Genomic DNA, 62,787 nt, shown 5'->3' with positions numbered 1-62,787 from the left:
AGTTCTGTGAGATTATTTGTCCTTTCTGAATTACTTCTGTCTGTGTTTCCAATTATTTGTGCCATAAACATTGATTCCAGTTTAAATTTCAGATTATTAGTCCTCCCCAGGCCTGTTCCAAACATGGGGCAGGTGACACAAGTAGAGAGAGCTGAAAGAAACTCCTAGAATGACTGGGATTTTATAGACTATTAAGGATGCTAAGAATGACTGAATGATTTGGGTTGGAAAGAACCTTAAAAAATCTTATCACATTTCACTCCCTGCCGTGGGCAGAAACACCTTACACTATCCCAGGTGGCTCCAAGCCTCATCTAATCTGCCCTTGGACACTTCCAGGGCTGGGGCAGCCACAGCTCCTCTGGGCACCCTGTGCCAGGGCCTCTCTACCCTCACAGGGAACAATTTATTCCTAATATCCAATTTAAATCACTTCTCTTCAGTTTAAGGCTATTCCCCCTTGTCCTATTGCCACCCTGTCAAAAGTTCCTCTCCCACCTCCTTGTAGGCACTGGGACATCTTAAAAGGTCAGGGAGTCACAGATTTAAAACAAAACCCCAACCCCCCCCTCCCAACAAACAAACAAACAACAAAAAAACCAACACAAAAAGAAAAAAAAAACAACACCCCCCCCCCCAAAAAAAAACACCCAAAAAACAAACAAACAAAAAAACCCCAAACCAAACCAAGGAAAAATAAATAAATAAATAAATAAATAAATAAATAATTAAAAGAACCTCTTCATGGAAGTGAGACTCCTGTGTGAGGATTAATCCCACTGAGACACTGTTGTCAACTCTTCCCCAAAGAGAAAATGATTTTTTTCCCCTGGCAAGAAGAGACATTTCAAGAGATATTTCAAAACACATTTAGATATTGGCGATTTCAGGAGAGCAGCACCAAACCCTTACTCCTGATCCATTCCCTGCAGAGGCTCTCCCGACCCCTCTCCCTCCCCCGGTCTCCCCCCCTGGCCGCGGTTCGAGCCCCGGCGCGGCTGGTCCCGCCCGCAGGCGCTGCTGCAGTTCAGGAGTTTCCCGCTGGATGTCACGGTTGTCCCGCCAGAGCCCCTCACACCGCGGGATGGAGACAAACAGCCCAGGCCCAACCCCTGCTCTGTGATTTTGGCCACGGCTGAGCACTCGGGGCCCCCGCTGGAACCCGCAGGTGTTGAACCGCCTGGAAATCAGCCCCATTGGAAGTGTGGAGTGCCCAGACTGGGGTCCTGTGATTAGCCCGGTGTGTCCCGCCCCACCGGCTTTGTCTGTGCCCTGCTCGAGCCCCTCTTCAGACTTCTGAGGTGCTCAGGGGTTCTGGCAGAGAGTCCAGTAACTATGGAGTCCCACTTTAGTGACAGATCCGCTTCATCTGAGAGAGGGAAATCGTGGTATACAATAAACTAATCAAATAAATCACTTGCCAGACGTCCTTGGTTCTCCATGCATCCATCCATGAAAGCAGCTTTCAACAGCTCCCATCTAATTGTGGAAGGGAAAAGGCCTAGCCCTCCCTCCCTCCATCCCTCCCTCCATCTCCCGGAGCACTCTGGATCCTCCTGGCATCCCCGTGAAGCTGCTCCCGGGGGCACAGAGCAGGATTCTCTTTGCTCCTGCAGCAGCCGCGGCTGGGGCTGTGCCAGGGCCGGGCAGGGCTCACACCAGTGTGACAGTCCCCACTGATGGCCCTGCAGGGGATTGTCCTGGGCCTGAGCAGGAGGTGAAAGTGTCCCCGATGAGAGACAGGTTTGTTCTCAGCCTCAGAGAATTCCCTTTCCCCTTTTCCTTACTGTCTGTCCAGCTCCAAGCTTCAGGATTTCTGGTTCATCTCCCTTCTCTGGACTTAGACTGAAAACAAATAATATTGATACAAATTTCAGTAAAGCATTATCAATTACTTCATTTTCTATTCTTTTACCTTCTCAGTTTTCCTTTTTTACCTTTTTTCCCCCATTTCTTCTCTGTTTTCCTATTTCCCATCTCTGTTTCTTTCTATAACTCCTGTTCTCTTTCTGCAGACTGTGCAGCTGCTTCTATTCCTTCTTTACTCTTCCATAGAGAGAGGGAAAAGATTACAAGGTGGAAGAGAGCTGAGAACTGGAGGATAGAAAGAAAGGGCCAATGAGGGAAACTATTTCTATTTCCCCCCTTGGCTACGAAGCAACTGAATTATGAGCAGAAAGATGGGGGCCTCTAGGGGGAAGGGAGAATAAATTTTTGGGGCTCTGGCCCGGGAAGATGTTCAGATGAAAGCTGGAAAGGTGTCTGGCAGCTGGAGAAGGCAGTGAGCTGCTTGTGCATGAAGACCTGAGCACAGATGGGAGTGACAGCAGGAGGGCCAGTGGGAAGAGGCTGCTGCCTCTGGGGCTGAGGGTGCAGCTGGTGGACCCTGTGTTAAAAACTGTTTGTCCACACCTGGGCCATGGCTGCTGTTTCCCTGAGTGCCACCACACACCAGCACTGCTACAAAGAGCATTGTGCTCAGTGAAACTGAGAAGCAAATAAGCCACAAGGAGGATTTGCTCCTGCTATAGAATAGTAGCACCTCGCAGCAATTCCAGAGCTACTGCAAATGCCATCAAAACTCCAGAGTGTGGGCACAAAACTGAAGATCTTTACAGGACAGCAAGGAAAGGTGTGCAGTGATGGAATCACCCAAAGTCATAAATCACCCACCCCGTGCTGGGTGAGCAAACTGAGTCAGAATATTGAGCTGCTGCTCCCACAGGGCAGGTGCTCTCCTGGCTTAGTCTGGGTGATTTGAAGATGTCTGGGCCCTTGAGTTGCTCATTGTGCATTCAGGCAGCAAAGCCTGTAGTTCTGAAGAGCATTTATGATCTAAACTCCTTTTGCTGCTTCTCTGTTGAGACTGTGACTCTCTTTGCCTGAGGAGGTGCTGGAGTTTATGTGCACTTCAAGCCTTACCTAAGCTGGTAGTTTTGTCGTGTTAAAAGTGCCATGTTCTGCTTATTGCATTCTCGAGGTTTTATATGGCTTTTTCAATGGCCTTCTCTCTGCACACTCCCCATGGCAGAATGAAAAAGTGCAGAGAGGCAAAGGGAATAACATTCTTCTGCACAGGAATGAACAAGAGCAGTTCAAACAGATCAACCATTTTCTAGCAACATCATTAAGTATATGGGAACCTTCTGGTACTAAAGTATTAGGTTTTTTGCTGTAGGTATTGAACCCTTGGCTGGTTGTTATCTGCTAGACTTTATGATCCCTATTCTATTCTCTTTCTGAGAGATCCCAATTTTTTGAAGTGCTTGCAGTCTTAGCGCTTGTGAAGCCAAAGAAAACTGAAGTAGTTTGGCATCTCTCAAGAAAAAAATCTGCTTTCTAGTGAATTTGTATCTCAGTGTTTGCCTTGGCAAAAGAGCTTAGAGAATGGGGTTTGTTCAGCCTCGAGAAAAAGTTGAGGGGAGACCCTATCACCATGTTCCAGTATTTAAAGGTTGGCTACAAAGAAGATGGAGACTCCCTCTTTCCCAGGAGTCACATAGAAAGGACAGGGGGAATGGGTACAAGTTATTCCTGGGGAGATTCTGACTGGACACAAGAGGAACAGTCATTGGAACAAACTCCGCACAGAAGTGGTGGATTCCCCAGTATTGGACCCTTTTAAGGTTCAGTTGGACAGAGTGCTGGGACATCAGTCTTTTACCAAGAAAGGCTGGATGATCCTTGAGATCCCTTCCAACCTGGAGAGGAACTCTATGATTTCAGTGTGTTCTGATTTTTAATTATATTTTCTTTCCCTTTTGATAGCTCTGTGAATACAGAGGCTGCAGAACCCTTTGGTTCATACTGTTTGTGAGTCCTCTTGCAGTGGATTCTCTTGCGGTGGCCCAGCCCAGCTGCCACCAAGCAACCAAAACACCAAATTATGTCAAAGCAATTACTCCTGCTTGTCTTATTAAATTAGCAGCCCCTATTTTTTCTTTTCTGTGTGGTATTTTCATCTTCTGTCCCACAGAAGACACATTACTCATCTACATAGAACATGTGAGTCGTGACATGTCATGGAGTTAATTTTCACTATTTTCAGACTGCTTGACAGCAGCCTGTTCTCCTTCATTAAACACCAGCCAATGAGTGAATTGGTTTACTTTCAAAACACAAAACCTAATATTAATCCACAAACAATTAATTATTGAGAGAAGACAAGCATATTTTGAACCCAGGCTGTGACTTTCCTACTTATTTCATGCAACGAGGCATGATCTGTGTGATTCCAGGCATGTTCTGCCAAGCATCCTGCAGTTCTTAAGGAAGATTGGATATTAGGGAAAAATCCTTTCCTGTGAAGCTCTGGCACAGGCTGCCCAGAGAAGCTGTGGCTGTCCCATCCCTGGAAGTGTCCAAGGCCAGGTTGGATGGGGCTTGGAGTGGCCTGGGATAGTGGAAGGTGTCCCTGCCCATGGCAGGGGTGGAACAAGATGAGATTTAAGGTCCCTTCCAACCCAAACCATTCTGGGATTCTGTGAAGTTACTGTGGCTACCCCCCAGGATGATGAACCTTGGTTCTGAGAGTGAAGAAAGATCAGAAATGGAGGTTCTGCTCCAAGGTGTTTCCTCAGAGGGCACAGACCCTGGGGCTGTGGGACCTCAGGGGGCTCTCTCAAGATCTGAGTTTGAAATCTGGGGACACGTTCCTGCAGCAAAAAGGACAGAACAGGCTCGTGCTGGCTCAAGTGCTCTTGGGGTACAGAAAAACTTGGCATTGCAGAAACAAAAGCAGACCTAAGTCCTAAAAGCATTTGGAACTCTGATTTTGAGTACAAAAGGCTCCAGCAATAAGTAGTTTTGTCAGTTTAGGTCAATTGTTTAGTCATCTATGCCATAAAAAGTCATCAGAAAACAAGATGAGTGACATTAAGAGGGGGAAGAAAAGGGCATAGATCTATAAATTCCACAAACAAAGCCAAAACCCTGGGAGCAGAACCACACACATTTGTTGCCAAGCTATGTCCATTTTTTTCTGCATTGTTTTTAAAATGACTTTTCATCTGGTGATGCTGAGCCAAATATCTCCATGGGTAGCATGTATCTCCCCAAACTCGTCAGAAATTAGCAAGCCTTAATAAAATTTATGCATGGCTTGCTATTGCAGTTCCACATCTAAAGGGAAAACAGATGTTCTCTTTAGTTATTCTCTTCATGTCCGAAAGAAAGCTGTTGGTTACAGTTTGTTTTTAAAAAGGCTGGTGCTGAAAAAGTTACAAATGATGCAATTTTTGCGATCCTACTCCAGGCTCTCTGTGCTGACAGCTCTGCCATGGAAAAGAAGCAGAGAGGCAGCAGAAACTGGTTTCTGGCTGCTAGAGACATGGAGAAACAGCAAGTGTGGCAGAATGTGTTCCAAAGCAGCTGGAGCTACCACGGGCTCCTGACAGGCTTATTTTCACTTGGAGAACACAGAAAACACACCAAGGTGCTGCTGGAAACCTGAATTGCTGAGGTGACACTTGCGGATGCTTGTCGCCCACTTAGCAGGCTCATATTTCTTAACACCTCCACTTGAGGATGAATAAATGGAACAGAGTTCCCAGTATTTACCTGAGATCACTGACAGGGTGGTGGGCCAGGCTTGGCTGGATCCTGGGTGAGGTTCCTCAGCCTGGGCTGGTTTCAGAGGTGAGGCAGAAGGGATGGATGGTGTATCTGAGAGGTGTCATTAGACACGTCACTGAATGGGCCTCTCAAGGCTTCAGGAAGAAGGAGGGAAGCCTTGATTTTTCCTTCCCTCACCTGGCTCCCTTCACTGAGCACGCTGCCCACAGCATTCCCCACTCACACTGCACATGGCCATTATTTGCTCTTTCCATTTTTACACAAATATCTCCAAGATGTGCAAAGAACGTTGGCACCTGAGAGAGTTTGCCCCTGCAGACATGGATGCATGCATGCACATATATCTGAAATTCATATTTTACTTTGCAGAAGCGTGTCATACACACAGCCTTTCAAAATGCTAATGTTTTTGTGTCTACAACATATTTATTCATTGCTCCCTGAACGAAGGATCCCAAGCCTTTATTCTTCTGCAGCTACCAAGTGGACATTGGAATAAAAAGCTGATCCCTATCCACAAAAAAAATGTCCCAAAAGAACAGCAAATGCAGTAAATTGTAGACATTGGTTTAATACCCTTTATAAGTGTTTATTCAAACAATCCTTTTTAGCCTGTGAATATTCATGGTCTTACAATTAAAATGAAGGATAAACACTCACACCACACCTAAATGAGAGGACCAGCTAATTTAGGAATTATTGCTCTCCCAAAAAATGGAGAAGGAATAGGCTCTGTCACTTAAAGAAACGATAGCAAATGATGCAAAACCCAGGTGGCAGGAATGCAGAGAAGAGCTGGCAGGAGCTAACCAGATGAGTGATCAGCATTTTATTCAGACAGTGTTTCAGCGTCCACCCAGAGGAGATTAAGTATCCTGTCCTCTCAGCGCAGAGAAGGAGAAATAAATCAGGTTTTACCACAAGTAGGGTGGCAGGGAGTTAATTAGGAATGGAAAAAATATATTTCAGTTTGAAAAGGAATAAAAAAAAATGGACAAACGAAGGAATTAAAATACACTGAAAACATGTTGGAACCCACCTGGGAGGCTGACTGCGAATCCTGCCCGGGGATCTGCAGCCACAGGGGACTGACACAACAGGTGATGCTGACAGCTCTCTGAAAGCTGCAGTCCAGCAGCCAAATGCTGCTGCTCTTAGTTGTTATATGAAAGCAGACATTTCTCATGGCCTGTCTCATGTCAGAGTCTTTCCAACCACAAAGCGCATAAAAAAACCAAGGTTGCATAAAGAAATAAAAAAATCTTCGTTTTCCTCTTAATGCAGTTTTTAAAAACCACAACCCTCGTTAAAGTCAACAGGAATTTGCTCCACAACTCTTCTAATTTGCCTCCCAGGATTTGTGCAAAACTAGAAGATGACAGATTCTGCTATTAGAACAAGCAAAACTACACCAGAAAATTAGCAGGAGCCACGAGCAGCAGAGCAGTGGTGAAACCACCTTATTGCCCTGTGTTCAGTGATTTCCATTAATGATTTAACAGCAAAGGTCAATTAAATGAGTGGTAGATACTGCTACCCGCTGCCTGTGCCTCTGCTCTGTGTTGTTGGAGCACATGGACATGGATTTGCTAAAGCAGGAGGAGCTTCCAAAGGCAATGCACCATTTCCCCCGGCCTGATCCGAGGTTAGATGTGCCTGGGGCATTTCCTCTGCTCCTAACAAGGATCAGTTCCAAACAAAGGCTGCCAGTTCCTTTCTGTCAGCTGAAGGACAGCGTTTCTAGGAGGGAGAAAGGCTTCTGTATCCCTCTGGGATTAAACCCTGGGTACCAGGGGGTTTGGGGGTAATGTTGCCTTGCAGGAGGCAAAGTCCTGGCTGTCAGCTGAGGGGTGACACTCACCTCTGTGGAAAATGGCACAGGGCCTGCTCCATGGCATTCCAGAGCCCTTCTTGCCAGGAATGCCGTGGGCTGCAGGTCACTGCTCAAGAGGAAAGGCTTGGATGTGAATGAATGCATGAACATGGCTCCTGGCTGAAATATTTAATCAATGTGGAAGTGACTTTGTGCCACCAGTGAATATCAACATTCCTCATTTTGGGTAAAAGCTGGGAGTCACATTCCAACAATATATCCAGAAAGCATCAATATATTCAGATTGCATCCGCTGATGCAGGAGCACAGGCTGTGGTCAATCACCATCCTGGTAATTTAGGAGAGTGCAGAAGAAGGAGTGCTGGCTTTTGAGTGTCTCCATGTTTGTTATTTATACACCGTGTCATCTGGAGCTGGTTGTTTGCTTGTAGCTTTGGGCTGACAGTTCCCTGATTCCAAAGGCAATTCAGCCCCTGACATAAAGCAGAGGAACAATGCAGAGTTCCTGTAAAACAACAGTGCTCCCCCCACTGCTGTCAGAATGCAGGGATTAGATGCAGAATAATGCAGTCCCTGATCAAACCTGCAGCTGTAATTCAACCTCTGGACAGTGCTGATGCCATAAATTTGGGAAGAAAGTGCAGCTCAAGCGATTTGTGAACAAGAGCTGGTGAGTCCAATTGAATTACAGTTGTGGGAGCAGCCGGGATCCCCCTGCACCGAATCATTGCTAATGAGAGCCAGAGAGTGATTACTTACAACTTTAATGAAATTGGATTTTAATTTATACCCTTGGCTAGAAGAAGAAAGAAACGTACACTGAATATTTGGGGGTGACAGGGCAACTGTACAAGCAGAAACCCAAAATATACGGATGGACAATGCATTCTCCTGGAAGAGAGAAGATAAAATTTTATCTTCAAAAAATAAATTCATATTTAAGGAAACAGTTGTGATACAGTGAGGACTGAAGAAAGTCCTCAGTTCTGATGATGAAAGACCTGAGAAAGAAAATGCTCATATGGGTTTTCTGTGAACCATTTATGATGCTCAGAAGAAGGGGATCTGTTGAGCAGATTCTCAAGCCATCAATGCCCATTCTGTTGGCATGAAATCAGGAGAATGGCAACCATAAGCACCACTGACACATTCCAATCAAAGAATCCCATGGAACCCTTTCTGAGCAAGTCTTCTAATTTCACCACTGAGTGGTTATTCACTACTGGAAGGGAAAACATAATTAACATTAAATACTGGTTTCAGTAGAATTCTCTTTCTTGCCGCTTCCCATCACTCTGGAGGTATCACTCTGCTATTTTAATACCTTTTTTAATATTGCACCTTTTCTGCTGGTGCTACAGTAAGGCCTAGGGAGGTTAAGAAAAGTGGTTTATGAAGTTTGCTTCAGATATGGAAATGTGAGGAGAGAGAGAGGAAAAACAGAGAACTTGAGTGAGGAGCACAAAATGGATGAATAATGGAGCAGTTGTGGCTTACAACACGGACCACACAAGTTTTGCAGCTCACAATATGAATCTGCAATTGGAGGATGATTAGGAAGGTGTGGGATGTGCACTGGAAGGTCTGAGACATAGGGCTTGCAGCCAGGGTCACACCAATCAGCCTGAGTATGGAGAGGTGCTGAAAAATGCTCAGACTTTTGACTTTACATTCATTTTACAGAAGGTAAATCAATATCTCTTCACCCCAGTGCACTCATGTCATATGGCTTTCTGTTACAAGGTGACCAGGGCTTGGACATGTCTCTTCTGAACTGAAAACAGCTTAATCCAAAGGGATTTTTTTCCTGCAAAATGTCTAAAGCATTGTATTACCTCATGCCATGGGGTGATGGGATCCAACCCAGTATTTCATGTGCAATTTGACACTCAACAATAGGAACTATTACTACTGCAATTGTAAAGCAGGTACATTGAGTAGGAATTCAGTGCTATTTGCACATATTAAACTATTTTCTTAAAAGGGGTAGTATTAAAAGGAGATTTTCCAGATATGGGGGGGTTCTACTGGGAGCAATGTTATAAGAAGAGGTGGCTAATAGTGAAGGGTCTTCAAAATACTTCAGAAAATTATTTCCCATTGAAGTGTATTGTGGTGCACACTCATTTACACAGCCTCACACACCCTCATTGATTTAGGAAGACAAAGCTGTTTCCTGCCACCACTGGAGGGAGACCTTATTCCTTCAAAGAGCTGTAAAACTTCTGCTGCCAGACTGCACTTCAGTAAGGAAGAGTGCAAAATAATCTGGAGAAATACAGCTGCTGAATTTGATCCAGGCTGGACACGGTAAATCACAGGTCCTAATAACAATAATAATGCAGCACGAATGAAACAGTGCCAGATTAACAGAGATACTTAATGTTTCCACTCTGATCAATACTGCTCAAGTGAGTCTGCTCCAGGTGTCTGCACTGAGTCCTGGTTAAATCCACCACCAGTGTCTGTACATTCCCCTCCCTCCTTCCTCGCCCCCTCCCCTCACTCTCAGGCTGTGCTTGCAGAAGCCATTGGTGATGTTAAACTCTCAAGCTATTTCCTCACCCTTTATCTCACTGTGACCTTAAGTGTGACCAAAAAATGCTCCAAAAAATAAGAATGGCATAATTTTCACTTTCACTTAACCCCTACTGGCCCAGTGGCTTCTTTTACAATCATTCAATTACCCCCACTGCTACTGAAAAAAAAAAAAAAAAAAAAAAAAAACAAACAAACAAAAAAAAACAACAGGGAGAAAATTATTATTTGGTGCAGCTCAAGGTCATTGACAGCAGGAAGACAGGGAGCCATCAGGCAAGGTCCAAGTCACTCAAGCACTGTTGGCCCAGTGACAAGTGCATGGCTGTACTTCAGAGGGGGGCCAGGACATACAGCTCGGCTCTAAAACCCCAAAGCCTCTGCTGGTGGAACAAAAGAAGCAGTTCTGCTAGGAAAAAAGAATAATAATTTTAAAAAGGGAGAAATTCTCCCCAGTGCCATGTGGCATGTTCCCAAAAAGGATGATGTTGCACGTGTCTGCACAGACTCATTCTGCTGGGTGGTGACACAGGAGTGTGTTTGCACATGCACACACTCACCCACTCTGCTTAAGTTACAAAACATCATCTCAGCAAGATGAAACTCGTGCTAAGAAAGAAATCCCTGTCTGAAGGACTCTCACATTTCCAGAACATCGAAGAGCCCACGGAAACTTTCAGCTCAGCTGACTGACTGTGGTTTGTGTTTTGAACTTTATTAATGACATGTGCTACCACCTGAGAGCTGCCTCCTCACTCCTCAACGGGGCTAATTCTAAAATTAGTGTAGAAAACAAAGCCTTTGTTAAACATATATTCTCATCACCTCCCCACGCAACTGCATCTGACACCCACAGTTGCAGCCAACCATGAGTTTCCTGTTGAACTCACTGAATGGGGCAATTTCAGAGTAAATATAGTTCAAACACTTATAAATCTCTAGAGTGAAATCCCTGCTGTGCTGAAAATAGGGGCTTCGCCACAGATTTTGATAGTTTTTCAGCCGGTTTTAGAGTTGCTGTTGGCTCTCAGTGAGCCCTGTTACTGGCGAGGGGACGATTAATGTGATTTTACACCGTGCGCCACCCTGTGTCTTCCTGCTGACCCGCACGTCAGCTTCCATAAAGACCTCCTGACAGGCATCATCTGCTCTGCCCTCGTGGCTTACATGTGCTGGCTGGACACTACAACATCCGGCTTGTGAACAGTGACCTAAGACATTAGAGAAGAGAGGAAGGAGCAGGGAAAAAAACCCATCATCACCATCAGCTCCATTAATTGTACTGCAGGACAAAACCTCCCCCTGGTACAACCTGCTCGTCCCAGCCTAAGCACAGGTGCCTGTTATACAGCTCTGTACAGCCCAGCTGCTGCAGCTCCAGCAGTGGTTCTGGCCACTGCTGAGCATTTGTAAGGTGTCATCTTGGAGAGATAATTTGTGCTCAGTATCCATGATTCTCATGGATTTCCCTACGACTCCACCTGCAGGACTTCACACACCGGTGGAGTCTCATTATCACAGAATCTCTGTGTGCTGTTTTATAGCAGAGAAGGTCATGGCTTAGTTGCTGGAAGAACCCACTGTTCTGACTATCACCACAGAAATAGAAAGAGCTGAAGAGAAGAGAAATTCAAATCCCCACCCCTACTGCACAGTGCAGTTCAATCTTCCTGAGGCATACAAAGTAAATAGTAGTAATAAAATGTGATAGGAAAATCAATTGGAACAAATGAAGCACTGTCTGTGCTGTATTCCAGCTCCTCTGTCCCATTGTTACCGCTTTGATTAATAAACAGCAATCTGATAATGAGCAAATCACCTCAGCACCGGGATGTGGGGAAGCAAACGCTGCAGACAGGCTACAATGACAAAGCTGAATATTCCCAGTGTGTTTGGAAGGTGCTGGGCTGGTCCAGGAGGCTGGGTCAGACACACCACAACCACCACAGGGCAGGCTCAGAGGGCAGAGCTCTTTGGGAGAGGAGCTGCTGTAAGCCACTGGATTTGATGTTATATTTATAAGCGTGCACTTAGAACCAGGCATCAATTTTTCACATTCATTTAATAGAAACGTACCCCACTGGCTTTCTCTGGGGTGCAAAAATGAAGGCAACAGCCCCAAATCGGCTCTTAAAACAGTATTTTAACAATACAGTAATGTTGGTATAAAGAACTCCAACTAGGTCAGAGTCGATATCCAGCTTAGTTTCTTTCTGGTGTGTATTTAGATGGAACTGAAAGTTAATGGAATTGTGTCTGTTTCTGCCAGGAGTAAATCAGTTTAATTATGAGTTATTCTTTATTTCTTACTGTGTTTATTTCTTTCCTGCTCTTTCCAAATGTTCCCATGGCCACGGTTGGAGATTGCCTGGTGCAGCCCTTCCTGAACAGTGTCCTGATGTGCCCTGGTCCCTCCCTGAGCACTGTCAGGAATTCTCTGCCTGCTGCTCTTTGAACAGGGGGTTGAACTTCAGCAAGTGTCAGTGCCCGTTTCTGTCTCCTTGCTGTTTTGCTAATGCCTTGGTAGATGCAATCACTGCAGGCTGTGCCAGAGATCCTTGTTAGTTCCCCACCTCTGTGAGCAAAAATTATCAGATTCACTGACATTTCAGACACAGAGACGAGGAGCAGTGTACATAATTGATGTGAGACCACTGGTTGCAGGGAATTTAAATCAGAAGTAGGGAGCTGTTGTCCAAAGAACTGGATATACCCAACACTCATCACCAAGAAATGGTTCCAAGAGCCAACTGCTGACCACAAGGAGGCTTTTCTACCAGTGTGTGAAAAAGAAATTAATGGGACAAGGGATAAAGGAGAAATCTGAGTTCTAAGGTGGAATTTTTTCAGATGCTAAGGTGTTAAAATGGCTATTTTGGCAGTACTCTGAAAAGTCAGGATGGCTGCTGTATCTGAGGGAGAGACAGGAGTGGCAGCTCTTACTGCTCAGATTGCTTTGCAGCAATTAATTCTCATATCCTCTGAAAACAGCAAGGGAAGCCAGCTACATCCCATGTCTCTCCCACCTTCCATCCCAGCTCCATTGTTTTGCTCCACTTCCCATTTTCCCTGGTGGGAGCAGCCTGGTCCCAGCCCCAGTTCCTCACCCCTGGGAAGGTGCTCCTCCGTTCTGCACAGGCCCCTGACAAGGCTGCAGTGGATCGCCTGTGTTTCCCTCCAGAAGCTCTCCCCTGCAGGCTGCTCCTGCCCTGCTGAAGGGACTAGGGGCTGCAGGTCCTTTCCTGCCTTGTCTTTGCCCAGGCATAATGGGGATCCTCTGAAAAAGCCACCTCTCCATCTTTGTCTTTGTGCATCTGTACTTTGTGAGAAAATCGATATTGCTGTTTGTTGCTAAATTGTCAGACAGCTTTTGATGCTAATATCTGATGAAGCAGACACGCTGTTGTAGATAGTTACTCTCAAACAGGTTCTCTATCATCTACCATCTGCTTTTAAAAGGTCTTTTTTTTCCCTTTTTTCCAGTGACTAATGGTGCATTTAACCCCGGAGAGCCTCTGATATGAACATCAGACAGTTTCGGCAGCAGAGGAACAGAAAAAAGGAGGTGGGGGAGGGAGGGTGGATGAGCTTCCTGTTGTTCTAACTTGGCTTACTGGTAGGGTTCTCAAATCAAGCTAGAAATCTCACCACTTAAGGCAAGCCCCACTCGAACCCTTGATCCAGCTGCCGGATGGCATCACCCCCCCTCCAGAGCCTTGGGACAGAGCAGTGCAGCCCAGGGGGAGCCAGGCTGTGCCACTGGCCCCTGTGACAGGTGCCCTCAACTCTCTGTCACCTCCTGCATCCCTACAGAGACAGTGACAGCACCTTCTGCTGAAAGGAGCATCAGTTCTACAGGTGAAATCTGCAGGGATGCCAGGCCTTCTGTTTGCTTCGGCAGCCTCAAAATTTGCAAGGAATCAATGAAAAGTCAGTAAGAACAGCACAGATTCCTCTGTGTTTGGGTCTGAGATTGTCCCTGAGGGTTAGACAGAGTTTTACAGAGATATCAAGTGCGATTTCTGGGAGTGTGGCAGAATTCTGCAGTGTCTGAAATATATGGATGAAATCTCATGCCACAGCCTTTCAGCACTGCCTTGGCTGGATTAGGAAGGAGCTGGGCAGAATGGCCAACCCAGGTGCTGCAGGTACTGTGTGGGCAGGACTGGCACAGCAGGGTCACTGTCACTCCTGCCATGGCACCAGGGTGCCAGCCAAGCTGTCAGTGCTCAAGAGCCCCAGTTCACTGTGCCTGAACCAAAATTCACCCTGGATTTGGTCTCCTAAACCAAAAGGCACATGGCCTTGATCCTGGGAGAGCTTCCTTTTTTCTTCTACAGATGAGTCTGGAAAAGCAGAAGGTTTTCCTGGGATTACAGTTTCAGTTGAGACCTGTTCCTGAATCTTGTGGCGCTCTGGTGAGGGACCCCAGGGCTGCACACTCCCAATCAGCCCTTGTGGTACACAGAGCAAGCAACTCTGGAAACTGAGTGAGCAGGAGAAAGGGGGGACACAAAATGACTTACAAGCAGTGAATCACCATCTCCTGTTTGATATCTTGTGTCTCTTTGTGAGCTGTTGTTCAGTTCTCAGAGCTGAACAAGAGCACAGGAGATGGAAACTGCACCAAAGAGGAACACATTGTCACGGTCTAAGCTGATTAAGGCTGAATGACTTGGAATACACAATACAAATAACTGCAAAATCCTAGAATGCTGCTGTCCTAGAAGCCTTAAACTCCTGTGTCTTGCTTTTCCAGTCTCCAGGGAACAGTTTAACAACTGCTGCTCAGACAACCCAGCCCAGGCAGGGCTGAGGAAGCTGCAAGCAGCTCCAGGGCTCAGCAGTGCCCCACTGCAGCCTTGTACCGAGCTCTCCAACCCTGGGCCATGAAAATAGCTTGGCAGAAAGAGTACAGAAACCTCTAACAGGTTTACAGGCATTTTTCCAGCTTTGGCATCTACCTCCAGTTCAAGTTTGTAGGCACAAGTCTGCTTTGTGTGTGTTCCTACCCCCCTGCACATTGTGCTGCCAGAGCTGTCTGTGCTGCAGCCGGACCGATTGACAGCTTTGCCTCCAGCCAGAATTCTGATTCAAAGGAATATCCAATTCTGTGTAATAAAGTTTGCATGAAATTTTTACCTGCAACAATTCCCCAATGTGCTGAACTGCATGATACTGACTTATACAATACATCATTTCAGCAGCAGAGTTAAGCAAAAAGCAAAGGCAGACTCAGTCTGATTTTTCTCTCGTGATCACAGGTATTAAACCACATGTGAGAGCTGTAAGCCATTACTTCCATTATTTTGTAGTATATAAACATCAAATACAAGTGTTTCGATCAAATCAAATGTTTAAATGTAGACTTTTAAAAATATTACACCTATAAATATTAAAAATTAACCCCCAAAATGTTTTCAGATAAAAGATTGGAAGTATGTGAAATATTGAAAATGACTGCTTCAGTATTATTGAAATACTTTAAATTTCTTAAAAATGAAAGTTTAGAATGGAAGAATTTCCATAGACATTTGATTTAGATGAAAACATATTTTCTAACAGAACAATATTCAATTGAAAAAATTTCCAATTGCATTTTCTAGTGGGCAATTTTTCAATGACATTTTCAGAAGAACAATCTGCATGTGAAAAATTTTCCAACAAGCTCTTGTGAGCTCTTAAAAGCAAGAGGAAGTAGTTTTCAAATAATCCATTTTGAAAGGCAGTTATTATTCTATGTTTTACACCTCTTACAGTAGAAGCAACAGACCAAACACAGGGCAATTTCCAGGCTTTCTCTCACCTTCTTTTTAACTTAAAATACAAACTGCTGAGAAATGTTTCCATTAAAATCCATGAGTGATTTTACAATGGGTTGTGCTGTGAATGTTGCGTACCTTAGGTAGGGATCCACACCTGGGATCCACACATGGCAGCTGGGCCTGAGCTTTGGTGTCCAACACAGCCTCCAGGACCAACTCTGCTTGAATTTCCCTCTTTAGACTGATTTAGAGAATGTATCTGAATTTTAGTGGTACCTGCAAGTCCAGTTATTCACCCCAAGTCTCATATCAAGTGCTGTCTAAAATACAGAAACAACCAAAGAATAAATCAACATGAAACCTGTCCCATTCTAACCCTTTAATGAGATCAAGTGGAGAATCTGAGATTCCGTTGTGACTCTATTTACAGGTAACATTTACATTTCCAATTCCCATTTTGTTTTCTTAATTGTTGTTCCCAGTTTTTTGACCACACAACCCCTACTGAAGCTGGCTATGCTTGCTGGGCTTTTGTGCCTGTGCTGAGCCCAGGTTTGTGTAACTGGGATGTGCATGTGAGCAGGCATGTGGCCTGAGGTGATACCTCACAAGGGAGATTTAGCAGAATGGAAAATACCACCATGATCTACAGCCCAAATTCCAAGTCTGCACTTCAAATCTGCTGCTTCAGGATTTGGAATCCACACAGATTCAAGCACTCTGACATTCAAGGAAAATCATGGCCTCTTTTCAGAATCTGAATGTACTTCAAAAGGTGCAGGGGTTCATTTCCCTCAGCTCTTGGCTCTGGAACAGAAGGACCTCCCAGCCAGGGTAAATGACAGTGGCCCCTTTTGCTCTGTGACTGTTTTGCAGCTCCACTCCAGCCACAGATCTGCTCTTGGAATTCACATCCAGGAGTCAAGAGGGAGCAGAGTTTTCGGTCCTCCTGCACCGAGTCACAGAGAGATGAGGCTGGTGCAGGTACAGCACACAGCTGTGCCATGAACTGCCCTGGACAGGGTTTGGTTGTTTTGCATCACATGAGCAGAAAACCACAAGGCCCTACAGTGTCTGCAGAGGTGGGAATTTACACTTGGAATTTTGCACTTGGATATGAGAAGAAAGGTCTGTTCCATGTATCCATTCCTCTCTTGTTTCACAGAAATAATTAGATCTCTTGTTCTCTCCCTCAATCTCTACTTCCACTTTTCCCAGAAGGTGGTTTAGCTGTCCTAAATTACAGATCAAAGAGCTAAATGCTAAAGGCCAGGCTAATTCTCTCCTTTCCTGCTGTAGTCTATGAAAACCCCAGACAGTCCAGAGGGCAATTCATCTCACCCTTAGGTAGCCGTCTCCAGTAAGTCAGAGAAGCAGCTCTTGGGGGGTGTATCTCTGCTCACTGCAAAGGAACCTCCTCCAGAGTTTGGCATATGCCTTTCCTGTGCCCAAAGTGAAGTGGGACAAATCACATCTTCAGCTTTGTCCATGCAAAGAGACATAAAACTGTGGGGAGAGGAGATCACTGCAGAAACAACCACAGCATTGTGAGACAGTCCATCTCCTCTGCCCCACCTGCCATCTGTTGCAGCCATTCCAGCAGATGGTTGGGATCCCTGTGGCACAGCCAGTGGCACACGGACATCCTCTGTGCTCTGGACAGTGAGCAGTCAGCTGCTGGCTCCTGGAGGCATCTGATGCTGACCTGGCTGAACTTTTTGCTGAAGCAGCTGAGAAATGTTCCTGCAGTCCCTCCCACTGCTCAGCTGTGGACTCAAAAGCTTTCACAAGAGGGGCAGGAACAAACCACAGGCAGCTGTTACACAAGGATGCATTATCAGGACATTAGGAATGAATGCAAAATGCTCCTGGAAGGCTTAGTTCTTCCAACTGATGCTTTCTTATTTCTGCTTGAGCTACAGAGGATCTCTGTAGAATCATCCAATTTATTCTATATATACCCCAACTGGTTGTTATTCTTTGCCCTGGAGGGAGTTGCAAATCGTGTGTGCAGCCTGTCCTTTTTGTAAAGAGGTTGCATATGGAAGTATCCCCCTGCTTGCACAGTCCAAGCAGATGGCACTGGGCAGGTAAAGAGCTATTCTCTGAGAAGTGCTGGCTATGAACATTCTTTCAAACATTAATAACTTGAGAAACACAGCAGCAGCAATTAGATATAAAGTGACATAAATTACTTCTCGAAGATTCCATTAGTTAAAAAATGATGTGCATAAAAGAGAAGAGCATAAAAGAAAAAAGAGCCTAAAAGAAAAGCACAGTCCCACAGGCCAACATGAACTGACCCAGTCTACCTGAGAGACACCCACAGCAGAAGTTTGTTGCAAAGACACGGGAGCAGCTAATCTAGTGAAGGCAACCAGGCCAGATGTTCTGTTTAGATTTGGATTGTTTTTTTATTGCCTGCTGCTCTACATCAGCCCACAGCACCAAGAGGGGGGACTGGGGATGAATGCAGAAGGAAAGGAAATTTGTTATTAAGTGCATCTTAAAAGGTAGGGATATGGCAAGGAATAAAGGATCTAAGGACAATGGGATGGACCACTCTTCATCTGTAGGTCAATTTTTATTGCATTTCAGACCAGCAATTGCGCGAGTCATTATTATCGGGTCAGTTTTATTGGATCAATTTGGCAATCTCGGTACAGCGCCTAATGTCGAGAGGAAAGATTTCAAAGACTGAAGAGATTTAGGAGTCGAAGTCACACTCATGAGCAGTGGAACTTAAATTCTCTGAGGACTTAAGTGCTTTTGAAAATGGGACATGGTCTCCTCACCTCTACACACACTTCTGGAAGCATTTTCCACTTGGCCACAGCACAGCGTGGTGCCCGCCGATCTCCTCGCTGTCAGTCACGGCACACGGGTCAAGGACTGAGTGGTTCACAGCAATTACTGGTTTATGAAATTCTCCTTTTCTTCTTCTCAGAACAGTTCCTCCTGTCGAGAGCAGGCATGTTGGCAGGCAATGATATTGTAGAGAAATGTTTCAGTGAAGAAACAGAGAAACCTGTTGTCTGAAGAAGGCGCCGTGGTATTTTCCATGAGTAGAAAAATGTTAAAAACTGAGAGATGTACAAATGAATACGATGAAGAGGCAGGGATAAACTAAATGAAATGTTGGCAGATCTGGAAAGATCTGATGTGCCACTGGGACAGTGAAGTCTGTTTTCCTGTAAGCGCCAGGACTACAAAGAAAACCTGCAAAACTGTTAAATAAAACTGGGGTTTCAAAAGGAAGAGAAAATTTTCATTTTAGTTAATGCCGGGAGGAATAGCTATTTTCTTCTCTTTTGATTAACATGGCTGTGGAGAAACAGGGCTACAGAGCTGCTCTGGCCATCAGCAGTTGGGTTGCTGCTGCTCCCAACCAGCCTTCAGCTTCCTCAGCTGGGTATGTTCAGAATCTCACCTCAGGGGGGTGTGGGGCACATCTCAGTTCCACATCCTGGAGCCCAACTCCCATGCCTTATCCCTTTCACATTCCACTTCTTTGGTCTCATCAGAAGTTTTCAATGAGACAAAAGAGATGCATAATTTGAACATAATAAATTACCTCAATCTCTCTCTCAAGATCTTTGTCCTCATGTGTTAAACAGCTGCTGTCCCTTAAGAAATGCCAGTGGATCAGAAATTGTGGTGGTGGCCCCATGGCCTGGATCCCAGCATCTGAGACTCTGGCTCTTCCACACAGCTCCAGTCCCACTGCAGACATGCATCCTGCCAGCAGGACGTGCCCAGCCAGCAAGGGTGAGACAGGAGTGAGCTCTGGGCACTCAACCAGAGAATTCTGTGAGCCCCTGCTCCACCTGGATGTGTCCTTTCCTCACCAAAGAGCTCCGTGTTACTTGGGGCTTTTTATAGCTGATCTTCATCAATCCAGACTGTTTTCCTCTGCTCTTCCCCAATCCTGTCTTTTATTGTCCTGATCAGATCCTCGATGCTGCTCCAGGCCTCAGCCTCCACAGAGGCATAAAGGCAAGGCAGAGCTTCCAGTTCCTTCTCCTTCAGGCGGCACATCCGTAAAAACTCCTCCTCGGTCTCCGGCTTCGGCAGCAGTTTCCTGTATCAAATGAGCAGACCAAAAATAAGTGTCTTGCATTTTAAGTGAATCCTGGAGCCCCAGCTGTCTCATCAAGAATTTATTTTCTCCTAACTACTTGCAAGCAATAAAAGCAGTGAAGAATGCAGCTACTCCAGGTCTACCATCCCCTTACCTCCATGCTGCCCCCAAGGAGAAATATTTGCTACGGGGAAACAATTTAAGAGGATTGAATGGAGGGAGAGTGCAAGTGTTTATGAGCTCTCCTCTTCCAGATTGCATTACCTTAAGAAATGCTGTGGGAGTGCTGAGCATGGAGAAAACCACATTTTCTTCGGTCTCATCCTCCCACAATGCTCATTGCTACCAGTGACAGTGAAAGAGTGCCAGATTTGGGGAATTCCTACTTTCTCGGGTTGTAAGATTTCAGGGAGGAGTCATGGGAGGAAATAGTGCACGTAGAAGTACCAGATGAGGAGGGATGAGGTTCTTTATTTCTCTCAGTAAGAACATTATTGGACTCAAAAATTACTCACTGAACAAGACGGAACATCAAATATGCAAAAGGTTTGACATCTTACCTGAACCTCTTGATGTTTTTCTCTGAGACTCTTATAAAGAGAACAATAGGATATATCTTGGCTTTGATTAAATCCTTTGTGCAGCTTATTCCAGCTTCCAGGAGACAATGCTTGTTCTAAAAACAAAGTCATAACAGTGTCACAAAGGAAAATTCACTGCTGTGGAATCTCAAGATAATGATATCTATCCCTCATGGGGTCATTTGGAAAGCTCTCTATTTACCATTGTGCTGATTTAAAACCTTTTAATCAAATATACATTCAAAGTCCAGCTCCTCCTACTGGTTTTAAACTAGTCCGTCAAATAACAGCTGAGCTTAACAGCTTTCTAAAAAGGTTTCAAATGGAAATGGACTGCTCTGAAGATGAAGAGTATGATAAAATACCAGTTTTGCATATAGACACAAACACACAGCCTTGCTTTTTGTTCAGAAAGAACATCTACTGCAACTACTTGTGAGACAAAAAACCATCACTTTAATTCTCATTTTTTTACATGCTGTGCATCAAATCTACTCTACTTGACATCAGATCTCTGTCTTGGGCATTGTTATCTTTGTTCTGTACACCCCTGTGTCTGGGTTTAGGCTTTTCTTTCCTTTGTCTAGGTCCTTGTATCTCTTACTCTCTCGTGTATTCATATATACTTATGATATGAAAAGGAAATGAATAAAGGATGGAGCACAGAAAATGAAAGGATATTTAACTGCATCTATGTGGGTCATCACAGGGAATGAGGGAGAATATAAAAGGATATGGCTGAGGATGGGAAAGAAAAGGAAAAGTAAGAGCACAAATAAAAACCATTTGGGGGAATAAATAAAAATCTGAGCTTGAAGGAGGGCAGGAGAGAGAACGTGCAACTGTAAATTGGTCAGTCTGTTATCCAAAACATTGCAGAGAGGTTCACAGAGAGCCCAGAGAAGGACACAGAGCACTGTGAGCACCTTGAGAGCAACAGCCTCGATGTTGGCAGGTACAATACATTCATATGTGTTCAGATTCTTTTCTCTGCTGAAGATGATAGTGTCTGTCCTTTGCTTCCTTAAGAACTCTTCTTTTGTTACAATATCTAGGAAGAGATGTGGATGGGGAGACAATCAAATTTACAGCAGCAGAACAGGTAGAAAAGTATCCAGCAGTACTTCACATGGGATGTAAGAATGGTTCAGGGAAGGAGGATGAGCAATGAATTGTCTTAACAGCTGCCTCATTTCTTCCATTGAATTCAATTAAAGCCTAATCTGATCACAGCTGAGCATCTCAGCTATATCCTGCACCAATGAGTCCTTGGGCAATTACTACAACACTAGGAAGGCATTAAATTAAAACAGTAAATACAATTCCAGCACCTAATGTTATATAGTAACACTTCAGGGATGGAGGATGCTGAGAAGTGCTAAAAAAAGGTGGTCTCTTTTTTTAGAGCACAGGATCCTAAAACAAGGATTTAGTATTCCAACATTTGTGTTTAAAGTTTCAAAAAAATTTGGCTTAGGTTGCAATATGTGATACCGGCCCCCTTGTGAATTGCAGCTCTACATCAAAGCTTTTGTTTTATGTTGCAAGACAGGGGATATTTATTATAATACTTAACTTCTCAGTTTCTCTGTCTGGATGACTGTAAGGCTGCATACTATGCTGTGGGTATTCAATATTAGTGTAAAAATGAAACGTCAGCTCTGTTTAATGCTGGGTTGTATACAATCCTGCCCTGCAGCCATCACGGCACTGCGTACTGCTTTAATAGTAAATACTTAGCATGGAAGAAAATCAGTCTTTCCAGTAGATCAAATGCACAATCTTCACAGCTTGGATGAGACAGAAACCTAAAGTCGCTCTAGGGAAGATATTCCTCATAATAGCAAATACTAGAAACAAATTAATCAAAATTTCACATTGCCTAGATATGCAGTATGCAAACAGTATGCAAACAGAAAGAGCACTCACAGCATTTCAGTCTCTGAGGGGCAGCCTAGCAACCACACAGCATACACATGGATAATATTTATAGACACAGAATCTCATAACCATGTGTACTGGCTGTCTCAAAAACATTCAAATATCCCAGATAGTCTCAAAAAGCAGGATTTACAGCGACACATCACTCTGATGTGACTTGAAGTACCTCAAGCAACTCTCACATGTGCATTCCCCTACGTGTGCACGCATATATATATTCACATTTCCAACAGCAAGGGCTGACAGTCATGGCCCTCTCTTATCCCATTACCTGGCTTGCATATGTTGAATTCCAGGGCACCTCCAGAGTTGAGGAGCTTCTGCACCAAGGGCTTGGCCAGCATGCTGGGGGTGAAGAGCACGGGGCGCCGGCGCTCGCAGTGGATGGGTCTGACCAAGCTATAGGGGATCAGGCTGAGCTTCTTATCAATCTCACTCTCAGAGTCCAAATCTGAGCAAAGAACAAGACATTTATCCTCTGGGTTCCTCTGCATCAATATTTGGAGGAAAAAAGGAGGTACACATCAACCAGAAATGACATGGTTAGTCACACTGGTCCTCCTTCCTTTTACTGGGGTTGTCTTTACTATACTCACAACACTGTGATGTCCAGCCTAATACTAAATAATTCAACTGCCTTTTGTTCTCAAGAGATTATTTCTTAACCTCTTCAACACGACATTTACTTGGAGACTCTCTGCTTATTAGCTTGACTTACTCCAAGTTAAATGTTTTGGAGCAAAAGGCAAGAAAGCACCTAGAAAGAACTGCCATCCAAACAGGACATTTCAGTGTCCTAAAGCTCCCTGTGAAGGTTTAGTGCCCCAAGCACTTTTAGCAAAATCAAGTTTGGTCACAATTGTTGGTGAACGTTTGCAGAATGGATCATAAACACAAGACCTGTGATATATTTTTCAGCCCTGCTGTTCTGCAGATGTTCATGTAGGCCTTTGTGTCAGTGCTCTGTGTGCAAAGGCTATTTTAGGTTTGTACCTTCCAGTTTATCAGGCAGCTGCTTCTTCCCTTCAGCTGAGCTCAGTGTCAGCCCTGAGGGCCAGCCTGTGACAATGCGGACCCGCTCGTTGCTGTTCATTCGTTTGTATTTGTTCTCAGACCTGCTGACAAACTAAAGGTGAACAAAAAAAGGAGAGATTTGAGCCTCATTTCTTGCATTATTTACCCTCCCATGTGTTTATCAGTTGACACGCGTTACCTATGAGATCTAAATCACTTGTGTCTGTCAAAGACAGGACTCCATAGATCTGTGGACTGAATTCTAAGACTCTTTAAATATCATAGATCTGTTTCAGAGCCTGTGTTAATCCCCTTTGGGATTTGTTGTTTTGTTCTCTGCTCTTGAGAGGCATGTTTTCCCTTCACAAAGCTCCCTGCTCTCACCAGTACAAGCCCCCATGTGTACATCATACCCAGAGTATTGCACAAATGTATCACAGGCTATATCCAAACTGCCTGTTCTTTGCTCTACCAGAGAGACTTAAAAACTCCCAAATGGCATCTTTTTACAGTCATTTTACACAAGAAATAGGCTTCATGCTTTCCTTCCTCATCCACCCACCCATTCCTCTATCCAAACATTAACTCCTCCTCCTGTGTATTTGCTAACCTTTCCCCACCACCTTCCTTCCCAAGGCTTTATCTTTCACACAGTCTCTGTCACACTCAGAGTCATTGTCCCACAATTAAAGGACTGTTTTCTCAGAGACTTGGAGATTTGATCCCATTGGATTTGTCCTTATGCTACAAACAAAGCACATTTCAGCCTCTGATGGCAGATGTGTGGGATTCCTCAAGGCACATCCGTGATGGAAGCCATGGTCTTAAAAACAAACACCCCACACCACAGCAGAAAACACAACCCATCCTTCTCCTTCGTGCATTAAATCTCTTTTTGATAGGAATAAATTCTGATACAAGCTCTAGACCTGAGCTGGGATTTCTGGGAGAATTAGGATAGCCTGAGAATATCTACTGTTCGGATCCACTGTTTCAGACATTGCACTGGGGAGTTGAACTTCATTACCTGTAAAATCTGACCCAAAAGAAAGCTTGCTCTGGGTAGGCGAGGGCTGGTTTTTGGGTCGTTCTGCAGGGCAGGCTCCTCTGGCTGCAATGTGTTCTAGTGAAAAATAACACAAGAGGTTTTCTCCCCACCCACTCTTTTTTGTATTTTTTTTTTTTTTAGTCAAAACATTTGAGAAACAAAAGAAGCTGAATCAGATATTTTATATTTCCAATAAAAGGGATAGTGATTGATACCTATCCCAAATAAAATGTTGTAAACAAACGGTGGACAGAGCATGGCCTGTGCTGACAAACACTGCTTTTTCACTGCTCTTCACATTCCTTTGTTCACAGACTGTCCTCCACACCTAAGAAAGAGATAATTTCTGCACCAAGAAAGAGCAGGCACAGCTTTTGCTTTCACAAGCACCTCTGCCAGTGATCTCTGTCCCTTTGATCATTGGGGCTGTGAGCACAGAAGGAATGTGTGACACTTAACCTTGACTGAAATCAAGCACAAGCACTGTCTACCTGTCTCTACAAAACTTAGATGCATGAATGTTTCCCAGACCCTAAAAATAACTTATGATAACTAATACACCAGGAAGGCAGTTCTAATTATGTAAAAATGGAATTTTGGGGTCTAAAGAAAGAAAAATCAAATTGCTTTTAGTGATGGAAAAGGGAAAATCAGAAGGGCTGTTGTGTGTGAAGGCCTGATAATCCCAATTCTCTTCACAGCATCCAGGCTGGAAAAGACAGGTCTTTCTAAAGTGGGACAACAGAGTCTGTGGTTTAGAGGTTTATTCACAATAGGAGAGAAATAATTCTGATTATTAACTGCAAGGACACCGCTTTTTCCTCATGTGTACATGAAGATGCATTGAATGTTTATGGGCAGAGAAGTATGAGAAGGGTAACTAAAACACAGAACAGAGTTTGGACTTTTAGAGTGTAGTCCCTCCTAGCTGGAAGGGTTAATAGTGAGCCAGAGTTGGGTTCATTCCCAGGGACAATATTATTTAAAGCAAACAGAAAGTGCCCATTGCCAGACCCAATCAAAACCTACAGAGAGTGTAAACAGGAATTTCTGTAAAATGATGATGAAAAGTGAAAAATGAAAAACCAGTAGCAGAGGAGTATGAGGTGTTAAAAAGACTTTGTAGATCCTTACCCGCAGTGCCCGAAGGGTGTTGTAGGAGTTTTCTGTCTCATCTTTGCTTCCTCTGTGCATCAACCGCTGCAGCTTCACCAAGAGGAGTTGCTGGGCTCTGAAAGAAAGGACGAAATCACACAGATCAAGATACTTTTGAAAGCACTCACAAGGAAGATGGATTGCAATGGGTCTGTGCCTACAGAAAAGATGAAATAGAAATAGCAGTGAGGACTGAGTGAACCATGCAGTGAAGTCAGGAACAAAACAATATGAAGAACTGCAATGCAGTTAAGGATTAAAGAATATCCACAGAATATTTGCATATGATACTTTTTGAGTGACCCACTTTATTTCTTCAGGTAACATCTGGAATCTCTGCTCTTAAGTTTTATAGCTCATACTACAGTTTAACATCAGACCTTATCTCCAAATTTAGGACACAGACACCTCTTTCCATACAGCAGTAATTGAGTTCCCTGTGTTCTAGATCCCTGCTCTCAGTAATGGTCACTCAGGACCCCTCTCACCTGCTGTAGCTGGGAATGGTGCCCGTCTCCAGGTCCCTGTCGGTGAAGGGATCCACCCTGGCACAGAGCCACTCACACCTGCCCTGGTACATGGTGTCGAGGATGTGCACGATCTCATCACACTTCACCGACAGGGAGCAGCAGTCCAGCTGGCTGGAGATGTTCAGGTTCAGGCGGATGTGAAACGAGTCCCCCGAGGCGATGAGCCCTTCCTCCAGCTCCGACAGCAGCTTGCGGTACCCTGGAGTGGGGAGGGAAGGGGTGAGGCAGGAGCTCACACTCTGCTCCTGCTGCATTCCCTCCGGGAGAAGCCACAGCACCAACTCCTGAGGTTCCTCTCACAGAGGGTTGTGCTTCCAGAGCAAGACCATGGGCCTGCACCTCAGAGATGGCCACTCAGGGACAGCCCAGGCTGCTGCTGTAGGTTCTGTGGGAATATTCTCATTATAATGTCACTTTTAGGGAACTCCATTTTCAGTACTCCGCACATGACCTATGGAATAAAGAGCTCAGCAAAGACACAGACACAGCTATAGCTCTGCCCCCTAAGTACCGTGTGAGTTCTGCCACCAGTTTTAATGACAAGTTATTCCTCTTATTATTAGCTCTAATTGGCACTCTCAGAATCTATAACTGCTTTATCTGCAGTTAAGTGATGCTCAAAAAATTGCAATAGTCTTTCCTACCATTGAAAACATCAAAGAAAATCAAAGGCATCACTTCCTGCGTGATCTATGCAGCTGAAATTCTCTAACCACCATAAAAAACATGAATGCCCATTTATACACACCAGTAAAGAATGGATTTTGGAATGTAATTTTTGATCCATAACCTGAAATTATCATTATAGAACCTGAACACTAAAATCAAATTCTGTTCACCACACGTGAACTCCAGCTGTTAAAGATAAGATAAAGCCACAAAGGTAATAAACAGGGCAACTCCATCAGGTAAATGCTAAATCGACCAGCTGAATAAAGATCATTCAGCTCACCACATTGTATTGCAGAAAACTGTACATAAAAATAAGCTTGAGCGTGTTTCATGAGTCATGTTGCTATTGGCCACCATGTAGATTTTTCAGAATCCTGTTGAAAAGCAGGTTTGTTTTTTTCTCAGACACCAGGCTAAAAGCTGAAGCAGTTCCACAGAGGAGCTGTAATTAACACCAGTGGCATGCTCCAGATTTACCCCAATACAAAGGATATGCTGGTCCTGTCACTCCCTTCCAGACAAGTTGCTATAAAAGCCCTGGGACTACTTGAGATAAGAAATACTTTTGGTCTTACCTTCATGGTTTGATTTATACTGGAGTGTTACTGGACCACTGCACCTCTGAATTGTCCAGTGAACTTCTTCTTTTGTGCAAGTATCCAAAGGAACACTTTGATTTTCCCCTTTAATGCAGCCCTCCAACTAGATATGAAAGAAATATTACTCTCCAGTGCAGGTTCAATCTCTGAGTCAATTAAACCATTTTTTTTAAGTGCCATGATCTTTTTCTTATTAAACAATGCAGGCACTCTGTTATCAGGATATAGATTATGTCCCAATTATATAGTTCTTTTTCTCTCAAATTAGGAATGCTAGCAGTCAACAGAACTGCAGCACTTGGACAATTGCAGGCTTCCCTGGGAGCAAGAAATGCAGGAATATAAACTGGGGGGGGTATGTTTTTTCCCTTTTGGAGGCATTTTAACAAGAAATGGTTTGGGAACATTGGCAATGGAGGGAAAAGTAAGTAAAGAGAAACTTGGCAGAAGCACTGTTGAGCTTGTGCACGTGGGATGGCAGGGACAGCATAGGTGAGGTGCAGAGCCCCAAGGGCCGCTTGGTGAGGATTTGATGCTCACCAGCAGGATCTGGTGTCCCTCCCGAAGGCCAGCTCTCTCTGCAGGGGAGCCTGTCTTGACAGAGCTGACGAAGCTGCCCTTGTCATTGCCCCCGAGCAGGGTGATCTCGGAGTTGAGGCTGTCCCCGTTGAGCGTCACCCGCTGCACCGTGTGACACGAGCTCCTGACGCGGCCCACGGATGTGACTGAGGGACGGAAGGGTCTGTGAGCAGGAGAGAGAGGAACAGTGGGTATCTCACTCTGGGTTAAATGCAGGCATGAGTCTGTGTCCAGGAGAGAGAGGGACAGTGGGTATCTCACTCTGAGTTAAATGCAGGCATGAGAAATGCAGGCATGACAAATGAGGGATATACAAATAAACATCTATCATTATCAAGCACCAGGATCTTAGGACTCTAAAAGAAATCCTCCTCGGTACTGCACAAGTTCTGGAGAAGAGCATCTGGATTGCTCCCAGTGCATCTCTGAAAACTCAGTGTATAACATTTCTTCACTCAGCAAGATAGCAAGATCACAAGGAGAAATTGGAGCCTTTAGAACATTTTGTCTGCCTTGAAGATTTTGAATTTTTAGGATGACCTTCACAGATTTACAGAACATGAAAAGGCTCCAAGATAATGTTATACTGCTGCCACCATAACCACTCCTGCTGTTATAACTTCAACAACCAATAAAAAGATAGTTTCTACCACAGCACCCTTTCCTCTCAGTCTCTAAAGTAGGTAAACTGGCATCTCAAATACCTTTCCAGGGAGAACTTTCTAAATATGGAGTTGACATGCTCAAGCTCATAGGCATCCAGGCCTTCTGACTGATGAGAAGAAGACGAAGAGTGCACTGAAGGAGCTCCATGTGAATGCCTGTCGTGACTGTCATCTGGAAAGAGATACAAGAATGATTATGAGTCCTAGATAAAGTGACAAAGATGGAAAAGGGGAAAAGGAATTTTAATTGATCCCAGCAAAGCTGAAGAAGGAAATTCTTCATGCAGAGGTATGATTCATATCCACAGGACATGGCACAAGGAATGCCACTGTCATAGAACAGAAAGTGGGAAGAGACCTCTGGAGACTGTCTAGTCAAAGGTCAGTGCAGGGTCAGCTCAAGGAGATTGCTCAGGACTTTGTCCAGCTGGGTTTTGACATCTCCAAGGATGAAGAGTTTGACTAAAACTTTGGACAACCCTGTTCCAGTGTTTGACCACCCTCGTGGTAACAAAACTAACCCCTTTCCACTTGGTTCTTCAGGAATGACTGCTCTCCCCTTCTCAGCACTGGACAACCCTTTGTTTTCTTGACTTACTCGCAGGCTGTGTGTCCCATTTATTAGAGCAAGGCTGGTTATCTGACAGTGTCACTAGCTGGGGAGCTGATCACATATTAGCTCATATTTCAATTATACATGATATCCTCTTGCTTACCATCCAGCTCCAAAGCATCACATCCAAAGCTGTCATTGTCCTCTTCAACCAGGCTGGAATTAAAAACAAAGCATGAGATAACGGAAGAGAGGGAAAGCTGAACATTTTCAAGCTTTCAGCAGATTTCCAGCTTCAGTAGATTTCATTAAGTCCTGAAGGAGGAACTTCTTCTGTGAAAAAGGAACATGTTGGAGGTGTTGCATCAGGCAATGGTGCAGCTGCAAAAAAATAAGCAAGTAACACCCTTGAGAGTCCAGGGAAGATACAGACAAGGGCAGGAGACAACATGTGTCAGCCAGCATGGGAAGCACATGAAGCAGCAAGAAGGTTCAGAAGGAAGAGCTGCCAACAGCAGTGAGAAAATGAAGATTTTGCTGAGGACAAGGAAGCTGCTGGCTGATGGTCTAGTGTGTGACTCACACCACACTTGGTTCAGCACGGAGATAAAGGGCTGCACCATGCCTGCTGTGCATGCACTCCACTGAGGGGGTTTTCCACAGCAGAGTGAAAAGCCAGAAGTTCACTGATGGACAGAGTGAATGCAAGGGAAGTTACTGAGGTGCAGGAGAAGAGGAGTAATCCATCTGCTTGATTTAAAGTACTTGAAGCATTTTATAGCAGTTTCAGGGTACTTTGCATGGTACCTACAGTACCTGGAATGGCAAAGTGCACCAGGCTTTTGCACAGGAGCTGCCCCAGCTCTGGTCCCAGCCCAGCTCCCAGTGACACAGCCATTCCTGCAGAGGTGACTGGGTTGGCTGGCCTCAAAACCACTCTAAATTCACTAAAGTTTTGCTCTTACAGAGGTATTTGGGCTGTCCAGCCAAGTGAGTGATCTGTCAGCTTCACTAGAAGGGCTTCATTAAAGCATGTCCTTTGGTTGCAAGGCTGTTTAAATAACAGCTTGTTGTTTTTCCCATTCAAAATGATTTGTAGGTCTCCTGTGGAGCTGATATTCCTCATATTTGGCTTCAGCTGAAGGGTGAATTTTTGCAGCCAGGCTGCAGAGAATCAGCTATTTTTGCACCATGCATAAGCAGGAAAATAATGTACCTTTTCCTACATTAAATGATGATCTCACCTTTTTTTTTTTCACACAAATTAAGAAGAGATGAACTGTGAAACCTGCAACTTGGCTTGCAAACAGCAATTATTCTGGATTATGTTCACAAATAAGTTCCAAAAATTTGGCACACTAATTATAAAGTTATAAACTACAGCGAACTTTTGGGCAGGCTCTTGAGACACTTGACTTTAGTGATTATCAGCTCAACAAACTAAACCCACATTCAGATCTTGTTCCAGGGTACCTTTTCTTTCCACATGAAGAATATTTAATATGAGGGGAAAATTCAGATTTCAGTACAACTCAGTCTTCCAATGCCTTAACACACAGAACAGAATACAGTCAGAGTTACAGTGAAATAAATCCACAAGATGAATAATCTCCATGTAATCTCTACTGTGTTCTGTAATACGCTGCAAATATTGAAAAGTTCAGGCATGCCAAAGGCTTCTCAAGCACCTGAAGCACAAAACATTCAAATCATTAATTAAAAAAACCCTTTTCTCCATCTTGAATTGATAAAACACACTTTAAAAAGGGACTTGGAGGACAATGAAGGAGAAGCTAAGGGAGACTAAAATAAACACTGCTTAAATCCTCAACAGCCTAGAAAATGATGTGGGAGAACCAACTGAGAATGCCCTCAGTAGAAAAGTGGCTTTCAAAACTGTCCACAGAGAGAGGCAGAAGTGGCAATCTGCCCAAGATCAGACTGTTTTGTAAAACATAAAAATCTGAATAAAGTTCTAATAAAGATTAGATACTAAAATCAGATCTAATAAAGATCTAAACCCTCCACGTATATTGCTTTCTTCTAAATTGCTCTGCTCTGTTCTTTCCTCCTTCTGCTTGAGACCTTTAGAGAATGTATTTGTGTCTCTGGGCATTTCTGATGCAGACACTGATGCTATTGACACCACACCAACACAGCATGTCTGAGTATCACATTGCAAAAAAAACCTTTTAGAAAAAGGGTCAGTGCCCTTTAGGGAACTGTGAGGCTGGAGAGGTCTCTCTCCTTCCTGCCACCAACTTCCCACTCACCAGCTGATGAGATTTCCCTGCCAGGGGAAGTCCACGGGGCCCTGACCTGACACAAGTGGAAGCTGCAGCAGAAGGTGAAGTCAAGGGCAAAGCTTCTCTTTCCCCTCCCTTCTCTGCTGATAAACAGACCCTGAGACTCACAAAAATCACCTCCCTCCTCCACTTCTCCCCTGCACTCCTCACAGACGTCAAGCAGCTCTGCTCCACTTTGGCAGCTCACAGAGCAAAGGGGGGCTTTGAGAGAAGGGGAAAGAACAGGACGTGTGGGCAGCACAGAGCTGAGGGGCAGAAACTGAAGCTGGGTCCATGTATGAAGGCAGAGAGAGCACTTTCTCCAACAGCATCAGTGCCGAGTCATCCCAGTGCTGTTTGTGTTTGTGTCCATCACAGCCAGTGCTGCAGGGCTGTCACGGTGTCACATCCCAGCTGAACTGCCACACACCCCTGAGTGCTTTGGACCACGTGTGTGACGAGGGGCTGAGCCTTGAGAGGTTTGAGTTAATCCTATGCCTTATAGAGACAGACACTCTGCAGTCTTTCCCCCCTGTTCCTGTGGCAGGTTTCCCCAGGTGTGACCCACCTGCAGTGCGGGGTGTCCTCTTTGCAGCGCCGCACGATGGAATCGTTCCCGGGAGGCTCGGGCGTGGTCGACATGATGCTGTCATTGCGACTCCGCAGGGTTTGCTTTGAACGGGAAACCAAAAGGTGTCACAAAGGTTATCTGGCTGAAATGTGCTCTCAGTTATAACTCACAGCAGCATTAGCAACGGTGCTCTGCGCTGGCCGTGCTCTGCACTGAGAAGCACACACAGAAAAAGCAGAGAAGTTGATTCTAGCTCTGCAGAATCACAGAGCACTCATATATCCCAGTTTTTAGCACAAGGCACAGCTTGTGTGCTGCCTCTGCACCTTCTCCTGTGACCACATAACTGCCTGATTTACCGAGCCATTGTAACTTTACTTTTGTGTGTGGCACAGCTGACAGGAGGAGGGGGGTGACAAGCAGTATGTGTAATTATATAAATGTATATACTTGGAACGAGGGAAAAAAAAATACTGATCTCCATATATTAAATAATTAATCTTCCAGTGCACTGGAAACTAAACCCTGAATTGCACTAGAGGGAAAACAGTATAAGTCATCTAAACATCCAACAGATATTCCAAAAAATATTCCTAACCCAGCTAAGCTTATTACGAGTGGCAGCAAGTTCTTTCCTGGCTATTCTTGAGTATAATTTCCTGGGGGCAGCATTTTTCACGGTGTTCTAGAAAGATGTTTTGTTCTTTGTTATTAACACTCTGCAAGAGCACTCTCTCTATCTGCCTGTCCTGCTGTGTCAGTGCTCACATATGTATAATGGAATATCTACCTTGGAAGATTATGGGGATACAGCAAGCAGGGAAGAAATGGTTTGACTATGGTATGCAGAAATTTCCAGCTGTGATCTGCACCCCTTTCCTCACTCACTGTTATAGACAGGAAAAGTATTAGAGAACTCAAAAAACCCTTAAAATTTTCTCAGATAAGTTACAAAGCAGCTTTTAAAGCAAATCTCTTTCTTCTAAGAGTAAATGTTAAATGGCATAAGGAGACAGCGAGAGGTCATAAATACTCTGAAATATCTTTAAATAAACATAAACCAATTCTGTGATTTTGGGAAAGGCCAATAACATAGTTCTAACAAAATACTGGTAAAAGGATTAAGGGAGCTTCTGACAAGGGCCTTGAATGGGATCACAGCTGGGATGCTGGGGAAGTGCTCATACTGAGTTGTGAAAGCCCTGAACCCACTAGGAGGGATGGCTGTAGACAGACAAGGGGCATCCTTACAATCTTGGTGACTTCACAGCTGCTGATGGAGTTGCTGATGGACACAGAGGAGCTCGTGTCCGTGCGGCCGGTGCTGCCCTCGGGCCCGTCCTCGTCCTGTGCTCTGACTGCTGCACTCGGGGGACAAGGGAAACACAGAGAAAACACACCAGAGAGAAGCATGTCAGAGCACCTCCGATGCAGAGCCTCTCACAGATGTGCCACTGCACTTATGTTCTCTTTCCATTTTGGCTGGTTTTGTACTGGACAGAGCCTGGACACGCTCCTGCTCAGCAGCGCTGGCTCCTGTTCCTTACCCAGCAGTTCCCAACAAAGCACAGAAATTTCCACTCCTCTGCACAGACTCCTGCCCACTTTTCTCTCAGCTTTGTCCTGGATGTTTTTGAATAGATCTCTGGATGCTATTTCACAAATTAAAGGAGGATTGTTTCATGAATTTATATTTTAATTTCATGACCTGACTCTGGTGATCTGCAAGGTTTGGCTCATTGAATTACACTTTGTTACCACAAAAAAATTACAGCAGGGACCAAGAAGCCTGAGATCCCTCAGCAGCCCCAGGTAACACAGAGTGAATGTGGACTGGTACTAGTGTTGCACCCTGCCTTAGAGCAAAGCTGCTGTTTAACAGGGAATACCTTGGAGCAGGAGCCCTGGTTCCCAGGATATTTTGTCCAACAGGGGCACACACAGCTACTGAAGGAAGTGCTGACTCTGATGCTGTTTGGTGTTTCAGGGGTAGTGTTACACAAACAAGAGGAATGAGGACTAGCTCAAACACTGTAGAGCAACAAATTTGGTAGTTTGGCAGCTGGCTGGGGCATGGGTCAATCCTCCTCTCCCAGTCTTTGCAATGCTTTAGATTTAAAATTAATTCCCTTTTGCTGAAGGACAAAGGAACTCATTAGACAATCACTAGATTAGGGCCTTTTCAGCTTGAATGATTTTTCCAACAGCAAAAAGAGAATGGTATAATGATTTTTAGTACAGATGTTACACAAATGACTTTACAACTTTTGTAAACTAAATGGAAAACCGAGTAAACAGAAAATTTAGGTAAGCTATGGGATGCACATTGTGTGCCTGGGGAGGTATCTTTGGATGGAGAGGACAGTGAAGTAGAACACTTGACTACTTTAAATCATTACATTTGTAACTGTGAGAGAAACTGGTTTTTTTACTGACTTGGACTTAGTTAAGCATTTCCCTGGTTGGCGTATTTGTTAAAACAACTTAAAGAGATTAAGTGAAAGAGACAAAGCAATGGAAAAGGAATAAGGACAAGGGTGCTCTTTCTGACCTTGAAACTCTGATGTTTTGTTCATGCTGACAGGGGATTTAGCTCTTGGACTTATCTAAAAGAAAGAGGACAAAAATCAGCACAAATGCAGGATATTTACCACACACTGTAAACTAGATATTTTCACCACCTTTTTTCACTGTTATGTTGTAATATACTTGCCCTCCTTTAAGCAACAGGACCCAAAATTTAGAAGCTATTTATGTATCTAAACACAACAGCAGTGATGGAGGCTGAGCTACCTGACTACTTTTGAATGTCTGGCCCAAATGCATCACAATTTCCAGATTCTGCTGAGGAAACAAAGAGACAAAAGGTGAAGTGGGTGCCTTGGGACTGGTTGCAGGCTGCTGTTAATACAACACACATCCTTTTGGAGTGTGCAATGTGAAAAATGCAGCTCTATCGCCGTAAGTAATAACGACTGAGTCAGAGCTCAGAAAGGTTATGAAGGGCAGGGAGAATTCAAACACAGATGAAAGGAAAGAGAACCTCAACAGTCCAAATGTTAGATTCTTTGTGGATTTTTTTTTACAGTTCATGAATCCAGGATCAGGCAATAGCCATGTGAATGTAGCTAGTCGGGGAAAGCATGAACCTAACTCATGCTACCCTTTCCTGTTAGGGGTGAGGAAATTGCCATAATTTAATTCTAAATTAGATAGTTAATTTTGCTCTAGATTGTGTCCATTTCTGTCTATTTTTCCTTCCAACTGATGAGAGCTTTTCCACCAACGCTTCATTTTTCACCTTCAGTGTGTGTTGGACCTCAGGCATTATGTCATTTTTTTTCCCACTAATGTTAAGGAGGCAAAGAATCAATTTATTGACAACGCTCCAAGAATGTGAATGAACAGCAGAAGCAAGAACAAAACAGAAAATGGGGAGAAGGGACAGAAAACAGCCTATGAGGCCTGATTAGATCTGCTCCTCAAGATGCAAATCACCACAGGGCAAAAACTGACAACTCACTATCCTACACAGATCTATTCTTATCTTTGCAGCAGTTTCAGAGACACAGCCACAACATGTGTTACGTCTTATAGCTCTGGAAGTCCCTGCTCTGTGTCACTCCAGCCTCAGATTCACACACACCTGGATCCCCTTTAGGTTCACTCTTCTCTTGAGACGAACTTGATCAGGCAAGAAGAATTTGTTGTCTTCTGGGGAGTCCTCAGAAGTGGAGGAGTCATCAGCTTCCTGCCCATTGGCTTTTGGGCCAGAAGTCCCAAAGGCCTGGGAGATAACGGTAATGGGAAGATTCCGTGGCAAACTCTAAAGATCACAAGGGAACACTTTATTTCTGACACCAGTTTGGTACAAGTCATGACCTTTCTTTAGAATATTCTGATTGAACCTATTGCAACTCCAGTGCTTCAGAAGCTCATGTGGAATGTGGCCCCAGACCCAATCAGTAATTTGGGATGAGATTTGTGGGGATTTCTGTTCACACACTGAATTCTTTTTCACTCACAATCCTAAAAAATATTTTAAGTTTCTAGCCCACTGTAGAAAACAATAGTTTTTTTGCTTTTTTTTCCCCCTTCCATTTAAAGTCAAGCTGTGAACAGCAGCCTTGGGGAAGCCATGTGCATGACAGACAACTTGAAAAACACTATAGCAAAGAATTTACAACGCTGACATTTAGTAGGAGGAGATTATTTTTTTCAGTTATTTCATGGAAAAAATTAGAAAAGTCCCCTCTCCCTTCCAGACCAACATGTTTGCAAAAGCAAGTCTGAAAGAAGAGATGGTGTCTGCCTTGCAGAGCCATACCTGGTCGAGGAAGTTGCTGTCCTTGGAGAGGCGGCGCAGTTTGCACTCCAGGTTGACGATGCACGCCTCCTTCCGCACCACCTCAATCCTCAGCTCATCATTCCTCTCCTCCAGCTCCCGGATCTGCTTCCTGTATTTATCCTTCTCTATCAGGCAGTGGGAGTACTGGGTCTGAGCCTCGTCCCGCGAGCGGAACGCCTGCAGGGGGGCAGGGAACCTCCTTGGCACCAGACAGAGCCTCCTCCTGCTGCTTTTGTTTGTAAGGTGTTGGCAAGGGGGCCTTCAGGAGTGGTGCCCAGTCACCCATTAACGCAGCAGTCAGGACCAGGATGTGCCACAGTAGCACCATTAAAAATTATGATGATGAGGGTGGTTCATTTACAGCTCCCTCTAGGTTGGTGGGAAGATGGCCCAGAGTGCAAATGGGGTGACTTGACACTGACATAAAGCCTTGCAGGAGCTGCTGTTAAGATCCTGGTCCTGCCTGCCAGATGCTACACTGTGGAAACAACCCAATATTACCCTGTGTTTAATTACCATAATGCAAATCCCAACAAGTAATTCTTTTAACTGCTTATTTCATAATGGTATTTTGGGCCCAATTACCTACAATTCCCCAAAGTGACACAGAACAGATAGAGAGGCTTTTGCTATTGATTTTCCCCTGCTTTAACTGTGAGTACCTGGTCCCGCTCCTTTTCCACCTCCTCCAGCTGTATCATCACAGTGTTCATGCGGTGCTTGTACATCTCACAATCTTTTCCTAGTGTTGAGCACTTTAACTCCAAATCTTCCTTCTCCTCGAGATACTGGAAACAACACACTGTTAACCATCACTGCTCTCAGGGGCATTTTGGCCAGCAGCCTGAGATATTCCATCTCTCTACCCCTCCATTCCTCACCTTGTCTCTCAAGTCCTCCACATGACGAATCTCCTCTTGGAGATTAAAGATCTTGTTGACCAACTCATGACGATCCTCCAGTGCCTCCTTACGGTCGTGTTCCAGAATATCCAAAATGGCTTTGTCTGAATCTGGCAAACCCCTCTTGTCAGCCTGAGGAAAGAGAGTTTTTAGAGCCAGGCCAGAGAAACAGAAAATAGTTTTGCAGGGAGCGAAGTATCAGAGGCAGTAACGAGCAAGAGGAATAGCAAATGAACAAGGTACTGCAATGAGAAAGCAGGAGAAGAGATGGACATTTGTTCATATTTTAAAGCAGAGTCAGAAAAGATGAATAAAATCTATCTTGCTGTCAGAATAGTCTGATGAAGGAACTGTTTTACTGGTCTATTGTACTGGCTATAATTTGATCTGGTTTGGATGCAGTGACAATTCTTCACTCCAAGCCCTGCATTCAAAACTCTTTTCTATTAATCAGCTCTAACTGAGCACAAAAATCACCCTTTTCCAAAGAGCAGAGCCTAAGAAAATATTCAGGAGGATTTTTAAGGCATGCACAGGCTTTGCAGGGCTGTGCTCAGAGAATATTAAATATCTGGAATACCTTGTACCACTGCTTCGTTTTCTACACCATCCAGGAATATAATTTCTTTCAGATATAAAATTAACAAGATTACCAAAGCAGGTTCTGACACATAATTGCCATCCAAAATTAACCATAAATGGAAGATGAAAAAAGCATAAAGTCTAGCAAGGAATATGGATATTTATTTTTCTAGGTATTTCAATTTATTTATGAAATACCTAGACTGAGTTGGAGATTTCAGGGATATTTTGGTTATCCAGTATTTCTAAGCATACCTAAGAATTTCTAAAACAAAATGGTTCGGATTTATTTATACTTTCACTTAGGAGAATTTAAATCCTATTTTTAGCTATTTCTCTAAGTGCTCAATTAATATAAGAGACCTACATGGACCAGAATTCCCAGAATCTTCTATCCTCCACTCTTTTTCAACCTTTGAATTTGACTTGTGTTAGAACTAAGAATCGTTAGGCACTGCTAGAGGCTACAGCCATTTCTGAAAGGCTTTCTATTGATAACTTTTTAGGGTCACTTTAAAATGCCACAAGCCTTTTCTAACAAAGTGCTAACAAATCTCACATATATCCCAATATTTGGCTAAGTTCTTCACAGAGGAGTCCTAAATGTGCTGCACAGCAACTGTTTTCCGTACCTGCCCAAGCAGAGGTTGGTGAAGCTCCCTGTGCAGGTTACAGCAGGGTTCTGCAGGGCACCCAGGTGCCCAGTGGCCACTCAACTACAGGAACCTTTATCATTCTCTGCTCCATTAAAACCTTTTGGCAAAGATATGACAACAGCCTAACACGGGGTACACAGAGCCACTGTCAGAAATCTCTGTGCTGGCTGTTTCACACAGATTTGTAGTGACAGGCTGGTACAATGTTCAGCAATTAAACACTGCACTCTTGGAAGAGCCAATTTCTCATGTACACTTGATTTTTTTAGAGGACTATTTTTGTAGAACTCCTCCTCATGCATGTGTCTGTGCAGGGAGCACTCCAGGCAGCTGGGAGCTGTACAAGCAGCCTTCTGTTTGTCCAGACTTTGCACTTGTGCTGGTTGCAGCTTTGCAGGCAGAGGTTTCAGCCAGCACTTCCTGCACTGTAACTGGAGAATGTGTGAGTTTGGATTTTAAAGACAGCAAGCTGCTTTTATACCTGAATGATGGACTGTAACTCCTGGATTTTTGTCTTCATCATCTCATTTTCCCGCTCCAGCTCCAGCACCTGCTCCTTTTTGGGTCGGTTTTCAATATCATTTTTCAGCTTCAGAGACTGGTTCCTCTCCAGCTTGCACTCCTCTTCCACCTTGTTCAAGCGATGCTTCAGCTGGTCAATCTAGAGCAGCCAGGGAGCAGTGAAAAGGGGGAAGAGGAGGGGAAGGGAGTCCTCCCTAGCTCTGACATTTATTGCTCTGAAAAAACTCTCACTTCCAGGTGAAGAACATATGAGGGAAAATAGTTTAAACTGTGAATGCTAAGGAAAAGTTGATAATTGGGTGCTGAATGTCCACAATAGAACTGGTGAAGTCTCAAGTACAAACTTGCTACTTGCCAGCCACAGCTCATATGGGCTGGTTGTGAAATTTTAGAATACCTGGACTAAAATAAAGTGGCACATTGTCAATCCTCCAATAAATAAATAAAGAGCTATGAAACAGAATGAACACTTAAGAGGCTGACCACACATTGTGCTTTTTGCACACGGACTGTTCAGATCAGGAAAAACAGAGGAAAATTCAGGATATCCTTCTGAATAAATCCCCAGCAGCTGTAGTGCTGCTGGATAAATGTACCAAGATATTACTGAACCCCAAAAAATATAAAATTATGTTTTCAGCAAGTAGGTATATTTTAAACTTTATTTTTACTTGCATTCTATTCTGTTAATTCATTATCTGCCATTAATACACCTCAATGCAGTTGGCATTTCTGTACAATGATGCTTCCAATCATCTGGATAAGCACAGCAAATGAGAACCCCACATCTTTCTGCTGTCAGAGGAGGTCTCATTTCCCAGATGCCACAGGCACCCTCCATTGCTGCCCAGAGCACTGATCTCACCTCCAGCTGCAGGTCCCTGCTCCTGATCACAGCCATGCTCTTCTCGTCACTCAGCTGGGCGTATCTCATGGCCAGATTGTAGTTCTCATCTTTCACCTTGACCAGCTCGTCGTTGTAGTTGTTCCTCTCCTCCTTCATCTTGTTGTATCTCTCCTGGAAGGTGAGCAGCTCGATCTTGTTCAGCTTGAGCTGCTTCCTCTCATCCTCCAGCTGGCGGGACTTGGCCAGGAGCTCACAGCGCTGCACGTCTTTTGTCTTCACTTGCTGCTGGAGCTTGATGATCTCATTCATTAGGAAATGGGTAAGGCCTTCATGTCCTTCCTCCACTGAAAAGGTTTGAGTAGCTTATCAGTGTTTGGTAAAGTAACTTATTTAAGTTACTTTGTTAAGAGGGTAATAAGTCATATCAGCAAATCTATGTAAGAAACAAACGTCCTAGAGTGGGTACAGAGGTGCAGAATTTACACAAATTCACACACATCTGTATGTGTGACTGGGAACAGTACAAATATTACACACCCCACTGATATCAGAATCACAATATACACACATACAGCTTGTCTGGATAGAAGATAGGACCTTTACATATGTCTTGTTTCAGCTGAGCCTGTAGAAGTAACACAACCTCTGTACAGTGAATCTGTGCAATTACAATTAATCTGAATGTTTCAAATGTGCTGCACATGTGTAGTAGTCAGTGTAATTTAGTCCACTATTCCAACACAGCTTCTCTTGAGAATTATGGCAATGCCTATCATTCCATTTGAAGCTCTTCAGCTTCATTCAGGCAGCTGGGATGTCCCTTTGCTTTATACATTACCCACCACATTTTGCTTTGAAGGGGACTGAAAAGCATTCTACACCAAGATTAGCTTTCATTTCCACTTCTTGCCTGAAAAAAACCATGCCAGTCTTCCAGAGAGCCCTTACCTCAACAGCCTCCTTTGTTATTGGTTCTACTCACCAACAATAGTGGAAAATCTCCGTGTAGGTTCTTTCCCTGTCACCAGTTTGTAGAGTTCAGGGTAGTAAAACTCCAGGCTCTCCAAGAACACCACGTAGCCCCTCTGGCCCTTGGTGTGGAGGATGTCCAGCAGTCGGCCTGGGCACAGATAGCAGAGAGGTGACACATCAGCCCCACGAGCAGCACGAGCAAATATCACATCCCTGACGTTCCTAAGGTTCATCTCTGCCATGGCAACGAGCTGTGCAAAATCTGTCTGATTAACTGAGTTCAGCTGAACCCATAAAGTAATGCCACCAATTCTGTGTGTTTGTGCTGATCGTTATTCTGAGGGAGTGTGGGCAAATTGGTCTCTGGAACAGAAATTTCAAAGGACGAGTTATTCAGAGCAGCCTTTACCAGGCAGGGAAGGCAGAACTTCCAGTGACAAATCACAGAGTGCTGCAAGACAGCTGAAAAGCTACTCCTGGAATGGCACTGACTGCTGCTTGTGTTAACTGAAATATTTGCCAAGGCTTTGATGGGAATTTGAACCCCGAGAGCTCCAGTCTGCACAGCACAGGAAAGAGTCTTTGTTATCAAAATAGCAGCAGAATCCCCCCGTACTTCAAACCTCCTGTAAATAAGATAAAAGCGTTTCCATCTGACAATCTGTAACTTGATTCAGGCTCTCTTCAGACTTAGTAGAGCAAAGCTATTCAGACAGTGATGCAGATGGAGCCAGTGACCAGATAATTACCTGCTCTGTTAATTTTGGAGGGCAGCATGAGTGAGTTGAGCACCTCATCCTCATCCTGCTCATCGATGACTTTGCACTGCCGTAGGTAGGGGGTCAGTTTGGCTGGGTTGATGTAGCGGCTCAGCATGTGCCTGTTGCACTCCACATTCTCCCACAAAGCCTCCTCCTCATCTTTCAGGGTCTCTAGGCAGTCATCCATCTCTGGCTCTGCTCCTGAACAAGGGACACAACTGGCAAATGAACACCCAGCAGGACAATCCTCGTACTTTTTTGTGCTTCCATGTCACATGGGATGAGCTCAGGACCATTCTGACTAAGGCTCGGTTTGCCCAGTGCTGAAGCTGTTTGAAGTGCAGCCTGTCCACTGCTCACCTGGGAAATGACAGTTCACAGAAAGCTATCTTGAGTCTGTGAACTATGGCTCATGGCTCTCCAGTGATGAATCTGCACTCAGCCAGCTCCACCAAGCTCTCCACGAGTCAGAGGATGCCTCTGCTCAAGAGAGGCAACGGCAAAGGGCACAGTGCAAGGCAAGAAGGGAATGAAGCTGCAGAGCTCAGAGCAAAGACAGATTCTGGCTGCAGGCAATGAAGGCTTTCATCCTCACCTCCTTTGCTCCTCCAGGCTGTACTGATGTGAACCTGCACAGATGTGATGAGCCAGCACCTGTAAGTGGCTGCACACAAGAATAGTTAAGGCAGGTCTGTGTCTGCAGCTGGCTGTGGGTGCACTGAGGGCTGTGAGTGCAGGTACCTGGGAGCTCAGGCCTTGCCTTTCCCTGGAGGAGGGGGCAGGTAACAGCACTGTGTCACTGCAGTCTGAAAATGTTCTTGACTCATGCAAATGTTGTCACACGGTTTCTGAGTGCTTGCAAAGCAATTTCCTGCCAGCTCCTAATTTGTACCCACCTCATTAGAGAAGGTTACATGGCAGGCTACAGTGAGGCAAGAAAACTAGGACTGAAGTTAAAACTAAAGAAACTTCATATTAAAAAACCTCCCAACTTTCCTTCTTTCTTGTTTAATAAATATTAACCTTCCAACTAGTACTATTTTTGCATTGTAGCTTCACAGGACCTTGTGATCCAGGCGGCACGTGGAACATAAACTATTTCAAGTTCAGAGGTGGGTAGAAGAATATGCAGTTCTTGGATCATATGAGACCAGAGCTCTGCTTTATGAGGCTTTGCTGGTAATCAGTAACTAAAGACCTCAAAAGCAACATGTTGTTTTTCTCAGCTTCCATCTTCAGGAACTGGGGAGCAGCCTGTGTTACACTGAGCGTCCCTGAGCAAAAGCAGCTCATGAAGTGCACAGCCAAGGGCTATTAATTCCTCATTTTGAAAACTAAAGCCAAAAGTGCTAATCTGCTAAATAATGTGTTTGTCAGTGTTCTCACATAATGAAATACAGAATATTCCTACAAAAATAATGCATGCTCTCTGCTTGATGCTTTTAAAAGCTTTCCCAATTTGTCAGAAATTCTATTCTGGGTTTCAATATCTCTATGAGAAATTTTTGGATGGCTTTTCACAGTATGGCTAAGTTAAGGGAGTACTGGCAGGAGCTTCGTTCTTCTCCTGTGCTCCAGCAGAGTTCTTTTCATTGCAGTTTCACATCCTGGAAGGCACTTATTCCACATTTGCTTTGACGCTTGCATGGGGATTCATTACTCCAGTGACTGCTATTACATATTCTGGGAGAGACAGCAGCCCCCAGAGGGCCAGGAAGACCAGGACAGTTCAATGGGAGGCAGAATCATGGGGCAAGGCTGTAGTTAGGGGAAAACCCTCCCTGATCTTATGAACTCCACACTGGCTGGGTGAAATTCTCACTGAATGCCAGTATTTATGTGTGGTAAAAATGACACTGAAGCAATGAGCAGAATAAAGGTAAAACAATAGAGAAAAAACTTTACAAAGCAGGTTGCAGTGGGGGGAATGCTAAAGGTGAAAGAGCTTCATCTGAAGTCCTCACACATTCTCATGAACCTTACTCTCCACCATTATTCTGGAAGTAACTCCATTTCACTTCAAAGGTGAATTTAACAAACGCTACATAATTGGAGAAGCTGGACTTTGGGGAGTAGAAGTCAGTGAAGCAGAAGGTCACACAGTACCTCAGCCAGCTCACAGCCACAGGCATCCACTGCAGCTGAAAACAGGAGACTCACAGCCCCTTTAATTTCTGGGAGCATACCAGGGAGCTCACAGATGGACCTCAGAGTGCAAAAGAAGCACTTGCTTGAATTTCATAGAATGCAAGATATCTTGTAATCTGCTGCGCTGAACCAGAAATTATTGCACACTGTCAGCAGTTCCCTCAGGACATTAGTAAGGGATTTCTCCACTAAATGATTCAAAGAAGAGTTCACTCATCAGCGTAATTCTCAACATGAATATGCTTTTTTTTTTTCTTTTTACCTGACATTAAAAAAAATCTTTATCAAATAGTCCCTTGTGTTTGGGTCTAATACATCCATACTGTTATTTTGGGGACATAATGTTTGATGGGAAAGTAATAAGAATATTGGATGAGTGGCTAAGAATTTTAAAAGATTTCTGGTAGCAAACCCCTGCTAAAACACATTTTATAGTAAAGAGCAAGCCCTGAGAAATGACATTTAGTGGAGTGCTCCTTCAATGCCATGTAGGAATGTCAGACTCTTCCTTTTGCTTCCTTCTTTGGAATTCCACCTTGGAAATGCCCTGCCAGGATCACAGCTGAGCTCTGTGCTGTCTGTGCTGCCCATCAGCATCAGGGATGTGTGACAGGTGTCACTCCTCCCCTCCCTGGAGCCCGAGGTGCTGCTGCCTTTGTTGTGAGTCTTTGGCCAAAGTGCTCTGAGAGCACAACCCCCATGGAGCTGCAGGGTCCTGCGGAGCTGTTCCAGAGAAAACAGCAATGAACAGCTGATATTAGTGCACAACTTCTCTTACTGAGCAGATAATTCTTTGATTTAGTATTTAATATAGTGTTGAATAGGAAACAAAATGCTTGGCCATTGGCTGAAATTTTGGTGTGCTGGTCAAAAACCCTGATGTAACAACTGAAACTCGGTGGGAAACCAATAAAGGTCTGGTATTACTGGCTTTAATTTTACAAGTTTTTTAGCACTGCATGCATTTTCTAGGCATTTAATAACCTTTGTTCCTTGCTTCTGTCCTTCCTTCCTCTGATGATACTGCAGAAAAGTTGTTTTCACTTATGAAATTAAAAATGACAGATTTAAAATGTTTTCAAATGTGTAATCACTATTTAATCTGATCTTTATTTCCATTATCTAATTTGTGATTCCAACACCTCTTGAGCTGTAAAGTAACACATTCAGGAGTTGTGATATGTCATTGAAATAGTGTAGCATCCATTACAATTCACAGGTGTGAAGTCACTGACTTGGACTGACTTCAGCAGATATTGAGCAAAAAGAAATCAGAAATCACCACAGCAGTTAAAAAATTGCTCTCCTGCTGCTCCTTTCAGTAGTTAGTATACAAAATAGCTTTTAACTGCAGGAGAGCTTAATCCAGTAATAATCTCAGCCAGCTCCATCTATTTCAAAGGTCTCTGTAGATGTAGACAAATAAAAGAGAGAATCCCTTTTTACATTAAAAGGAACACTCTTGCTCCCCTTGTCTCCTTTTCTCTCTCAGGGACTATCCTTCTGCTGGCTGTTACACACAAATGAATCGTTTTGGATGTTTGCTGGTTTTCTCGTGGTGTATTTTTCAGCTGAACAAATCACCTTGCAGTTAAAGCTGCTCTCTGTTCTCACTCAGACTCCGTGCTCTCATATGTCAGTGACACTCTCCACTGATCAAGGGAATAAAGCCTGCAGGCTTCAGACCCAGGGGTTCTATAAAGTGCTCATCATCAGGTCACATCTAAAGCTTCATTTTTGTTTTTTGTGCTTTGTTTGTTGATGGTGCAGAAATTAACCCTTCAGCTGTTTAATTATTTGCATCCCCGTGCTCTCAATTCCTGCCAGCCTGTCAGTACTCGGGAATTGCCGAGTGCAAATGCAGCTTTCAGCTCAGATTTCTGATTGCCTGATATTCCCCTTTGTGAAATATGAAAAAAAGAGTTTTCTCTTTGTGCTGAGAAGCAGAAGAAAGTTTATTTTGGAAGAGGTAATCTATTGTTATGTTTTGGATTTCTGCATTTGTCACAGATGTTGGCAGACTGGCAGTATTTAAAAAGAAACCACAGCACACAAAATGTTTTGTGTCTTATAAGTTAATAAGAACAGAATGTTATGTTAAATGCTGAGTATGAAAGAATTACATATAAATCATCATACTTTAAACCAAAAATAAAGATGAAAACAGCACTATAAAATTGTGTATCTAATTATTCTCAGCATTTTGAGGGTGTTGTTCTACATCCTCTTTCCCTGCACATCGCCAGAGTCTGTGGGGCAATGTCTTTTCTCCCGGCAGTCTGTACAGCACCTCACATGACAAAATGTAACAACTGGGTGATTTTCTCAAAAGCTGCTTGTGTGGATATGTGCAGATTTGCAATATCAGAGAACCACAAAACCACAAAGGGATTTAGAGCTATTTTTACTTTTAGAGGAAAGTCACAGTTTAAAGTGTGATAAGGAAATTATATTCCTTTGCTTAAGGACAGGAGAGCTCTGTGTGCCCTCCAGGCTTTCTGAAATGCTGAATACCAGCAGTTTCCAATTATGTTGGCTGCTCTCTGGATGCTCTGTGCTACTGAAAACCACTTTTAAAAGGTTTAAACATTGATAAAGACGACTAAATTTGCTTACCTATCCTTGCAATTTTTTTCGATACAGATGTCTAAATCCAGACTCCCAGAGGAGACGAGACGGTGCCTTCATCTGCCTCTAAGAATTTGCACTTTATTTCCTTTCTTCCTCCCTCAGTGTCCCCACCTGAAAACAAGGCTGGCAATGGGTATGTTTGTGACAAGGTAGGACTTGTTAATTAGTGACTGCAAAGCATGTGGAACCACTGAGATGGAAAGCCCTCAGAAAAATATTTATTAGTGCAGGTTTATTACTTCAGACTCTGCAGACCTCAGAACACTTTCTGAAGGCAGCAGCTCTGCTGACTGGGCTGGGTTGTATTTCTGTTTTGGGTCATAGTGATGCACATGAAAATAACCATTCTGTGTATCTCAGAACTCCTTCTTTGTACAAGAGATTCAACCAGCTTACTGATTTCAACAAAATATAAAAGAAAAAAATAGAATAAGAGATACCAAAGTAATAGAATAGCAAGAAGCTTTAAACACAAAATAGGATTATTTTTGCACAAAAATGTCTTACTCAATTCAATTGAGTCAATCTTCCTGTTCCACACAGCCTCCAAAAGAAACCCCAAACACCAGCAGACCTCCAAATCTGCAGGGAGGTCAAGCTACATTTTCAGTAGCTAACAAGAGTAGTACTCCTATTTTCTGACCAGAAGAGAGCAAGAAGGAAGCAAACCAAACTCCCCACCTGGTTCAGAAAGCTTTGGAGGCATCTTCACCTGGCTTCACATGAGAGAAAGAAAATTCCCTTCATTTTTGTAACTATAGTCTCAAAACCCAAGTGAGACAAAAAGAAATGAAGAATCCTGTAATGTTACTCCTCCTTCTGTACTTCAGTACTTCAGTACTGTAATTCAGTACTTCTCCCTTCTGGAAAAAAACCCAAAACAAACCAAGTAATCGAATAAACCAGAGATTTATGTCTAATCACTATTCCTTTTCTATCTGAAGGGGGTCAGAAGAATTAATACTCTTGGAACTCCCTTTAATTATCGCTTTCTTTATCTTTATTTACTTTCCTAAGAACAGATCCATATAAAACCTCATCTCAGAAAAAAGAAGGGTAATTCATCCATAAAGCACAGATCAATTATTGGTGTTGTCAGTCAGGCCACCCAAGAGTTTGCTTGGAACCACCTAAACTAGAAAACACCAGAAAACAGAGACAGACAAGATTTCAATGCTGCAGGATAGAATTGCCCAAGAGCTGAACAATGAATAAACTGAATTCCACACTCACTGCATTGAGATTTTATGTGTTTTGAAATTGCAAATGAAAATCTATCCAATTGCTATTGCTTTCTGGAGGAAAACACTATTTCCACATTAAGAACATTGCTTTGCCTGATGCAATATGGTTGCAAAGACACCAATCAGTGCAGCAATGCCCCTTGGATCCTGCAATGATTTCAGGAAAGGCTGAGATTGGAGCTTTCCCATTTCACACCTCACCTGCTGGCAGAACCTTCTCTACCTCTTCCTCAAGTCTGGCAGCTTTAGAGGCTCTGAGCTCCCATCACCTGATCTCACAGGAAGGAAATGACTCATTTTGCTCAATGGCCAACTGAGAGCAGGTTGTGCTGCCTCCCAGATGCAACAGGCAGCATCCAATCAGCTTTGGCAGTGACACACATTATTGATAATAAACAAAGACAATGGAAAAATCCTCCTCTGCAAATAGCTGAAACGGTGTTTTGACAACTGTCATTTCTCTGTGTGTCACTATTTCCTGCAAACAATTAAGCTGCTTCCAGCTCTGGCAGTAACACCCAGTGTAAGCACTACTGAGAGAGGAGCAAATTTCGGGGGTGGATTCATCTCACCATTTTGAATTAGGCATGAATTTAGAATCCAGTTCCTCTCTAGTGAATGGAAAATGCTCTGTTCAGAACTCTGCATTCCACCATTTTATACCTCTGCCTTGGAATGCTCTCCAAAGATTAATTTCCTGCCACCCAAAATCACTTGGGCTCCCTCTGGGGTCCATGGAGAGAGATTTGTCCTCCTGACTCCCTGGTGATTAGATGGGCATCATTCTGTTTTCACATATTGTTTCAGAATCTAATACCCAGGTTTCAGAAACTGTCATTATTGAATGCTAATATGTGTAAAAGTAAATGAGAAATAAGAGATATGAACAATGAGAGATGCAGAAAACAAAGTGAAGAGAGGAGAGAAAGATAATATTTGAGGGTGAAAAATGGTGAGGTTAGGGGAAAAGGAAATATTAAATAGGGAACAGGAAAAGAAAAAGAAAGTTAGAGAAAGAGGATCTCAAGAGAATGAAAGTGAGGAACAAAAGTGAGACAGAGATGAGAACAGGAAAAGTCTTACTAAAGGGAAAGGCTGGGAAGGGATGTGGCAATAAATAGGGAAGGACTTGCCACAGATCCTGAAACATCAGGAATCAGCGTTACTTCTGAGCATGCAAATCAAGAGAATGGCACAGTAATTAAAATAAATAATTTACCACAGGACTTCAGTGCATCTATTGTAAAGGATTTGCAAAGCAGCAGTGGAGAGCTGAGTGCCTGACATTTAATAAATGCTTTAATCTGCACACGCTCCGTCCTGTTCCGCACGGTGATGAGGAGGGCAGCAGAAATCGCTGTGCTAACACAGTACAAATATGTTTATATAGCTGCCCTTCTGTTCTGGAGCATCAGCTACTGACACAAGCATTTCCTTTCTACTAAAGTGTGCTAAAAGCCAAGATCTAAGAAAGAAGCTGTCCTCCTCAGGCTGCCGAGGCTCGTGAGAATGCTGGTCCAACAAAGGCTCAGAAGTCATTGCTGGGTCCCAGGTTAATTTTTTCTTTAGACTGACTCACTTTGTTTTTACAATTGAAAACGAGATTTTTGCCAGCTCAGGAGGAGGTGGAGGCACAGCTGAGGGCAAGTCCTGTGTGTTTAGGAGGAGTCTTGAATTAAAAATTTAAGTTGCTCAAAGATGCAAATGGTTTGATGACAGTAGGTTAGGTCCCAGTAAATGTGTGCTCGAATTACAAACCCCAGCACATTCTTTGGTTCTGAGAGCCTGTGCTTGTGAGGAATCTCCACAGACTGAGCTGCATAAGAACTTGGTAAAGACAAAGGTTCATTAACTGGTACATATGAAACCCACATAACCCTGGCACAGACTGGCTGATTCTTATCAGTGTTGTTAATATTTCACTTCTATTAATTCAAATCACATCAGGAAGAGAGAAAGAATTGTAACTCTGCCAAACAAAACTCCTACTTAGTCTGTTTCTTGAAAAAATTGTCACTTTCTATAAACTCTTACATTGCAGAAGTTTAAAAAAAAAAAACCAAATAAACAGAGAGAAGAATGCTTTCCATCTAGTCAGATAATGACCCTTTGTAGGTGATACTCTCGTCTCCAGGCAGTCAAAGGATAACACAGAGCGCATTCGAGGAGAGGACTGCACTCACTTAAACAATCTCCAAATTCGGAAACAACTGACAGTAAATGTGTAGGCCATTCTTAAAACAGAAAAGGTCACACTCCAATCTTGAATACTGTCAGATAATCTCACTGCAATTCACCATGGCCCAGGAGAGTTTGAAAATAGTATTTCATATAACATGATAGGAAAATAAGACATAAACTTATATGGAGAATCATAGAATCATGGAATCTTCTGAGTTGGAAGGGACCCACGAGGGCCAACCAGTCCAGCCCCTGGCCTGCACAGATACCCCAACAATCCCACCCTGAGCACCCCTGGGAGCTTTTCCAAACACTCCTGGAGCTATGGCAGCCTCGGGGCTGGGACCATTCCCTGAGGAGCCTGGGCAGTGCCTGACCAACATCTGGGTGAAGAACCTTTTCCTGATATCCAACCTAAACCTCCCCCTCCGCAGCTCCAGCAGTTAAAGAATCCCACAGCCAGTGAAAACACACAAAATGCAAAGAAAGAATAAATAAGAAGACAACTCTTATGACTCTCCTTTTAAGATCAACCTTAACAAACTGCTCCAAGCACATGAAGAACAACCCCCATGCAAACTGTTTACTGCATTACATTTACAGCATGCACTGTTTGTGGTAAGAATATGATTTAGTTCAGTATCTTAAATACTCTGCAAAGGTGTAATAGCTCCCATCCAGCTTTGTGAAAACTTACCCATTTGTGTTTAGCTTCCAATTTCCAACAACTCATCCTGTTGGATCAAACACTGGCCAGTCTCCTACAGGTGATGACTCTCATGGTTCACACATACTCTTTGCTCATTTTATGTAAATGCATAATTATGTAGATAGAACAGGTATCTACACTTTTTGTGACCTCTTTGTAACCATTACTTTAAAACAGACTCTAATTCTAAAGAGCGGGCTGCTCTCCTGTAGCTCCACTGCAGCTGGAACAATGTCATACATACCTTACACAGCCAACCCCTCACTGGAGGAGGTGAGCTCCAGTCCTAGCCACAGTCTGCCTCAGTCCTGGGTGCTCTGCTCATTGGCCAAATCCTTGCTCAGAGTTGCAGGAACATCTCAGCCAGCAGCACACAACATGCACAGAGGACAACTGGATGCCATTTGATGAGGAAAATCCTACAAGAAATCCTACAAGCAGCCTGGTCTAGGAAGGGCAAACGCTCACCAGGAATCAGGAGGAGCTTGGTATTTTACTCCTTCTACATGGAAATGGTTGTGCTTGTTTTATGAATAGATCTTCCCTGCTTGTGCTTTCTGGTCACCTCCTCTCCTTGCTCTGTGCCCTCTCTCTTTTTTCACCAGTGTTGTGGGACTGTGACACGCAGCTCCGGAAACCTCCACCCACCGCCCTCCCTCTCAGACTCACAGTCTATATATAGCAGGCAGAAAGGTGCTGGGGGCTGCCTTACTTCCCTTTTCTTCTGAACAGAGCCTGTGGGCAACTTTCAGATGTGACACCGCTGCCGAGGGAAGCCTGAGAGGAAGTGCTCTCACAGCCACGGGGAGCTGGGGGCTCTGCATGGAGCAGCCAGGGCCTGAGGAGGACCTCAAACAGGTCCTTTCTTCCTGCACACAACCCACCTGGGTCTCCTTAGCCATCCCCTGTCGCTAAAGGCCTGCAATTAAGAGCAGGAAAGCAATCTCTGGAAAACAGAGAGACAATTCTCCCTCTGTCTTGCAGAAGGGCTCCTGTGAGTCACTTCTGTAGCAATCTAAAGGAAAAATGGTCTGTTTGTACATTGTCTGTCCATTATTTCTGCAGTGGTAATGTCTCCATGACCTTGTCTTGCTGTCTTGGGGAAGAGATAAGGCCAAATACTTGGCAATTCTATATTTTCTATGTTCAAAGCATTGCAAGGAGGAATTAAGCATCTTCTGTTGCTCTCTCCATAACTAAGCCCATTGCTCTGATGATAGGGAAAAAAGTACTCTAAAGCTTTCATGTGGAAAATTTATCCCCAAAGAACTGACTAACTGTGGGAAGAGACTAAACTCTGGTCTCATCAGGAAACTCTGGCTAGTTCAGTTCATGGTTAATGTGGTGGTTTGTTGTTTTTTTTTTTTTTTTTAAGACCAAAGAAACAAAGTACTAAAATAGCAATAAATCAGACTATTTGTCTTCACCTGGTGTGGTTCTTGACCACGAGTCAAAGTAAGAAGAAGTATGAGAATTGTATTGGATTCTCTGCTGACTGTGGAAATAAATATTTGTGAAAATAACAACTGTAAAGTGATGCCAGAATTACATTCCCTCTGTGAACATCCCAGCCTTTAAGGATGGGCAGCTGCTGTTAAAACAACATCTACAGAAACTACTACAAAAGCAAGATTTGTAGGATTATTTACACCTAAACCCTGATTTTCAATGTTTAACAATACAAAGGGTGGTAACCAACTCAAAATCAGGGGAAGTTGGTTTTATTCTTCTAACTCATGCCTTGAAGCACAACAATTCCTTAGCACAGGCTGCCAACAGAATCATTTGCAGAATGTGCAGAAAAGGCTTTGTTTTAAATGCAGTGTTGCTTTTGTGGCTGAGGTGAGGTTACACACAAGATGAGCACAAGCAAGAGGCTCCCACGCGTCAGGATTGATCTCCCCTATTTCTCAGTCCTGCTCCAGGGCACAGCTCATAATTAGGGTCAGATTTTTAAAGAGCACAGGTGGTATTTAGGCATGGAAATAAATGGGCAGATTTTTGCCAGCCTGGCCTCGGAGTGTGGGATAAGGTGATGTTATGAATCACAGGCTGCTGAGTGTTAAGCACTTCTTAAAATCAGGGCTCCTTGTACACACTTAAATTGAAGTTGAGCGCTTTCAAAAATCTTCTCACCACTGGAACACTCTTCAAATTTTGGGTATTGGAAAAATGGGCCTTTAAAGCTTTGTGAGGTGCTAATTTTTTCATGACTAGGGAACTGCTCTCTACAGCACCTATAAATCTGGCTGGCAGCAGTATTTAAGAAGTTCTGGTTCTCTGGTGTTGTGTAAACTCTGCAACAGTGCACATTCCATGGGGAAGAGGGCAGATGCTGTGTGCCAGTGCTTACCTGTGTTAATTCTGAGCTGTGAAATAAATATTTTGCTAGCAAACAGGTGATGGCAAACACTGCTGATGCATCAATCTCTTTTCAGCACATTGTCTCCAGCCACAACTGAGATTTTAAGAATTAAATGAAATTTTAGGCTTTGAACCATCTGAGATATGATAAAAGAAGGGTTTTTTCTACATGACTTTCTATGAGGAACCAAAACAAATTTATTTTTCTTATGCTCAAAAGCTAATACAGTGTAGAAACTGTATGAGGTTTTAGATTAGACTTTCCTTTCATCATTAGTTGCTCTATTTATCTTTTTTTTTCAAAGCCGGTGAGTTCAGCCTTGCAGAATCCTTGCTGCTGACTCAGCTAAGTGAGCCAAAACTCATAAAAATCTATTTAAAAAAGGTCCAATGATTTTATTTTCTAATCGTAAATATGAAATTTAATTAGCTTCTCATTGCTAACGAAGTCACCATGGAAGACAGGACTGAGGAATTAGGCACAGGGATGGAACATCAAGCATAAGACAAAGCAACTGTTATGAAGGAGCCAGTTTAACTCCTGCTTTTCTCCACTCATGTTTCAGATTTTTTAAGAATCATGGGCTGTTTTCACTGGTTTACTTCTCTGACAGCAAGACCCTTTTATCCTCTCTGTGGCAGGAATTACTCCATCATGATACCCCACCATGTGAAATATAAAATAACAACAGATAAGGTTCACTCTGGATTAGAAAAAGAAGCAAGGCAGAGCAAGTTGGATCTGGATTCAAAATCCTGTTTTGTCATAAGCTACTCAGGTCAGCAAGTGTTTCAAATCCTGTAGAAGCAATAGACTCATCAAATGAGAAAAGAACTCTCATTATTCTCCAGGGTACTGCAAACATCAGAAAGATTAAAGGAATTTTTTTTTAACTAAGCATATGGAGAATTTAAAAAGCCTCTTCAAACAGGAATGTGTCCAGCCTTTTCATTATTAGCAATTTCAGAAGCTGTGTCCCAGGCTGACATCAGCACTGAGGTTGGCATTACTGAGTGGAATTCTGTCAGCTGGGAGCGTCCTCTGCCACCTCCTCCCTGAGCCCTTGGGAGCTCAGGAGCTCCTGCTCTGCCTTCAGCCTCCCCAGGGGACAGGGGGTTCCATGGGAGCCTTTCTCTGCACAGCAGCACAGTCACTGAGCTGAAGGCAGGCACAAGAGCTCTGCTGGTGCCTCGGTGAGGGAGCACAGAACACAGAACATCACACCAGAGGGGACTCGGGGCCACGTGGGGAAATGCTGTGGGACAGCTCTGCAGGGGCTGGGGAAGTGCAATAACCACAAAGCTGTGTGTGCTTTCTCCCCACACTCACACTGAAATAGTTCACAGCAATCAGTGTGGGAGGAAGTGTTTACAGGACCTTTCCTGAGAGTGATTAATCATTAATAATTCCTGGATTGCTAGAAGAGCTTCAGCAGTAACTCTGTGAGTGGGCAAGCCCCTTGGGTGCTCTCAACAACAACATTCTCTGGGGTAAAAAACAGTTTATTAGTGGTGGTCCTGGTTACTGACATACATCAGGACAGTTTCATATCACTGTTACACGATCAGTCACTTGCAATAGCAAAGAGCCACACCCAGACATTATCACCGAGACTGGCTGGGGTAACGCTGCCCGTTCCTTCAGCAGGGCTGATGCTGAGCTGGAGTTGAGGTGAACTGAGCAAGGACCAACAGCTTCCTTCAAACAACTGATGCACAGTCCCTGGTATCTTCAGAAATCTCTGTAAATGAGACTTGTGCCAGTTTGAATTCCTGAAATAACTCTTTTCTTTCTAATACTTATCATGCCACTTATTCTAGCAAGGAAAAAAGAGAGAGTTAAACTTTCTCACTCCACAGTTAGAGGGTCTGAGATGGATAATTCTGGTAAAGCATATTTTTAAAGAACAAGGCAAGTTTAAAGCAATGGCCATATGCTCCTTTTGGATTCTTATATGCAAACTTTTAGCACTTAGCCAAAAATGTTGCTGTTCCTTTTCAGGATAGAATGGTCCAGCTGGTGGCTCAGAATCCGCATTCAACCGCTCACTGGTTTTTCTCTGGGGGAAATAAGGATTGCTGGTTTGGGCAGCAGAAGCTGTTCAGTTTCTCTTGGGCTTGTGTGAGGGCAAATTCAAGGTAGAGCAAATTTCTGGTCTGAGGTTACAGAGTTCACTGCCTCCACATGAGGGGAGAGAAGAGGTGGGCAGGAACCACTTCTAGACACAGGCAACATAATACAGAATGCCAGGATGTGGCATTGCCCAGCCCACAGAAGCTGATGCTCTGAGCTGAAACCCAGCACAGCAACCCCAACACCTGGATTACTACAGCTATGTCTGAAGCATTCTCTACAAGAGAAAAGAACTGGAAGAATATCCCAAATGAAAATCTGACTTTGTTTAGAGAGTTTAGAGCTTGCACAACAGCCTGTCTCTGTTTTCAGGCAGGTTTTTCTATTTGCTGTGCTTTGTGCATTGCTTCACCTCCCCCTGTCACAAACTGGAGGTGAGTGCTGCTTGCAGCTTTAAAGTCTGCAGGGCAGAGAGGAGTTTGCCAGATGCCTTCTCTCACTGGATGGGACTCCCATGCATGGGCTGGCAGAATCAAAGAGGGGGAAAGGAGATATTAAACAAGACAAGTGAGGGGAGTCAGACAAACTGGTCAGGCTGAAGGGAGCGAGGACTTGGTTCTTTGAGGACCAAAGGAGCAGTAACAAACCACCCCCTGGCTTTTCTCATCTTCTTTCCTCATAATATTTGAATGTTCAAATAATTTCTACTGTTCAGTCCCTTTGTGCAGAGACTCTGCTTGAAGTGCTGATGGCATTGGCTATTTAACAGCCAAAATTTCTAAATGCATTCAAGAGTTCTAATACTATCCTGCTCAAGTAGGTTTGTATTTTTGCATTATTATCACATTGCAATGAGTTTACATTTTTCTGCATTGCAGCACATACTACAAAGTATCAGGAGCTTGTCACTGAATCCACAGCCTTCAAAGGGGCTTTCAAATTCTGATCATTTCTGCCTCAGACCATGCATTTTCCAGTTGTGCCTTGCAGGTGGAATATTCCTCCTGATATTGTATTCTCCCATGCCTCCTAAGGCCAGTGGAGCCAGCCCTGCTCTCCCAGGTGTGCAGCCTGGCTGGGCAGGGATTCAGTCAAGGTGCTGCTGTCAATAGTCTTTAATTCAGCAAAACTGCCTGGATGCTGCTCTCAGTATGGATATGGATGAGTCACAAAAACACCAGTCTGCAGTGTAACACTCCACATGAAAATATTCAAGTATCACTTTTCCTTCAGGCCACATAGTTGCAGATTAAAAACCTCAACAGATTTAGTCTTTGCAGCCTTTGGGAAATGTAAAACTCTTTCAATTTTTTTTAACAACTCAAGCAAAAGGAAAACACATTCTTTTCAATCCTAACACAAAAGTTTAAACATTTTTTTGTTTCATACTACATTGGTATTTTTCATGGCATAAACTGCAAAAAAAAAAAAAAAAAAAAAAAAAAAAGGACAGAAGGAAATTAAACCTTCTAAAATAAAACATGTTAATTTTGGGTCTTTCTGAAAAATATGTAGCTGGAAATACATGACTTAGTTACTGGAAGGATGAAGCACACACACAAAAAAATCTTAAACAATTAAATTTTGAGACTTATTCTGACTTGCTCTGGCAGGAACTGTGAAGGAAGACTAGCAGTTTAGGAGCAGGGAAAAAAAACTTACCTTAAGCTTGGTATTTTTTCTCTCGGGAAAAATTCAGCTCAGCAATAGTAAAGAAGGTGGGAAAAATTGATGGAATTTTCTACTTTCAGTCACTGCAAATCATTACTGAGAAGAGTTTGATGATCTCACTTACTACCTCATTATAAACTCCAAAAAGCATATGGAATGTAAACTACCTTCACATGGTGCTCAGAGACATGATTTAGTGCTGGACTTGGCAGTGCTGGGTTAACAGTTGGACTCAATGACCTTAAAGGTCTCTTCCAACCTAAATAATTTGGTGATTCAGAAAAAGCCAAGCAATGAGATGCAGGAAGCAGATGCTGAATAGACACTGTGACTTGTTCTCGTAAAAGACTGGGAGGCACTAAAGTAGACTTTGGAGAGGATCCACAGCAGGGAGGAAATGTTCTTTTAAACACAGACCCCATGCAATGGACCAGTTTGGTCAGCGAGCAGTGCAGGCCACTGGTATTTGAACTGAGTTGTTAAAAGCCAAAAGCCTTCAAATGATCTTACAAATGTGATAATTTTTCAGTTCATGATCAAAGAGAAAAGTTCCAATCATCGTTTTCACTGTAGTTTGGAAATGTACTTGGTGTAAAAAAGACTTGAAACACCCTTTGGGTGTTTTCCCAGTATCATCAGGATTCAGAATCCCCAGAGGGAAATATTTGATAGCTGTCTTTATTAGTGTTACAAATCTTGGAGAACTTATTTTTGTCCTCAAATATATTAAATGTATGTAACAACCTATTAACAGATTTCAAGTATGGGCACAGCCAGACTGGAGATGTTTCTACAAATTTAGAATTATAAAAATGAAGTGGAAACAATTCTTCAGCTGCTAATGACAACCATATATGTACTGCTACCATAGAGCTTCTTCTGCATGCAGATGGAAAAAAAACCTTATCCCACTTTAAAAAGAAACCTTCTGCTACCTTTGGTCTTCAGCATCTCAATTACAACCTGAGGAAAATTTCCCAGCAAACACCCAGTGCTCAGAGGGCCAGTGGGAATCCTTGGCTACACTGAAGCTGATTCCTCCCCTGAACTCTAAAAACCAGAGTTGACTTGGGCAAATACCAAGTGCCTGTGTGTAAGGCCAAGCTGGCCTCAGGGACAAGAACAAACACATCCCTTAATACAACACCAAGTTACTTCACACAGAGAAATTCACTGAGGCAACAATTACTACAAATAATATCACACACACAGCTATATATACATTTATCCTTTTGACAAAACTAGAATGCTACAGCATTTCATTTGACATTTCTGATAGATTTCCAGTGGGATTTGACAAATTTCTCTCTGCCTTTGAGCTGCTAAACAGATTCACTGAAGTAGACAGCATTAGAAAGCAGTGCCCCATCCAGCCCTGAAGATAAAATAGGTTTTGCAGGACTAACATAACAGGAATATTCTCCTCACCACATGTTCAGCACTGGGAGCAGACAGTGAACAAAATGTTGCCAGTTTTGGGTGCGATTAGCAATGTGGTTTTGCTTCTTTGTATATAAAAGCACAAAGTTCTTACCCACTGCTAAAAGGCTACATGTAGATGATTAAGCTTGTGAGTCCATAGTACTCACAAACCATCACCCTTCCTAGAGCCCAAATATTTAGCAGAAGGTTATGAAGGAAGGTGTTTGAAATCCAAGTTCAGAGGAGACCTTCATGCTTAAGTCAGTGTGCAAACCTCAGCCAAGGGGATGCACTGCCCAGGCTGGGACACTCAGTGACAGGGAACCTGGCAGAGCTGCTGTTTGGTCTAACTGCACTTCAAACAGCCTGAGCCTGGCACTGCACTCTCCCCTTGCCTGGGAGGAGCAGAAGTGAGAGGGTGATATAGGGAGAGAATACAGACTAAAGCAGCAGAGACAACGAAGCTTTTATCACTCATTGGATGTGTGCCACAGACACCAATTATATACATTTGACAGCAACCATTATAATCCCAGAGTCCTTGAACAAATCACAAGCAGAAAGGTTACCTTCCTGAAAATGTTCATTGCCATTAAATAAGTGACCCAGACTAGAGGGTGAAGGCAGCACTTAAGAGAAAATTTGGGGGAAGGGATGGAGAATCTTATTACATGTAGACCTGTAAAACCCCATCATTTGTTCTGAAAAAGGAATTGCAGATTCACTGCAGATGCTGGATTCGCAGCAGACACTGTTCTGCAAATGCAAATCCTACAGACAGCAGTGACAGCAAAACAGGCAAGAGACAAAGAATTTTTCCCTCATATCACTGGCGAGACTTGACCAGACTTGGAGACTTGGTGGGGTTTATGGTTTTACCCTTCAGTTTGAAAATCATAAGGCATACTTCCATATTTCTTTTTAAGTTTAGATTGCTATGGAGGCTACTGCCAAAGAAAGCTGCCCTGGGTCAAACTCCACCATCAGTTACAAAACTTAATGACCATATCTAAGTGAAAGATTCGTATTTCATGAAAGATGTATTTCAATATCAAAGAGAGAGTTGAGCCATCTGCTAACAAGTGGGTAGCTAAGGATCTCTATAAATTTCATCCTCTGTGAGCAATCATCCCATATATCTCTCTGATAAAAACTTTCACCAAGGAACTGTATAGAAACCAAGGTCATTTTGTATATGGCATTCTGGTATCTTCAGCATATCCCAGTTATTTGGGACTCATCCTCCTAGAGAACGTCCAAGTTGTCTTTAATTCTAACAGATACATGCAGTCAAATGGTTCTTCCTTTCCCCCCACATTGAAAGTTCACTAAGAAAGTTGATTATTAAAGTTTATTTAACTTGTAATTAAGAGTTAAATCTAATTGGAAGAAACTATTTACATAAGATCAGGGAATTAAATACATCATTCTGAATTTCTGTTCTGAGGTTGGCTCTCTATTTGCTGAGGAGGATTCAAAGCTTTCAGGCTCTTTCCTGTTGAAATTTCTCATCTGCCAGACATGATTCAAGAAATTGGACACAGACATACACAAAAATAAAATTTCTGCCTCCAGGTCCCCTTGCAAAATGTCACAACACACCTTTGACAATGTCCATTTTTAACTCAACACAAGCCAGCTATGTGATACAGAAGAAAAAAGAGGGAGGGAGAGAGAGAAGAGACATTGTCTCAGCCAATTTACTGATGGGAGCCTTTACAAAAAGAACCAGTAATAGGGGCAAAAGATACTGACAGAACAAGGCACAAAATCCAAAAGTTTTGTAGAATGACTCAAAGGAATACAAATGCTGTTCCCATCACAAGATGAGTTGCAACAGAATAAGAAAGAGTCATATTAGACCTGAATGTATAAAATGAGTATCTCTTATATTATTGTTCTAGGCTGGTGGACTTTTTGCAAGTTCCAAAAGGCAAAGATATTTTAATGTACCTGTTTCTGTATTCAGAAGAGAATGCTCACAGCTCAAAGGCCACAGTTTTCTAGTTCTGAATCAGAAAGTATATCTTATAATTGCAAACATAAAAATTTAAGCTCCTTTCACTCATAAGGAGATGGACAATTTGAGAGAGCCAGACAGATTGCTAAGAGAATTCTCCCACATAATAATTCTCTTATTAATTCAGCTGAGTTTAATAAGTGAACCTTATTCAGTTCCCAAAAGACCACACCAGAACATCCGTAGAAATAAATCTTCAGTCTCAATAGTCCTGCTCAAGAAGGTGAGCCTAACAAGCTCCATCAAAGAGATGCACTTATTTGTCATATCTGATTCAAAGCATACAAATTTAAGCAAGGAATAATACCAGCTATTGTCCTTGGATGCAGTTTTTAGCCATGTCTGATGGTGGTGACTCACCAAGATGTCTGGTATAAAAGACATGAGCTGTTTCCAGATCCTAGGAGCAAAGTTACTGCCACTACAGCATTGGAGCTGAGAACTATCTCTGGGACTTGGAATCCCATAGGAATCAAAAGGACAAAAAACTGTGCCAGTGTCAGATCAGAAATTCTGATTAGTTTAGTAAAAAGATTTATGAACAACTAGAAGTATTTTTCACAGTTTTCCAAAGGCATTTTGCATCGTGCCCCCCCCCCCATTTTCTTCCATCTACCTTCAGTCACAGCACTAAGGTCTTTCTCTGCTCAGGTTGCATATTCTGCAGAGGAAAGAGGAGCTGAGAGACTGCAATACTTCCTCTGGCTCCCCCGCAGGCTGGCAGCAGGGATTGTAAAGCAGCAGTGCAAGCCCAGCTACATCAGCAGTTCCTCCCAGTTTGAATGCAATATAAAGATAAAACCAGATAGAGAAACCTGGTGGAGTGTTGTGGTAAGGAGGTAGGAAGGAGTGGGGTGGCAGAAAGAGAAGGGATGGGATGCACAAAGTCAGAGCAGGCTCTGTTTGAGAGTGGAGAGGAAGACAAAGGGGGTTACAGGTGTTAGAAAATGCTGTTTGTGAGACAGAAACAGAGAGACAGAATGACAGTGGTTATTTGTTGTGAATGACTAAATATGAGTCTGTGCACTGGAAGGAAGTTATGCAAGTGTAAAAGTCTCCTATTTTGGGATGCATCCCCAAAACTGTAAATATGCAAATCCTGCACCTGTCCATGGAAGGGAATGACAGGAAAGAGATGTGGGTGTGCAAGGACAGCCCAGTGCAGAGGCAACAGCTCTCACAAAAGGATCTTGCCAGGGCAGCAAACACGGGAGAGAGGGGATGGAGCAGGAAGTAGAGTGCGTGTGTGAAGCTGGAGGAACAACGGGAAAGGGGAACACAAGAGCAAGGAGGAACTGACAGAGGGGAAGGAGGGAGAGATTAAGAACTTGAGGGAGGATGTACAATCTATTGCACAAGCATGAAAGAAGGCAGAGGGAAAGGAAAGGAATGAAGAAGGGAAATATTTGTCACACAGAAAATACTCTTAATGGCATAAAAAGGCATAAAAAGATGGTGAAAAAGATAATGAGAAATAGAGAGGGTTGAGAATAGAAAAAAGGAAGTGAGAAGAACAAATATAAGGAGGAAGAAAGTCAAATAAGAAAGATTTTGTTAACAGAAAGCATAAATCTCAGTGAAGAGATTTAAAGAAAGAGCACAACACACTATGGGCAGAACCAGAAATTCCCTGGAGACCAGTGCTGATGATCAGTCCTTCACCTCCTCTCCCCAGACCTCCATATCACCTCTCTCTCCCAGTGCCCCTCCAGGTACAGCCCCCTTGCCTCCCTCACCCCTGGGCTCCAAGGATCAGCGCACACAAAGCACCAGACCTGTTTGAGGGCAAGGAAAGCACGAATGGAACCATTTCCAAAAAACCACTTTCGAATATCAATGCAAAAAAAGATGAAAGTGGAACTTTGAGTGGCGAGACCCAAGCGTTGTGGGGGCCAGCAGGGAGGTGGAGCTGCTCTGGCAGCTGCTGTCCTTACCTTGGGTGCTCATGAGTGACCGTCTGTCTGTCTGGCTGCAGCTGCTGCAGGCTGCACTCTCCACGTCGCCTCCATGCAATCCTCCGTGTCTCTCCAGGAGTCTTGGAGAGGTTATTTGTGCTTTGCAGCTGTTGAAAAGTAAAGGAAACGCAAGGAGCGAAACATCCGCTGGCCCCCAAAGTAGAAAAGTTTCAGGAGAATCGAGAATGAGGGAGGCTTGGGGCACTGGTGGCAGAACGCGCAAAGAGCCACACAGAAAGTAAGAAAAAGTGTGTCAGAGACTGGGAGGGGCAGAGAAGGAAAATGCAAAGATCTGACAGGAAACCAGACTATAAATTTGCTTCGGGTTGAAAAAAACACATTTCTGCTCCCCAGCGATAGGGCCCGTTTGCAAATGACTCTGCAGGTGACAGCACAGCCCTGCCGCACCGGGCACGCAAATCAGGAGGTGCTGTCGCCCCTTCCCCAGCAAGAGCAGTGGGCAGAGGTGAAGGCAGCACAAATGCCCGGCTCAGGCACAAAGAGCAGCCGGTCTCCACTGCCTCACCTTCAGCTCCACACATCTCCAGAGCATGTTTCCTCGGGCACAAGGAGATGGGATTAATGCCAGCCTGGCTGGTGCTGTGCCTCTCCCAGAACAGGGCAGCAGCCCCGGTGTCTCAGGGCACCTGCTGGTAGGAAGCAGGTGGGAGAGAAAAAAGAATGAAGGAACTGAAGAAAATAGAGTTTCAAGAAGAGCATTTCCAGGCAGAAGGAGTTCTGGGTTTTCCCAAGGTTTCAATGGTTTTTCCTGAAAGCACCTGCTTTATTAACA

The 62,787-nt window shown here is 43.6% G+C and overlaps 1 protein-coding gene across 5 annotated transcripts; it reads right to left on the bottom strand.

Moving 5' to 3' along the window:
- Positions 1-18,326: 18,326 nt before the first annotated feature.
- CARD11 (caspase recruitment domain family member 11) lies at positions 18,327-62,101 on the bottom strand. Of its 5 annotated transcripts, none has more exons than XM_083872623.1 (24): positions 61,974-62,101; positions 41,564-41,776; positions 40,825-40,962; positions 39,861-40,186; positions 38,955-39,134; positions 37,215-37,367; positions 36,996-37,121; positions 36,313-36,510; positions 35,632-35,811; positions 34,537-34,591; positions 33,237-33,346; positions 31,983-32,086; positions 29,293-29,345; positions 28,616-28,748; positions 27,873-28,074; positions 27,309-27,435; positions 26,020-26,260; positions 25,511-25,607; positions 24,356-24,451; positions 23,308-23,440; positions 22,586-22,765; positions 21,300-21,424; positions 20,353-20,468; positions 18,327-19,792 (listed from the first exon to the last, which is right to left on the bottom strand). In XM_083872623.1, the coding sequence occupies exons 1-24, from the start codon at positions 61,984-61,986 to the stop codon at positions 19,588-19,590; spliced, it is 3,504 nt and encodes a 1,167-aa protein (XP_083728749.1). In that variant the 5' UTR covers positions 61,987-62,101; the 3' UTR covers positions 18,327-19,587. The 5 variants fall into 5 exon arrangements, with proteins under 5 accessions (XP_083728749.1, XP_083728752.1, XP_083728753.1 ...); XM_083872626.1 differs by lacking the exon at positions 61,974-62,101 and adding an exon at positions 50,733-51,070; XM_083872627.1 differs by lacking the exon at positions 61,974-62,101 and adding an exon at positions 47,800-47,870.
- Positions 62,102-62,787: the final 686 nt, after the last annotated feature.

This window comes from Zosterops lateralis, assembly GCF_965231275.1.
Source record: "Zosterops lateralis genome assembly, chromosome: 15".
NCBI lineage: Eukaryota > Metazoa > Chordata > Aves > Passeriformes > Zosteropidae > Zosterops > Zosterops lateralis.
This window is presented reverse-complemented; position numbering and strand designations above follow the sequence as displayed.

Bases quoted from the DNA above. Each gene is read 5' to 3' on its own strand.
- CARD11 (XM_083872623.1), bottom strand. The intron at 28,749-29,292 runs GTAAGCAAGAGG...ATCTCTTTCCAG, and splicing joins TGATGCTTTGGAGCTGGATG to ATGACAGTCACGACAGGCAT. The intron at 26,261-27,308 runs GTAAGACCAAAA...TCCCCACTCCAG, and splicing joins GTATAAATCAAACCATGAAG to GGTACCGCAAGCTGCTGTCG.